Below are 72,089 nucleotides of genomic sequence, written 5' to 3' on the forward strand. Positions count from 1 at the left end.
ACAAAACCTGTTTGCAGAGTTTTTTGGATTTTGGAGTTATGGCTAACTATGGACCTATAAGTACTGGAGTTGATTGAGATCATTTTGGAAAAGATAAAGAAAAGAGATGGAATCTGGAGTATTAGTGAGTAAATTGAATTGTTTTCCCTTATTAAAATCAAGGGAGATAGAATTTACATCCTTGTCTTTTTCATCTGTGCCTAGTCTCTTGTAGGTGTTCAGTAACTCTTTGTGAAATGGATACTTTCCATTCACTGGCTGTGTTCTTACCATTACGTCAACTTCTCCACTGAATGGACCACATCAGATTCATGCCCTTACAGCATTTGACAAGCTGATCACTTTTCCTGGCTCTGTCTTTCACTGACTTGTGTCAAGCCACACTGTATCTAAATCTCTGGTTCATCCTCCTTGATTTCTTTCTTGGGCTATTTTTCTTCCACCCACCCTTACATACTGGTGTTTCTCTTTCTTTTTCTTCGCGAATTTCTCAACGGTGTGCTAAGAGATCACCTACCCAAGGCATCGCCCACCACTTGGATGCTCACATCTCCAAAGCTGTGTCTCTAGTTCCTGTGGTTCTTCTGAGATCAGAACCAGTAGTTGAGAAGGCATTTCCAAATTCAAATGCGCAGATGAATTTCAGCAGGAACCTTGCCTCCCCTTATCCTCCATGCACGCAACTTGCTTTATGAAGGTACCACCATCCATTCAGGTACTTGAGACAGAATCCTGAGAGCTATTAAGTTATCAAGTGTACCTAGTTCATATCTTCCCTATATATTTCTTTTTCTCCGTCATTTACTCTGCCACTGTCTTAATTCTGAACTTCATCATCTCCTGCCTAGATGACTCAGGGGTCTCTTAACTCACTTCCCTGTTTCCAGTTACCACTTCCATCAGTATGAGAGAAATCCTTCTCAAGCAAAAATCTTATCAAGCCACGACTCTTGTTTCAAATCATGTGGCTTTCCTCACCCTCAAGATCAAGCCCAAACTTCTTTATATGGAAAATACTCCAAATGAACTAGCCTCTAATATCTAGACTCACTTCTGTTTCCTACATTTTGCCCCAATCCTAGGAACTGTTTATAGTTCTTCCAACATGCTCAAGCCATCTTGCCTTGTTCCTTTGTCCAGGATATCCTCACTTTCTAAGTGGCTCATCCCCTCAAATGCCTGATTAACTTACATTTGTGATTCAGACTCAGTTCAGACAGCTGCTCCTCCAGGAAGCTGTTCTGATCATGCCCAGCTGGGATCAGGGTCCTCCTCTGCACACCTGTAGTGTTCTGTTTATGACCTTATTACAACATACTTTATAATGTCTATAGTTTTTCACGGGATTGTTAGCTTTTTGTGAGCAGCGGCTAAGAAGTTCATATCCTATTACGTAGAAAAATGCCTGACCCATAATATCCCTCAATAAATTTTTGTTGAATGAAGGAATGAATGAACACATACACACACATATACACACACACACTCACACCCCACATATTAAGGCTCCTATAAGGCATTCAATATGTCCTTTTGCTTTCCTAAAATGTAAAATATTGGCCCATTAAATCTAGGAAATGTTTTTTTGATTTTTCATGACTCAAATGACTAGTATATCGTTCAGGGTAGGTGCGTTATTCTGCAGTAAAAAGCAAATAAGAGTTCAGAAATCCATAGATATCAAGAAATTTTGAAAACCCAAACTACTACACTGCTTGTGAATCAGTTATACTTAATATAATTATAATCACAGTATATGTGTAATTTTCAATTTTACTTTTTCACTTAATGTTAACACTTGAGTTTTTATGACTCAGCATTCTTCTGTGTATTGTCTGAGAAGGGTTTCTATTTTTTGTCTAACATTTCAGAAGCTACAGTTAAGCATACAGACTGCTGTACCTCTGAATAAGTTTTGCTTTGATTCATAACACTTTTGCATAGGGCTTTAAAAAATGGAATATAATTTACTTACAAAAATTACAGGTCAATGACAGTTGTATACCCCATTTTGCAAGTTGTATAATTGCATTAGCCCACTACACAAAACAAGAAATAGAACATTTACATTACCTACATTACCCCAAAAAGTTCTCTCATGTCTCTTTCAAGACAGTTTCTTACCCCCAGGAGGCACCTACTGTTCTGATCTGTCATCATATCACTAGATTTACTTGTTTTCAAATTAAATATAATCAGTGAAATCATAAAAAAAAAAAAGTAGTCTGGAATCTTTGAGGCCACCTGGGTCTTAAGCAGCACAAGCCCACCATGTGCCCAAATCGTGAAACATCTCGAGTATGTGGACCAGCAGAATTTTAGATATGAAGACATTTAGTTTGTTTTTCCACACGTAGAACTTCAGATTTATGAGGAAAAGCACACAGTTTAATATCGCATGTTGATTTTTTTAAAAAAAGCAACTTCTAGATCAATAAAAATTTATTTTATTCGACTTCTTCTACATCAGCATCAGAAGCCCTGATTCTCTCAGCTTTTACATCTTTTTGTTTTGTTTTGTTTTTGTATCTTAATTTTTATTTTATATTGGAGTAGAGTTGATTAACAATGTTGTGTTAGTTTCGGGTATACAGCAAAGTGATTCAGTTATACATATACATATATCTCTTCTTTTTCAAATTCTTTTCCCATTTAGGTTATTACAGAATATTGAGCAGAGTTCCCTGTGCTATGCAGTAGGTCCCTGTTGGTTATCTATATATAGCAGTGTGTACATGTCGATCCCAAACTCCCAATCTATCCCTTCCAGGACCACCACATACCCCATCATCTGAATCCTTCCTTCCTCCCTCTCCCTGCTCCTATCACCCTAACCATCACCTCTGCGGGTCTGGATTACAGCACTAGCTTGCTGGCTATCCCGTGTCTCCTCCTTCAATCCATCTCTACACATTACAGCTAGAATAATCCTGCGTGTCAGTGTTTCTCCAGAGTTTACAGAATAAAATATTAAAGCTGTAGCTTAGTATCCAAGACCTGTTATCATTTGTCCCTGACCTCCACTGTGACCTCATTTTCTCATTATCTCCCTGTGAAAGCCTTTGGCTCATGCCCAGGGGTCCTCCTTGAGTCTTCTGTGTCTTATCTGTCCTGGCTTAATAATGATAGTCCTTATCTCTTAGGGTTGTCATTAAGATTTTATGAAACAATATATGAAAAGCCCATAGCACACTGCCCTGACATACGGTTGGGCTCCTGATACTATTGTAGCACGTGGTTAAAAATACATATGACACCTTTATGACACTCTCATTAGCAATCTCTTTTTAATTATCAGTGCCTGTGTAGTGTGCCAGTGGCATCCCTCACTCATTAGGATACCCTGAGCATAAAGAACATTGTAACAAACACACACATGCCCATCAGTCATACTGAAAAACTAAATAGTTCTAACTTAGTTCTTTGTGGTAATAATTCTAGGTCTCATCTTTCAAATGAGGGCGTGCACGATATAGTCCTCAGTCTTGTGGAGGTTCGCTGTGACCGCCAACAGTTAAGCAGCCACTCAAAGTTACTATTATTTTGAAGATCAAAGAATTTGCCTTTTTTAGGTACCAGGGATGGAGGGTTATAAATCCACTATGCTGTGTAGTATTTTTTTTTTTTTTTTTTTTGGTACGCGGGCCTCTCACTGTTGTGGCCTCTCCCGTTGCGGAGCACAGGCTCCGGACGCGCAGGCTCAGCGGCCATGGCTCACGGGCCCAGCCGCTCCGCGGCATGTGGGATCTCCCCAGACCGGGGCACGAACCCGTGTGCCCTGCATCGGCAGGCGGACTCTCAACCACTGCGCCACCAGGGAAGCCCCTAGTATTTTTTTTTAATAGAAGTATAGCTGATTTACAATGTTTCAGGTGTACAGAAAAGTGATTCAGTTATACATACATATATGTATACATACACATATATATTCTTTTTTAGATTCTTATCCATTATAAGTTATTACAAGATATTGAACATAGTCACCCCCTGTGCTATACCGTAGGACCTTGTTGTTTATCTGTTTTATATATAGGGTATTTATCTGTTAATACAAAACTCCTAGTTTATCCCTATCCCCCTTCCCACTTTAGTAGCCATAAGTTTGTTTGCTATGTCTGTAAGTCTATTTCTGTTCTGTAAATTAGTTCATTTGTATCATTTTATTAGACTCCACATATAAGTGATATCATATGATATTTGTCTTTGTCTGACTTACTTCACTTAGGATGGTCATCTCTAGGTCCATCCATGTTGCCGCAAATGGCAATATTTCATTCTTTTTTATGGCTGAGTGATATTCCATTGTGTATATATATATATATATATATATATATATATATATATATATTTATATATATATAAAACCACATATTCTTTTTTTTTTGGTGGATGGCTAACATTTATTTCATATCTGCAGCTGTACATTTTTAGAAGTTTTTATTGGAGTATAGTTGATTTACAATGTTATGTTAGTTTCAGGTTTATGGCAAAGTGAATCAGTTATACATATACGTATACATATACATATATCCACTCCTTTTTAGATTCTTTTCCTATATACACCATTACAGAGTGTTGAGTAGAGTTCCCCGTGGTATACAGTAGGTCCTTATTAGTTATCTATTTTATATATAGTAGTATGTATATGTCAATCCCAATCTCCCAATTTATCCCCCCCTTACCCCTTGGTAACCATAAGTTTGTTTTCTACATCTGTAACTCTATTTCTTTTTGTAGATAAGTTCATTTGTGCCCTTTTTTTAGATTCCACATATAAGCGATATCATAATTTTTTTTTCTTGCCTCTCGGCATGCAGATCTTAGTTTCCTGACCAGGGATCAAACCCATGGTCCCTGTAGTGGAAGCTCGGAGTCTTAACCACTGGACCGCCAGGGAAGTTATACCACATCTTCTTCATTCATTCATCTGTCGATGCACATTTAGGTTGCTTCCATGTCTTGGCTATTGTACATATTGCTGCTATGAACATGTATCTTTGCAAGTTAGAGTTTTTGTCTTTTCCAGATATATGCCCAGGAGTGGGATTGCTGGATATGCTGTGTAGTATTAAGGTGATCAAGGATGTCACACTGGTGCACTTGCTGAGAACAGGGGTGGGACGCTTGTTCATTGGTTATAAATGTACCTTTATTTAAATTGCCTGAAATCAGGCTATAAAAACAATGCTGTACTGAAGCAAGGCTACTGGACTAGGAATCTGAAAATCTGTCTTCTGAGACCTATTTAGAGCTAATGGTGTGATCCATTAGCAACCGTTTATTTCCTGGTAGAATGTGAATAATACCTGTCTTCTTAGAAGACTATTGTAAATAAATAACACTTGTGAAAATGTCTTGTTTAAATTGATAGTTTGGTTTCTGTCTGCAATTTGCACATATAAAACATAGTGTAATATGCAAAGCATGTTAGAAAGATTTTCTTTATATTTGTGGTATTTGCTGAAAGCATTGTTTCTTCAAGACCAAATTAGGGTCCTTTCTAAGATGTAAGTAACCATTACACTCAGAGTCAACTGCAAGTAAGTATGGAGAAGGTTTTTCATTATTATTCCTTGTTGCTTCTGCTGTTGGTATTCCTGAAGGGAAGGAAGGCACACGGAAGAAAGGGATTTTATAGAGAAGAGGTAATTTGAGAAATATGACTATTTTGGGGTGCATGAAAACAAATTTGAATTTTTCTCCTTTATATTGAAAACTGACTTGTTTGATTAAAAACCAGATTTATTTGGGCTAATGTCTGTGCTACTAGAACAATGCAAAGGCTGCACTACACCTTGGAGGGACGTCGCAGGTCTTTACCCAGCTAGTCTGGTCAAATAACAGTGGCAAAAACAGCAGCCCCTGCTTCAATTCTTACTGCTCAATAAAATCAGAGCACTGCTCATCTTCCAGACTGCAGACAAACCTGACCCAGAAATGACGAGACTGGCCCCAAATCTCACGACTGAGCCAAAATATGAAACAAGTTCTACCTGGCTTCCAGCTCTGTGTTCCTTCCATGGCACCACCCAACCAAGCTGGTTGTGGAAATAACTGTGACTTCAATCCAGAGGACAAAGACAGAAGTAGAAGGTTACTACAAGATGCAACACTTTTCCTTTTTACTTTGCTTATTACATAACATGCGTGCTGGCCTCAAATGTGTTACTAATAATCCAACCACCGCTAAGGCTGTAAGTGAAGGCTGACAGAGCAATGCCCATCCTCAGTAGGAGGAATGACCAAGATTTGCAAACGGGGAGCCCAGGGACTATGTTCCCAAATCGTATTTTGATTAACCGCGAAAAATATTGAAAGGTGTTGAAAAAGATGATTTGTAATTGTAATATACTGAGTGTCTCAAGGACATGAAAGGCACTGATGTTTTTAGCGTCTCCCCTCACACCCCTACCCCCAACAAGTGGAAACGGGCATTATGATGACATTTATTGCCATCTATGTTTTTAATGATTAAGTTTTAGCTTAATGACTTAAAAGGAGCCGTTAACTCTCAGCCCTTACTTAGAACAGTATGGCCTGAAACTGTGAGTTTACACGTTACCTTGAGGCAAGGGACTCAAGAGTATGTCATATTAAAATGGAAAATCTTCCTGAAGTTTCCCACCCTTAAGCAGCTGCCTATCGTCTCTAAAATGTACTCGGACTGCCCTCTGCTGGTTGGATGGGAGAACAGCGAAAAGAAAAGTGATGAACATTGGTTTCAGCCTTGAATGCTCTTTGATTAATCTGAATTTAATAGAAATGGAAACTACCAAGTGGTCAAGAGAGAAGAACAATGGGACAGAAAAAGAATTCTCACTTGTCACTTTGCAGTGTAAATATAAACCCAGACTCAACAAATTGCATGAAAAAGCATCCCAATGTTGGACTGAAGTCTTGCTTTAGGGTCATTTGATCAGTCATGTTGTCCCACAGCTATCGACTGTGAGTGACCAGAGTTCATCTGAGTTCTGAGTAGATTTGTCTCAGGTCCCCTAAACTGTAGGACAGGATGCAATGGAGCCTCGGGACAATGTTGCATTTGCTTTCATTCATTTGTTCACTTCATAGCCTGGTGCCCTTTGTTGAACCCTGGTGGCAGATGAAAAGATTGGTATCGGGCTGGAGTGCAAAAACAGAGGTAGCTGAAGATCCATGGAAAATGTTATGTGTTTCACTTTAAAATGCTCTCGCATTTCTCCAGTGTTTATCTACCAAATTCATGGCCATGATAAAATCTAAAAAGTATAAATTTACTCAACTCATTGCACTAGATTCAGAATTGTAAACTGTCTTAGGTACCAGTACTTCCTGGCTTCTTGGACCATATCGCTTGGGTTGGAGGTGTGGCTGTGCTCCTAACTGCATGCCTTTACACAAGTCCCCAAGTTTCAGCGAACTCAGTTTCCACATCTGGAAAATGGTGATCGTAAGGGTATGTCTTGGGTTATTTGGAGGGTTAAGTATGGTACATCCAATATTCTTGGATCAGTGATTAGCACATAGTAAATGTTCAATAAATGCTAGCTGCTAATATTATTCTACAGTCAAAAGAGAGGGAAATTCTGCTAAAACCTTCATTCACAGAGGAGCCATAAAATCATTCCCTGACATTAACGTGTCTAATATTCAGACAGCAAAAAAAAAGAAAAATGCACATTCAAATTGGTACAGCCACTATGAAGAACAGTATGGAGGTTCCTTAAAAAACTAAAAATAGAATTACCATATGACCCAGCAATCCCACTACTGGGCATATATCCGGAGAAAAACATGGTCCAAAAGGATACATGCACCCCAATGTTCATTGCAGCACTGTTTACAATAGCCAAGACATGGAAACAATCTAAACGTTCATCAACATAGGAATGGATAAAGAAGATGTGGTATGTATGTATGTATTATATATATACACACACACACACACACACACACACACACAAACACACACAATGGAATATTACTCAGCCATTAAAAAGAATGAAATAATGCCATTTGCAGCAACATGGATGGACCTAGAGATTGTCATACTGAGTGAAGTAAGTCAGACAAAGAGAAATATTGTATGATACCCCTTATATGCAGAAGCTAAAAAGAAGTGATACAAATGAACTTATTTACAAAACAGAAACAGACTCACAGACTTAGAGAACAAACTTATGGTTACCAGAGGGGAAGGGTGGGGGGAAGGGATAGTTAGGGAGTTAGGAATCGACATGTACACACTGTTATATTAAAAAGGGACAACCAACAAGGACCTACTGTAGAGCACAGGGAACTCTGTTCAATGTTATGTGGCAGCCTGGATGGGAGCAGAGTTTGGGGGAGAATGGACACATGTATACGTACAGCTGAGTCCCTTTCCTGTGCACCTGAAACTATCACAACATTGTTCATTGGCCATATGCCAATATAAAATAAAACGTTAAAAAAAAAATGGCCAGGCAATGATAAGTACCCCTCGAGGGCTTCACTTATACACATGGACAGGAAGTTGGCCCCATATGTGCTTGCCTTTCATCTTAGCATCATTCCAATCGTTTAAACTAAAGAAGACTTGGCACGTGACTATACCACATATCAGATGTGCACATTTGCTCTCGAATCTGTGAGCAAACATTGAAAAGGGAGAGGGATTTCTGGCCATTCTTCATTTCAGAAACAAAAAAAAAGGATAGTTGTGTGCTAGGTGAGGTTGCCATGTTAGAATACCAGGACACCGGACAGCTGACAGCTGATCAGGGGATTAGGAGAGTGAGTTAGTAGAAAGAGAAAGGAAGATGGACTTCAAAAATAGGACCTGCTATCTCTGATTGCCAGAGGATGCACTGCTGTATGTTTCCGAAATGAAGCCCTAAAATTCTCAGACTAACGTGTTACAGCCAAGACTTTTGGACAAACGTCCAGGGCAACCGGGAAAATCTCAACACTCGCTTGAGGCAGAAGAAAGTTCTATGTGTGAAGAAAGAGAATTTTATGACAAGTTAGCTGGGCAGGTGCAATTTGGTTTAGAGTGGGCTTAAGCCTCTTGGGGCAAAGCCCAAACTCCTTAGCATGACACGGCAGGACCTTCATAATGGGAGCCTGCTAACAGCTCCAGCATCATCCTTGCATCCGTCACTATCTCACATTCCAAGCTGCCTCCACACCGAACCACTTTGCTTCCGGAACACAGCATCTCTTTTTCTGTTGGACCTCTACGCAAGTGAGTCTGATACCAAGCAGGACCCTGTGGGGCTCCAGGGCACAAAAGCCTTTCTCCATCCCCCATTTCTTGATTACAGGAAATAGGCTTCATTCAGCCTCCATGACCTTCCATGAGTTCCAAGGGCAGGTTCAAACAGACACTAACTAGGGAAGGGAGAAGACGCAGAGAAAAGGGGAGGAACAGTCAAAAGAAACAATAGTGCAGCCTTGGGTCAGGGTCCTGGTTCCCCCTCAAGGGATATACATAGCGATATCTTTGAGCTGTTTTGCAGGTACTGAAACCTCCACCAGGTGGGGGAAATTAAGGGTACGGTGCTCACCAGCATGTAGACCCCAGACCTGGTGGAACCAGAAGGTTGATGCTGCTGACTCCCACTTACCTCAGCATCAGCCAATCAGAAGACTGTCCACAAGCTGATCACACCCTCTTTGAACCCTTACTGTAAAACTCACTACGCCCTCCAGGTTGGGACACACAGTTTTTGAGGGCATTAGCCTGCTGGGGCCCCCTTTGCCTGGCAAAGCAATTAAAGCTATTCTTTTCTACTTCGCCCAAAACTCTTGTCTCCAAGATTTAATTCGGTTTCAGGGTACAGAAGCTATATTTGGCTTCAGGTCCTTCTGCCTGGAATGCCCCTCTCCTTATTCTCTTGATACTTTCTCGACTAACTCAATTCATTCTTCAGACACGTTGCATATCACTTCCACCAAGAAGCATTCTAACACCTCTCCCCTCTACAACCAGGTTAGTTAGCCTTCTCTCGTGCTTCCATAGCATCCTGTGCTTATCTCTAAAATTAGCTTTTTCTATCTTTATTGCACATTTATTTATAGACTCTCCTGCTTATGGACAGTTGCTGGGTCTTATTCATCATCATAGTTTCATCTCTTGTACAATGCCTGTCCTAAAATAGGTTCTCAATGTATAGCTTGAATGGTTGAAAAGACTCTCTTACTTTCCTTAGGAATAATCCAGAATTTCTACTTGAGAGGTTCACTTTGTGGTTGATTTTACCTTAGTGGTGAGGTCACCCTTTGGGCATTGCTTAAGGAAATGTCAACACTTTAAAAGCCCTGATGTCAACAACTGCTCTAGAATTCTTCTTCTATTTTTAAGAATCTCCACCAATGTATAATTTATCATTACTTGTATACAACAGCTGCCCTGAAGCAAGCTGACATTTTAGCTTTCAATACAACCAGTGATATACTAAAGCATGTTATACTCTGAAAATACTTGTTCCAACTGGTGATAGCTGCATACAGAGCTATCCACAAAATATGAGGGGCTTTGATTCATTTGCTCGGTGGTACTTGAAACGTCTTAGAGGGCTTCACATTCACTGTCCTATTAGACTCTCACAATAGCCCTTTACAGGCAGGGATTGTATTTTCCAGTCTTATAGAGGAGGAAATTAGGATTGCTTTATAGTTTTCCCAGACTTATTCTGTAAACGAGTGGGTGCCAGAGTTGACAACCCTTTACCATTTCTAACTTGGATCTTGCATCTGAACTCCAGATGTGTATATCCAACCACTTCTCAGCATGGATACCTAAGGAATCTCAAACTTAAAAACAAACTTGACATGTCTGTATGGGTTAAATTGTGTCCCCTCCCCGCTGAAAAAAATTATGCTGAAGTTGTAACCTCCAGTATACCTGTGAATGTGACCTTATTTGGAAACAGAGTCTTTGCAGATGCAATCAAGTGAAGCGAGGCCATTAAAGTGGGTCCTAATCCAGTGTGACTGTCTTTTTTTTTTAACATCTTATTGGAGTATAATTGCTTTACAATGTTGTGTTGGTTTCTGCTGTATAACAAACTGAATCAGCTATACGTATACATATATCCCCATATCCCCTCCCTCTTGCGTCTCCCTCCCACCCTCCCTATCCCACCCCTCTAGGTGGTCACAAAGCACAGAGCTGATCTCCCTGTGCTATGCGGCTGTTTCCCACTAGCCATCTATTTTACATTTGGTCGTGTATGTATGTGACTGTGTCTTTTTAAGAAGAAGAGACAAACATACAGAGAGAATGCCTTGAGATGACAGAGATAGAGATTGGAGTGATGCAATTGCAAGCCAAGGAACCTCAAGATTGCCAGTCACCACCAGAAGCTAGGAAGAGGCAAGAAAGAACTCTATCAGAGTCTGAGAGAGGGCAGGGTCCTGCCAACGCCTTGATTTCAAGCTTCTAGCCTCCAGAATGTGAGTGAATACATTTCTGCTGTCTTAAGCCACCCGTCTGTGGCACTCTAATACAGCAGTCTTAGAAAACTAATACAGTGGCCCAAACCTCACATTTCATTCTCTTCCAAACCACTTGCTCCCATAGTCTCTTGTAAAGCAGAAGATGGCCACTTCATCCTTGATCTCAGTTTTGTTTCCTCTCTTGCTCACACTCCAAACCCAATCCATCAACACACTCTGCTGTCTTTCCTTTCACAGCCTGGAGTCCAACCACTTATCACCACCTCCACTGCTGCCGCTCTGGTCTGACCGTCAGCATCTCTCTCACCTGGTTTATTGCAATAGTCCCTTAAGGAGTGTCCCTGCTTCCACCCTTGTTCCTGTAGAGCCCATTCTCAGCCCAGCAGCCAACGTGATCCTGTTAAAACTTCAGTCAGATCATGCCACCCTTCTGCTCATGACCTTTCAATGGCTTCGCGACCAACACAGAAAAAGGTAGAGTCCTTTCATTTGAACACGAGACCCTATATAAGCTGCATCCTCTAGCACTGCTTCCTGCCTCATCTCACCCCACTCCTCCTGTTCACTTCTCTCTGGACCCACTACCCTCCTTGCTGAGTCTGGATCACACCAGACATGCCCTGAACTCAGTCCTTTGGAGGGACTGTTCAAATCTCTAAGGCCTTTTCCCTTAGACACCTGCTTGTATCCCTCCCCTAGCTTCAGGATTCTGCTCATTGCCTCTAAGCTAGGCTTTCCCTACCCAACTTATTGATTAAAATGATAACTCTGCTTCCTCTGACCCTCCTATACTCTTTACCTTGTTTTGTTTATCTCCGTAGCACTCATGAATATCTTAACATTTCATATATGTTCTTTGCATTTGTTTATTGTCTCTCTCCTCACATTAAAATGTGCTGTATAAAAAAATAAATAAAATAAAATTAAAAAGTTTTTTAAAAAGAAAGTAAATAAATAAATAAATAAAATGTAAACCCTATGAGGACAGGGACATTGCTTTCTCCCCTGTCTCTGTAGCATCTAGAACCATAGCTGACACGTAAAGGAATTCAATAAACATGTGTTGAATAAGTGGATGAATGAATAGTCTCTTAAATCAGTCTGCTACTTTTCCCATTGACACAAATGACAAAAAAGAAATCCAGTGTCAATGACGTAAATGACCAAACTAGGTTAGCTTTTAAAAAGCTACTGAATGCATTCAATATACTAACAATTTATTTGCATTCCCCTGAATTAGCCACCATAAAATATTTAAACAATTTAAATACCCTTGTCAGACTTACCTGAAATAACCAATAGATTCAAAAGTGGAAGAGGAGAAAGAAAAGAGAGAAGAAAGAGGCAGGAGGAGACCTTTTATAATTTATCAAGATGAGAGTGTTCACTATCAAAACAAAATGAACAAATACCATAAGTAGATTTAAAAGTGAATGGTTTCAGGTGACATAGAATTGTCTGAAGGAGATTGATGCTAATTTGGGGAAGCCCTTACATCTTTCCTCAACTTTGTTTTAGCGATTCATCTGGATTTCTTTTCTATGCTTGGAAACCAAAGCTACTCAAATCTCTGGACTAAAAACATGTTATGTTTAGTTATTGGAATCTTAGCAAATTTAGCAATGATACCCTAGAGTGAAATAGTGCTTTTTTGGATTAGTAGCAAGCACAATTATACATTTATATTCAATTCTGTAAGAATAGTCAGTGGTGCTGATAAAATAAAAATCACAAATATCTTATTGGGTAAATACAATCTCCCTAACATAGGAGAATGTCCCAATGGAGAGGAATACTCTGGGCGATATGATAATTCAGGCCTTTGAAAACACAGAGGAAATAACACATGGAATGAAACAATGGGAGAAAAACGCAGCTAAAAGCACACACTCAAGATCTGACAGGTTTACTGAACTTCAAAGGAGGCTCCACTAGGGCAAATCTATAACACTAAGGTCAGCATCCTGGTGAGGAAAGCCTGGGACACTGAAACATGGGATGGGCATGTTTGAACAGATACTGTCAAAGTCTGTGGTCCTCTGGAATTCCCTGAAATACTTGGAGCTGCAGAGGTGACTCCTCCCTCCTTATTTAGAGTTAGTACTTTCCCCTGCAGAGACCTCTGGCCGAGGACGTGTCCCCACCTTTCTCCTGGACATCTCCCTCAGGGTAGCCCAGCTGAATTCATGTTGGGTCTGATAAAGAATAAAGAGATTTTACCCCAAAGCAGTTGCAAACTTAACTAGCATGTGTTAGCAGGAGCCAGTGTACCAATGGCACTGGATTTGAAGGATGCTTGATCAAGAAAAGAACATAAGACTGGATAAGAAAGAATCCCTTAACCCCAGGGGATGGTGCAGACCCCTCAGGGATGAGGATTTGGGTCCCAATACTGGAGAGATGACCAAGACCTGGAGAGGAAGGTGAAAGCTGCTGGCGGAATTCAAGGTGGATAATCACAGAGAGATTACGAGCATCGGTTATGGTCCCAAGACCACCTGCAGTGCTGGGGTTAGTAGTTTGTCTGACTTCCTTGTTCTAATTCTTCCCTTAGGACAAGAGGCCCACAGGAACCCTGGAGGAGTGGCTCCTGTGACATGCATGGAGAGGTGGATTTATTTGGCACAAGGAGTGGAAAGTGGCAGTCACCAAGGGTGCTGTTCAGAATTCCAACAAAGAGCCATCCACAGGGAGTGCAGGTATCTGACAGCCTCCAGCTGCAGGTGCCTTCAATCTTCCTTTAGCTTTTAAGGCAGCGATCTGAGGTCCTACTCTTTCTGGGCAATCCACAGCCCATGCCTGGAGTAGGTACAAGGGCTCATCTCTTCTAGCTAGTGTGGGATTCCTCTATGGGCAACCTTGGTGCTGGAGCTCCGTAGTGCGTTTGGTTGAGACTTTCTCAGAGCTGGAACCCCGTCTGGAACTCCTCCTGCCTACTATTACTTCCTTTTCCCTTTCCTCTTTATATTTCATAGGCATTACTTCCAAAAAATTGCTTGTACTTTTGACTCTGTCCTGGGTTCTTCTTCCCAAAGGACCTACCGCCACAGGTCTGTAAATATGCTCCCCATTGATCGATGAGAATGTAGGCTTAGATAAATGGACTCACCTCAAACCATACAGCTCTTAATGGAATATTTTTTCCTATTTGTTTATTTAGTTTCATGCTGAATAATATCCATGAAACTATGCCTTTGATGTGCCAATTATACTTTCCTAATGAACACTGAAAGCATAACTATAAAAAAAACTGTCTGCGGCAACTCATACTCAACTAGCATTGGGAGAGAACGTAGCATATCCATGTGCCGAGAATTTATTTGCCCCATAAAACTTTACTTTTAGACATAAAATATATTTAGACAACTTTTCCACTCAGAAGAAATGGAGTAGCTATTATCTCACCAGGAAACCAAAGCGAAGATATTGATAAAAGTCAATGCCTATGACTGCCAGACCCTAAAATACACACCTTCTCTCTCTTATCTAAATAAGTGTCTAAATAAGACATTTATTTAACACGTCTGTCAAACTAGGAAAGGAGATAAATCCACTTTCCTGACCTCCAAATCAATGATCCATTTCTGTGGCCTCTAAAATGAGCGTATGCACCTTAAGAAATATTGAAGATAACATCTTACACACAATGAGGGAAGAAAACATTTTGACTCTGTTTTAAATTAAAATGCTTTACTAATATTTAATATAGGTTGACACTAGTTCATACATTTCATACACATAAATAGGGCATTATGTTCAAAAACTGAGACAACTGTTAAAATAAATTGCCTAAAAGTAACAAATCTTTATTCATCCACTGTTAAATACTTTATATGCTTATGTATATAAATAAATGAATTTACTCACACTTCAAAACATTTCCACACAGAAGTTTTAATGTATTCAGCAAGATGGCACATTTAACGATCAATAACGTGCATAATTTCATGAAAAAGCAATGCGGCCCAGTATACGGATGCATCAGAATGTCATTGCTTCAGCTAAACTGTACCTTGACTCAGGACATCAGGGCTATTTAGAATGGCACATTAAACTATATACAGGGAATTCAACAATGGCCTTCATCTAGAATATCTCCCATACATACAGATCCAAGGATAAAGCTTGGGGTTGGGAGACATGAAAAATCAGAATGCTACATTATACAGATACCTCCACCTCTTGTTAGGTTTACAACAGTAACTATCATAATTTCTGGCCAAAACTACTAGCCACAGCCCTCCACCCCCACCATAATTATAGGAAAATGACAGTCTTTGATAATTAGTCCTTCGTTCTGATGATGCTTTCAGGACTATCTAAGTCAGTTGAGTGCACAGTGACATCTTGGAAGATGTTTGAATAAAGACCTAATGAGTTTACATGGAATGTTTAATTTTTATATGTTATTATTTTCTCTGCTATAGAAGACTGGTTATATAACATTTTTGTAATATATTGATACATATATTTAATTAGTAGACAACCTATGAGGTTAAGATTCACTTGAAATAGATTCAGAGCTAGGTGAAAAACACCTAGCCATTTTATACCAGAACTTTTCAAGTGCTGATAAGATCAATTTTTATAGAATATATTGATTGGAACACAAGAGTAAGGTATTGTCATTAATATTCATTCATTCTCTGATTCAATATATGATTACTGAGTACCTGCTATTTGCCATGCTCTGTTCGAGGCACTGAGGATAAAGCTGTAAACGAAACAAATAATTCCTTTCTGTAAGTCTTACACTCCAGTGGAGAAGAGGACAAACAAAATAAACAAAATATATATGCTATATATGCTATATTGAAAATATATAAGTGCCATGGAGAGAGCGCAGAAAATAAGAACAGGGAGTGCTGGTGTGAGATTCAAGTTTAAACTCAGTTCTCAGGGAGGGCCTCCCTGCAACGGTGACAACTGACTTGAGACCCAAACAGGGTGGGGAAGCAAGCCATGAAAAACTCGAGAAAACAGGGCTCTGGAGAGAGGAACTTGTATTGACCTATTGCCCGGGGCACAGCTTAATACATGCTCACTCTAAAAAGCTGAGCTTTCAAAACATTAAAATACACACACACACACACACACACACACATGTGCACACACACACACACACGTATGTTCTAAAGATGATCACCTCTCCAAAACCCTGGACCCCTCCCCCATGAATACATTAAGTTGCCACCTAAGACACTGGTTCACTTAGTCACAAACTTGAAACATGATGTTGAGGATAGAACCTTTGTGATTATGACCCAGAATTCCAGATTCTGACATATGAAGAGGTGTAAATTCATACTCTATGTGTAAAGGTCTAATGGTATATCTCAGACTAGAGAACCCTTCTGATGTCAGTTCCGGGGGGTGATCAGAAAGCCAAGCCCATTCAGGAAAGGACTGACTTGATGCAAGGCAATGGAGCAGACTGAAGCCACATAGTCCATAACCAGGATTAATGGACCAGAGAAATAATTCAGGCAGCTAAGCGCTCTGGAGAACTTTGCAGACCAAAGCGGCCTAACTTTTTCCCTATCACGCAGGTTTCGCCTAAGTTCTTACAGCTAAACTCATGAGCCCTTGGTTATGACAAAAAAGAAGTTCTAAAAGATGACATCTGTCATAAACAGTTTTGTGTATTCAACATTCTTCTAAAAACTTCTTTGGGAGAAAAGGGTCATATTTTTGGATATATAAAATATGTAAAATCCGGGAGAACTGAGTGATACACAACCATGAAGAGCCTGGACTTTGCAGCCAGACGCTGAGGTCTAAATCCCAGCTTTCCTACTTGCTAGGTACATGACCCTGGGTGTTCTTAAGGTCTCTGTTTTGGTTCCCTCGTCTTTAAAATGCAACAATAATATCTATTCCATAGAGTTGTCACGATGACGATTAAATGAGTTAATATTTGAAAAAATGCTTAGAACGCTGCCTGGCATATATTATACCTATATAAATGCTTTATAAATAAAATAGAGTAAATTTAAACTTCCTTTATAATATCACCTCCAAAGACTCACCTCCTGAACCTTCACCAAAGAAAAAAGATTTACTGGCATTTCCTGAGAGACTGTCTTTTACATAGAAATGTTTAAAGCCGAACTCTTATATATTATGAGTCTAGAAGCTCCAAATCTGTCAAGTTTATATCAAACCTTTAACTGAATTTCAAAGTAAATTGTATAAAAAATAGATGACCCCAAAAGATTATCAAATGAATACTTTATTAGAGTCATAACACTTATAAAATAAATTTCTTTTCATCATGGAGTTAACCAGATTTTAAAACCAACCAACACTTCCTCATTTTTACAGCTAAGATATATAAAGAAATTCTCAAATGCCATAATTTTTGTTCAAGTGCTTTGTCAGTCAACTCACAAATCTAGATCGTGATTAATTTACAATTCTAAGTATTCACAGTTAGATGAGTTTTAGGCTTGGTTCTTAATGTTCTAGAAGCAATCCATTTACAAAAGTGTCACCAAAGCAGTTTCATGAAATCATTTAATTTAATGCCACCAAGCATGGACCTGTTATACCTTGGAAACAAAAATACAATCTCACAACTAAATCTAGCAGACTAACTTTTAACAATTCTAGCCGGAATGGACAATATATCCTTATGGCACATATATGACTCTGTAATATACAATTCATAATTCAGGGTTAAGAGTGTGGCATGGAGCTAGAAAAACCAGGGAAGTTGGATATTATAGAAAAGCTATGACATCAGTATAAAGTCACAAGACTGATATCCTCTTGCCGCATAGTAAATATACCTTTTATCTCTGTAGTTACATCACAAACCAAACCCTAATCAGATTCTTCTTTCCAAGGGATTATCACATAAACAGGATTTGATCATTGAGCATTGATTATGCTACTCATTCAGGATTGTTCTATGTTCCATGAAATCTAACAGCCCAGCTTATACATGGCACTTGTAGTGGATGATTTAGCCAAAAAGCAAAGGGTTGAAAGTATAAAATATTCAAAAGCCCTCTTTTCCCAGAGGTAGCCCTCTTGAGGCAAGAGATAAGTATCTTGTCTGGACGGGTGGTGTGAGCTGGGGGCCTAACTCTAACTTGTTCTCCCCTTCAAGCCATTTTTGGCATGTTACCACGACCAGGGTCTCTGAGGAGGGTTCAAATACTTTTCTGTGCTACTCATATTCAATAGATGTCAGGACTGTCCTCTAAACACGTGAGGATCTACAACTTTAAGTTATATTTCGTACTCTATTCAAATTTAACTCAGAGTCATGTAAAAGAATTAGAAGTAAAAAGTTCACCCTTTGGAGAGCTCTACTGGATAAAGCCTCACATATCCACACATTAATATCTGTATATTCATGCACAGGGTAAACAGCTGCATTTGAAGCATAAATAAACCCACAGTAAGACATCAGGAGCTAGATACCAGTTCCAGGAGTGGTTAGTGGTCTCTGGGGCTCTCATTTTAAGGACACCAGATGAGCATTTTGCTCAGTTGTTAGGAAACACTTAGATGGATTAAGCAACTAGGGTTCACTTCATAAATTACTTTTTCCTGTACCCAAGACTCTGCTTGAATTAGCTTGAGAAACTATAGCCCCTTCAAGGGTAAGTATTTGACCATTAACCTAAAGGCAATGTAATTACTGCATGAGACTAAATACTATGTGACTTCTCTAATTCCCTTTATACCTTTCAGGATCAGTTCCATAAAATACAGAACCCATAACCAAGGTTTTACACCAGAGGTCCGCAAACGATAGCCTGCAGTCCACAGGCCAAATCCAGCCTGCTGCCGGTTTTTGTAAATAAAAATTTATTGGAACACAGCTACACTCACTCATTTACTTACTGTCTACGGCTGCTTTCACGTAGTAACAGCAGAGGTGAGTAGCTGTGACAGAGACTGAATGGCCCACAAAGCCTAAAATATTTACCATCTGGACCTTTAAAGAGTGTCGATCTCTGTTTTACACTAACACACAGAGTTCAGTGGGAAGTTTATTTGAAATGTGTTTTTCTTCAGGAGTTTTAGTTACCTATTAAAATTAAGGTTCAGGTGACTCAGTAACTAAACACAAGAGATACCCCTTTTTTTCATGAACAATATCTGTGTATTTTATGGATGTAAAGGGAAATTTTCTTTAAAATAAGAAAAAGAAAGAGACAGATGTAAAACTAAAGGCGATTTCTCTGTTTAACATCATACTGAAATTAAAATTCCATCCATGAAATGAACCAAAACTTATACTTAAGATTCTCTCCATATACTAAACAAATTACTTTGGGGATGTTGTTATATCTGGACAAAATGGTATCCAAATTGATGAGACATAAAAAGTACACAAATGAAACTAACACACAGGCAGCGAGTTTGTAAGGGGTGTTACGGTCGCCATCGTCGTAAGGCCAGACCCAAACTGCAACCGTAACAAGCTGTCGTCACAAAGGCAAAAATCTAAGAAAAAAGAAACAATTCACATCAGATTCATAACCCTGACTTTAAGAAAACATTCGTCCAAAGGAGCAACTGTCTGAAGACTGACCAGCCTACTTAAAGATACCTCAACGCTAATGAGAATCGTTTATATTCCTCTCTTTTCTTGATGAGTTTATCCCCTCACGCCATTAACCTTTCTTTCCAAAGTCCTGGCCACTAATAATTTTCTCATTTGTGGACAGCCTTAGGGTGAGCCTTTTTTCACGTACTGGACTCACTTGGTAAGCAGTGGTGAGACCCCTAACATGGTACATATTCACGAGGAGATGTCTATTTGCACAGTGATCTCACAGCCAAGCAAAGGGCAGCTATCAGGACTTGAGGATGTAGCAAATCATTTCTGTGACAATGGAAAGTGACCTTAGAGCTGAAGAGAGAAAACCCACAGAAATGAATCATCAGATTGGCGTGGGAGATAGTCCTCAAGTCTGTACTTAGCTCTGAATCACTGTTCTTTGCATTCAACAAGGATTTCTTTAGCACCAACTATGTATCCATCAGTACATTTGGTACATATAAACAGATAATAGGTATTGTCCTCACCCTTTCGGGGTTATGATTCATAGAAAACTACCAAAGCAGTTAAAAATGTTAAAACATTATATGTAGTACAGGAATCCTTTACAAGGACACCAGAGCTCTGAGAAGGAATACCAGATCCACCTACAGAACATTTTTACAGCAAAATTACCATTCTGCTATTTTCCCCACCCTTCTTCTGCTGGTTGTCTCTCTGATACATCTCTGATCTAGGCATTTTCTGTTGAATGAGAATGACCACTTTATTTTAAAGTACAAATGTGAATGTTTAATTAGAACAAGAAATCACAACAACCATGGATTCTGAAAAGCTGACAAATGTCACAAATATTCCCAAATCTAAAACAACAATATTCTTGTTTTATTACCTGCCTGATACATCTTATTTTTGGAAACCCACTTTCTTTGATATCCTTTTCACAAGACAGTGTGCTCTTCATAAGACAACGGCATTAGAGAGATTTTGTAATCTTGGAGAAAATCTAGTATTTCCTCTTGCATGGTTGATCAAAATTTGTTTTATTTCAATAACTTAGAAAAGTTTATTTCAGTTTTATACCGTATTTGTAATGACATGCAAACAGTGTAGGTTTGTCAAATTTGGGAACTGCTCTATCACATTTCATACACGATTTATAAAATTTCAGGACATTTCAAAATTTCTTGAGCAAAGATACTCTTTTTGTTTTTTTTAAAGACACCAATTGTACTTGAACATTTGTTACTTTTTTTTTTTTAATTTATTTATTTTTGGCTGTGTTGGGTCTTCGTTTCTGCGCGAGGGCTTTCTCTAGTTGTGGCAAGTGGGGGCCACACTTCATCGCGGCACACGGGCCTCTCACTATCGTGGCCTCTCTTGTTGCGGAGCACAGGCTCCAGACGCGCAGGCTCAGTAGTTGTGGCTCACGGGCCTACTTGCTCCGCGGCATGTGGGATCTTCCCAGACCAGGGCTCGAACCCGTGTCCCCTGCATTAGCAGGCAGATTCTCAACCACTGCGCCACCAGGGAAGCCCAGCAATGATACTCTTAAATGATAAATCTCAAAGTGTAAATCTTAACTACACTCTGAGTTGCTCACATGTAGTTACAATTGTCCTCCATGTCCTCTTTGCAGTGGCAGGTTATGAATTTATGTTATCCTCATTGATATCAGAATCCTGGGGGGGCTGCATACACGTGGCTCCCCCCCGGTTCTGTTTATAGTACTGCTCTTGTTTGTGCCTTATAAGCACAGGAATTCTGATAAATTCTACCTCTAATGACTCCCATCAAAAAAAGAAAAAGAAAGCCTGGTGCATTTTTAATTATATGTTGAGTATACACCTGAAAGGAGAGGGTTTCTGTTTTGACTAGGAATTCGCTTATGCTTTTGTTCATCCGATGATCTGATCAGCGAGGTTGTTCCCCTGTTGTGAGTCAGGCTCAGCTGATTTCACTCACCCACACTGGGCTACCTGGCCCCTGCATGAATGACCACTTTTGATACCTCTTACTAGGGAAAAGGAGTTTTCCTCTCTCTAAGGTATATTGAAATAAAAAGAAAAGTGAGGGACTCAGTGGAATGCCACAAATGAACGGCTCATGCATTTAGCTTCTGTCATTAAAACTCAGAAACTAAAGATTTACGTCTACTGGAGTGTATGGATGAAATGGGGATTAATGTAGAACTTGAAGCATGTAGAGGTTTACTAGGGCAGCTTCACTTAGAGAGAGAAAGGGAAGGACAAATCTCCCTAACCATGTCTGAAGTTACACCAGGTAGAAAGCACAATTAGTTCTTTTCACAAAGTAGACTTTGTGGCGCAAGGTCAACTACTACCGCTGACAGGTATGATCTTACATGAATGTCAGCCTCCTCGTGCTTCAGTTTCTTCATCCACAGCACTGGGGTAACAACTTGGCTCATAAGGCTACTGTACAGATAAACAGCTATTATATGTCTAATGCTGACGGTTATTACTAAAGAAAACTATTGTTGCCGAAAGACTTTCTTGGAGACCTTGACAGGGGAGGGGAAGCGCTGGTAAACTGTATTCATCAAACACTTACTGTGGCTGCCACGTTGATGTTATACTGGTTATCGTTCAAGAGCGGCTGCACAGCCACGGTTCGATTGCAACGTAGATCGTGCAGCGATGTGGCAGCTGCTTCCAGCAAGAAGGCTCCAAAGTAGAAGACGAACACTGTAAAATGGTAAGCGAGATCCTGAAAGAGGGTGGAAAAGGGAGACAGCTACAATGAAAAAGAAGAGATTTTTTCTTCCGTTCCTTATTTCAAATGAAGTTTACGTTCAGGAAAATTAGAACACTGAGACAGTCTTTAACTGCATTTGCCATTTCTTTTGGCTCCCTCAGCAATGTCAAGCTGTTAGAATCCCAGTGAAAATCAACTGACCCGTTGCAACTGGCCCAGTGGCAAACCTTCAGATCCACTGAATTTTAGAATAAAATACATAATTTCAGTTTCGATTAAGGTACCGTAGAATTCCTATCCTTAAAATTCAAGTAAAACAGCATTTAAATTACATCTTGTTAGGGTTATTATATAAATCTATTTTATTATTGTATATTATATAGTTATATAATTATATACACATTCTATAATCATTTTATTTTTGAGCAATTATTATTTTTATCCATTAGATTGTCATCCCATACACTATGGGCCTATGAAATCACTGAATTCCATACCCTATCTCCCGATATTCTAAAAAACAAAACAAACATATACTTCTACAAAAAAGCAGAGGAAATTTTCATACAAAACTCAGTTGTGATTAAGTTATTTATCTCTCGCTGCATTGAAGTGACACGCGACTCTTAAAATTCACATCATCTCAGGTGAGTTAATATACCATCAACACATCGCTGTGTATTTTTGTTAACAGTTCCTACAGCAGGTACTTACCATTTATTATTATACACCTTACAATCACCATTTGTTATTTCCATTTGAAGTTTTCATCTTAAAAGGAACGGGAAACGTTTGGTGACATGGCCTGCGACTCTTGGTACGATATGCTTCCTTCACCAGCCTCATCTGATGCCACCCTCTTTCCTCTTTGAACGTCAGCCACTCTGGTCTCATCTTGGTCCCTAGGAATCACTCTATACATCAGGGTTGATGCTCTTTACGCGTGGTAGCATCTCTGACCGGAAAGAGTCTTCCCACAACCAATTGCTTGCGCCTGTCCCCCAGCCCTCCACACCCTTCCCCCCAGTAATACCACCTTTCTACTCCTGCTTAATTTTGCCTCCTTCCTCCTTTACAGGAGTATCATACAGGAGTATCAGAACTGAGTTGTGCTGAAGACTTTCCCTGTCCAGTCCTGTTTCCTCCCCCTTCAGCTTTCATAGGTGTTACCATCCGATAAACTTCTTACACGCCCAACTCTGTATGGCTTGGGTCATACTATCCAGCTATCCGTACTGGCCTTAGGGTCCTATGCACTCTAGAGTGATGGAGGAAAAGACGTAGTAAGGAACTCATGGCAATGGTGGTGACAAAATCACGACATAGGCTCCTAGGGTTCTAAAGTCAGGCGTGTAAGTTGTACTGGGGAATTACACGTCTTGGAAAAGCAGCTCCCGGTGTCATCCTGGGCCATCGGAGAGAAGAAACACTTGATCTTGAGACACCAAGTGACTAGTATCTGGAACTGCTCATTAAGAATGGAGTTCTATCAAAGCCACCAACTCATAAAGTCACACATAGCACCGCTTCTTCAGATGGGAAGGGCACATCAGCGATCAAGCTGAGCTGGGCTACAGGGCACAAGTCTGCTGCGTGAGCAGGTAGCGCAGGCCCCCATGTCACCCCCAAGGACGGGACTGCCCTCCTTCCTCAGCCCACACCTATCGCCACATGGGGGAGGGGAGCCCTTAGGTCCAGATGAAGGAGAAAGAAAACACCTGTGCTTGTTTCTGATGGCATGCTACGCTGTTGCAAGGTGAAAAGGGACAGCAGCTGCATTACACGTGCATTATAGCCACACTCAGGGCTGGCTTGGAAAGACAGAGGTTAGGGAATATTTTCCGAATGGATGCAACGATGAGTGGTGCTGCATGTCATACACTTTGTTAAGAAAGCAAAGCAGCCCAAGGTAAGAACATACAGAGACTTGTGGTCAGTGGTGAATGGTCTGGCAGGGTAGTCGGGGCCGTAGAGGATAAAAGGCTACAGGTTTAGAGACAAGGAAGTGTGGGGCAGGAAGACGGACATATGGGATTAAGCATACAGTGTGAAGTGTGACCTTTCTGTTACGTGGTCACGCCCACCAGAAGCATCCACCATGGGATGGCGCGTATAGAAAATGACCTGGCCAGCTGATGCAACCAGCCTTTGTCACCAGCTACCTGGTTAGAGGCATTGTGGGTACAAGAACAGAGTCGCCACGGCTGGGAGGAGGAGGCTATGTCAAGGCCCAACAGCATGGACTCTCAATTGCCAAAGCTGACCCAGCTGCCGCCTTTTCTTAAGGCGGAACCTGCCAGCAACAGAGACTGACTCTGAGACCCTGATATGGCGCTATTCGCACCTGGTACCAAATTGACGAAACTCAGTTCCTACCTCCCTGGGAGACATATGGTTCATTCTCACAAAACAGACACTCATTCTGAGTATGGATTTGCTTTTCTTCCCTGCAGAACCTCAGCCACCAAGACTATCCAGGGACTTACAGAATGCCTGATTTATAGGCATCTACTCAACACAGCATCTGACCAAGGGACCAACTTCTCAGCAGAGGAGTGGGAATGGGCCCACGACCATGAGTTGTCTTGTATGCTGCACCATCTAGAACTCGCTGGCCTGAGAGCATGACAGGATGGCTGGCTGAAGGCACACCTGGAGGCACTACCCTGTAAGGGTGTGTGGCCATCTTTCGGGATGCGATAGACACGGTGAAAAGGAGTTTTCAATACGGTGTTGTGTCCTCATTGGAAGAGTGAGAACCAAGGCGGGAAGGAGTTTCTCCTCTTACCATCATCACTCCCACTTACCTGATGAAAGACTGTGACTGCTGTCCCCACAACTCTGGGCTCTGCATGATCAGAGGTCCTGGTCCCCAGGACATGTACTCTTGCTAGAGGATACAGCAAGCATCCCATTGCACTATGAGCTATGGCTGCTGCCTGTGTACTTTGGATTCTTTGTGCTCAGGGATCAAAAGGCAAGAGGAGGAATCACCATCTTGACAAGAGAAGGTAGGGTTGCTGACACACAGGAGGGCAGGAAGGAGTCTACGTGGAACTCGGGTGATTTACTTGGGGCCCTGTTAGAACTCTCTTGCCCAACTGTGACTAAAATGGAGAACTGCAGCAATACTGGCCTGAAAGGATAAAGTTACCAGGGAGGGTTTGCATTCCACCACCAGGTAAACCTCGGAGAGCAGCAGACATGAGTGCTGAACAAGGGGAGTTTAAAATGGTCAGTGGAGGGGGGAGGTGACCAAGACCAGCTGTGGCTCTGAGACCAACTCCAGTCAGAGGGGCTGCAGTTTGTCCCTCTACCCTCTCTCTTTTAAGTTCTGCTTCAGGAAGAGAGGCACACTGGAACCCCGGAGGAGCGGGGCCCCAAACACGGATGGAGAAGTGGAACCACATGGTGCAAGAAAAGGTCTGGAGCACCCACGGCACGCGCTGCACACGTGTCCCTTCCAGAAAGAACCTGACGTTCTGCTGTGAGGAGCATAGTTAGCTGACAGCTTTGGCTTCAGTGGATTTGAGATCTGCTGCTGTGTGTGAACTAAGGTCACATTCTTCCTGGGCCGCCCTCAGCCAATGATGGCCCAGAGCAGATACTGGTGCCTGGCCACCTTCCCCCAACACAAGAGTCTTAAAGGGAAGGCTGTGCTCTGGAGCTTCTCACTAATTTGGCCAAGACTTTATCACTCTCTAAGACTTTTCTGCTTTATCCTACATCCTCCCTCTTTTGAAGGTGTTATCTCCTCCCCTTTCCCTCAAAAAAAAAAAAAAAAAAAATCTCTTATACTTCTAAATCCATCTTAGAGTCTGCCTCCCAGTGGCCCAGAGAGGATACGTACACTCTTCTTATTCCCTTCTTGGCCATTAACATAATTGTAATTGTTCTGTCAGTTGTGTAATCGTTTCCTCACTGCCACTGTCTACTCCAACAAACTCTTTGAGAGCCACTACCAGGCCTGTCTTGTACACCATTGTATTTCTAGGTCTTAACATAGGATCAAGCATATACTAGGTGCTCATTAAATATCCCCCACCACTGGAGAGCTACACCCACATTTATATTTGGCCACCCTGGACATCTTATTCTAATTCCTGCTATGTGTGGGATGTGTGCACAAAGGTCTTCCTCACTCACAATTTCACTCATGGTTTTGGACAATACAGATTATTTGCTCTAAGCCAGAGGTTCTCAAAGGTTAGTGTGTATCAGAAGCACCTGAAGAGCTTGTTAAAACACAGACTACTGGGCACCAGCCCCAGAGTTTCTGACTCTGTGTGTCTGGGTGGAATCTGAGAATCTGCATTCTTAACAAGTTCCCAGGCGATGCTGGAGCTGCAGGGGAGGGAACCACCCTTTATGGACCACCTGTCCGAAGCCCTTGGCCCTCCCCCATTAGCAGAGGACCCCATCCCCTTTCTGAGTCTCCGTCACATGCTCTTGCTTTTCTGCCAGTCTTCCCAACACTCACGCACCCCAGAGCGCAGCTCACCTGTCGTCACCTCAAGTAAACCCAGCCTCAAGCATGCCTTGAATATTTTCAGGAGCAGGTAACTCTTTCCCACATTCTTATCTCCAGCCCATGTTCTGCTTCTCAGCTCAAGGTCAAACTTTCACTAACTATTAAAAAAAAAAAAAAGCCACGCTGTATATAGGGGGATCCTGTTTTACACAATGGCAGCATGAAAAAGGGATAATAGTCAATCTGGGCTGTAGTTTTCTCATTTGTAAAAATGAGGACAGGGCTTCCCTGGTGGCGCAGTGGTTGAGAGTCCGCCTGCCGATGCAGGGGACACGGGTTCGAGCCCTGGTCTGGGAGGATCCCACATGCCGCAGAGCAACTGGGCCCGTGAGCCACAACTACTGAGCCTGCGCGTCTGGAACCTGTGCTCTGCAACAAGAGAGGCCACGACAGTGAGAGGTCCGCACACCACGATGAAGAGTGGCCCTCGCTTGCCGCAACTAGAGAAAGCCCTCGCACAGAAACAAAGACCCAACACGGAAAAAATAAATAAATTAATTACTAAACTCCTACCCCCAACATCTTCTTAAAAAAAAAGGACAACCATCATTTTCTGTAAGGTCAAATAGGGGAATGAATGTGGGGAAAGAAAACATAGCTCAGGACATTTAAAAAATATTAAGTGATTTCCACACTGGGCAGATGGTCACGTGTGCCAGCTACATTTTGGGGGAAGAAACATGTTTAATTGTACAAGGCCTTTTTTTTTTTTTTGGTGTCTTTTATTTCTCTAACATATATCTTTCCTTAACACTCCATCTTCCAAAAAGGGAAAAATAAATATGACATCTGTTTAAAGTTAGGTGAAATGGTATTATTGCCAGTCCATATAAAAACAATGAAGAAAAAGCATCCCAAAATTAAAATCTGCTGCTTTCCTCAAATTAGAAGGAGGCAAGTTTTTAGCACTTAATATATGTTATTACATATCATATTTTTATTTCACCATTTACACCCACACTAGAAAGCTTGGGAAAAAATACTGAGGACATCAGCCATGAATATTAATTTAATCTCATGATCAATAAAAACCAGAAGCTATACATACTGTAGGTAATATCTCACAATGAATACTTCTAGAGAATAAATTCTTTATCAACGCACATTCTTCCTTCACGCATGGCATACAGGCGACATTAAACTGTTATCACAGGGTGGGTGGAAAGCAATACTTTTTTGAGCAATTAATGTCTAACAATTCCAGAATGCAGCAATTAAAAATTGTTACCATCTGGTGACAACTCCATGATATGCATGGCTCAAAAATTTACCTGGCTGAGAGTATACAAGATAAATTTAAAAATCTATCAAAAGCAGCCATGCGGTCAAAAATGACTAAGTATGTAGAAAATCACAAAGTATGTCCACCATATGACAAGATTGTGTACTAACAACCACTGCACTGTGTCCTGTGTGTGGCTGTCCCCATTTTCCCCTCAGTAAGAGTGGCCTACTCCAGCTAGAAAGCCGTAAGATAAACTTTGCAGGTGACCTATGAAACAGATTGGCAGTTTCAATTGTCCCTTCCATAAAGTGGTTTAATTAAAAAAAAAAAAAAAACCAACGTTTTATTGTATCTGAACATCAGATACAATGCTACAAATTGGAAAGAAATACAAATTTAGAAAACCTAATCAAACCTAACAAATTTAGGAAACCTAATATTAATGCTTATACTCAATACCTAAGATAAGACTCAATATAAAAGAAAGGAAACAAAAGGGTATGGACGTTATGTCTAATAAAACCAGGAGTGATATTGGAAAAATATGTAAACATTGGTAAGGCGTGTGCATCAACCAGTTAGACAGAACGCTGAGCACTGCAGGATCCTGGAGACTCACTACTTTTCCAGATATTAACTCTTTAGTTGCTGGGCTATTAGGAGGTCCAGGAAAGGGCCAGGGTGAAAGGGAGCACAGCACTTAGGAAGAGGCAGTAGACTGGGGAAATGGCTATGTATTAACCAGTACCAAAGCACCAGTAGGGCCATACTACTGGTACATACTGGCCAAATACCATCTTCAAGCCTGATATTAAAAGAGCCTGGTGGCACTCACCAACATTAGGGATTGACTGATTCATTCATGAATTATTTTAGGAAAGCCAGGCATTTAGAAAAAGGAGATTAAGCATCTATTTGTAACTTAAATAGGGATTTTTGATCTTCATCACTTGAGTAATTATTAGCAATATTTTCTCATCGTTAATGAGAAATCAAGGCAAAAATGCAGAAATACGTTGTATCAGCAACCTAAGAAATAGGACTTTCAAAGTTTCAAAGTGCACGCCTCAGCGTGTTTAAGGACTTATGGTGATTACTGATCACTTACCATAAATCAGACACAAAGCTGAGCACTGTATACTACATGAGTTCCATTATTCCTTGACAGCATCTGGTGAGGTCGGTATTATTATTAGTGCTTTTACAGAGGAAGAAATGAGGTTCAATATTTTGCCCAAGGCTACATGGTTAGTAAGCAAGCCAGACTAATCTCAAAGCCTGTGCATTACTATAACCACCACACTGCACTCTTCCTCCTTAGCTTTACACTAACCCGTGCCGTCTGCCCCGGGCTGACTGAATGGACAGCCACATTTGCTTAGACTTCACTGCTGATAACATCTGGGATGATGGCTCTCTTTACGGTCTATAAATAAGACAAGAACAAATATTTTCCTTGCTGCTGAATAAAATACTACCACACTGGAAAGGAACATATATAAAGCCCGACTAAAGGTCTGATTTAAGTTCCTAACCACCAAAGCGTGAAGGAAACCTAATGGTGGTTCTTCATGAACTTCATTAAAGCACTGTCCACCATGCATTGGAATTCATGCTCCACTGGGGCCCATTTTGAGACAGTCCCAGAGAATGAATAACCACAAACATGAAAGAGGCTCCCTATATTATATGAGAAAAAGGGAAAGTAAGTTGACCCAATTTAATGGTGTCATAATTTTTAAAATGGTGTCGATGGGAAATTCATTTCTTAAAACGTATCAGTTCTTGCTAGTCTAGGACAGGCATTGAAAATAAATATAAAATATCCCCTTTCCTTTTCTAAGTATTTGGAGAGTAACATATAGAGCTACTTGTTTTCTGAAAAGAATATATGTATTTAATATCTGAAGCAGGATTCAATGGAAAATTTTAAGATACATGGCACAGCATCCATCTCTCCAATAGTTCAATAACTGTAACGTGATTCATTCGTTGTATGAAACAAAACAGTCTTTGCGGAAAGGTCATCTAACTCATAAAGGAATAACAGAGAGATGGCTCAGCTCTGTCACCACAGGACCTGAGCAAGCTGGGACCCTGCTGTCCAGCAAGGCCAGCCACACAGCAGCACAGAAGCCTCTGTGCTCTGGCCTTTTCTCTCCCACCAGAGGCAACAGATAGAACAGGGCATCCAGCATTTCAGGACAGGATGAGATATTTATAAGTTTCTCACGTTTTCCTGAAAGAGACTTAAATATCCCTTACCAGGAAGTTCCAATTGGCATTAATCTGAGTCACCACGCCAGAGAGGAACACGCCCAGGAAGAGGAGGGAACAGATGAAAGCCGTCACAGACACGAACATGACCCATCCTTGCAGCAGAGGTAGAGGAACATTGGAGGAGGCGACCAGGATCCACACGAGTCCCCCAAGCACCTAAAGGGAAAACGAAACACGGTAATAGGTTTGGGCCATAGAACTGAACATGCTTGCGTCAGGCTCACCACTGCCTTTGCTCCCCCCCAGACTCCTGCACGTGTTCCTGCAACCCCGCCAGCGACTCATCTCTATCATTACTGGAGAGCTTTCTTCTCTCAGGTGTAGGCCAGCACTTCTACTCTGGGACCTGATCTGACTCCACGCCTATTTCTGCACCTGCCTTCCTGTTGGACCCTCATCCTCAGCCCATGACCAGGCGCAGTATTCTTTCACCATCTAAAAGTATTTTCCTTTAAAAGAACTTGAAGAAGAATAGGTACATGTATATGTATAACTGAATCACTTTGCTGTACACCTGAAACTAACACAACATTGTTAATCAACTATGCTCTGATACAAAATAAAAATTAAAATAAATAAATAAATGAAAGTATTTTCCGTTGACCCTGCTGCCTCTCGAACTACTGCCCTCTCTGAGGATTTCCCTTTTCAGTACACCATTTTTACAAATTCATCTTTGCTAGGCCTCCATCTTCTCTCCTTGCTGTTACTCTTCAAACCACTGACCACTGGCTTCTGCTCTCACCATTTCTGAGAGGCTATTAACAACGATCAGCCATGACTTCCTAACTTGTCACTTCTAATGGCCATGTTTCAGTCCTTATCGTGACCGATTTGTACAGGTGAGATTATTGCCTATATATAGCATAGCAGCTACTGTACATGACAGTAAACAATAAAATCTTCCATCATTTACTGACACTCTTCTATGTGCTGGGCATGAGAATAGATACTTGAGATATTCACAGATCTAATATTCAATAAATACCTACTGTCGGGCATTGTGCCAGGTGCTAGGAATAAAACGGTAAACAGTGGTCTCAACCATCACATAATTCACAGTCTCTTACAGAAAAGAGAAAATTAAGCAAGTCACTAAGATGCTGCTTCACACAAGTCACAACTGGGCAAACACTGGGCAAAGTCCACACAATGAGGGCTCTAAATCCAGATCTGAAAAGTCAGGAAACACTCCCTAGAAGCAACAACCCAAAGGACAGGGCCAGGGAGAGTAGCAGAGGGCAGAGAAGGCTGTTCCAGGGCGGGGGGGTGAGTTGAGTCTTAAGATGGTTTGGGGAAGCTGAGAAACACCTGGCAGAGCTGAAGGGCAGAGCTCAGGGTGACAGGAGCAGCAGGCACCATGTGCAGAATGGCCAGAGGTGTGCACTGGACACGCAGCTGTGGGGGGTTCTGAAGGTCAGGTCAAGGAGAGGAACTTCACCCAAGGGCAACGGGAAGCCCCAGATCACCTTGAGCAGGAATGAGTGGGCTCAGGTTTGTATTTAGGAGTTTGTCTCTGGCTGGAGTGTGACGATGGGCTGGAGGGGAACAGGCGGAGGACTGGGGGACCACAGCGGAGACCGTTACGGTAACAGAGTGTAAAGTAGACTCAAGGAGCTGAGGACAGACAGAGGTGAGTGGCTCAGAGAGAAACTGTGAAGTAGACGTGAGGGTGGCTGGTGGCTGATCAGATGTGGGACATGACGGCAGAAGAACAGATAAGGAAAATACCCAGATTTCTGGCTGGGACAGCTGGGAGGGAGTGAAAAGACACAGGAGGAGAAATGGTTGGTGGTGAAGACAGGCAGTTTTACGATCTGACAGCAACAGCCTCGTGCATACTACCACTAGAGAGATAAAGGCTACACACGCCCTGCATAGCATTCCAGGACCTTTATGAGCAGACCTGCCTTTTGCATACTTGTCTCTTGCCACTAAACCCCTCACATCTCACATTATAGAAAAAGAAATGAACAGTCCAGAGACAAAGCTCTTTCACATCTGAGTGGCCTGACATATGCTGGCCCAGAGCGTCGTTCCCTCCCCATGTGTATCTGAGAAACTCCCATGCACAGCTCATCCTGAAGAGCACATCAGCCTAAAGGTCCCTCCTGAGTTCCACCCCATGCTCAGGCCCCCCTCTGCCCTCTGGGCAAGCTCCCTACTATGGATTTGTTACGTTGATGGGAAACATTGTAGTTGATGCCCCTGGCTTTCAGTCCAACTGTACTGTCAGATCTTCTTGGCAGCATGCTGCCTTATAACGGCTTGCATCCTATATCATTTATTAATCTACATAATAATTCTTTCCAAACTCTCAGTCAGGCACTGTGCTACATTTGGCAACACAAAAACCTAGGCTACGGTACACCTGCCTGGAGACACCGACAGGCTAATGGGAATCAATTCCCCCCCGGCCCCCATCCCCCCCCACAATATAGGCGATATCATAGAAGCAGGTACGCCTGGCATACGGAAGGCTCTCAGCTATTTGCTGAGTGAACAAACTCCTAGTTCCCATATGAGAACAGTTGGAGCAGCAAATATTAAAAACCAATAATCATGTGACTCTTGCTAGATAATATCCAAACTGTGTAAGTCACTAAAAGTTAAAAATACAAGTATTAACTTGCGTCTTTAAAAAAGGCCCATACAATTCATTAGTACTTTGAAAAACATTTTGGAAAGTCTAATAAATTATCACTTGAGCAATGATAACAGAAGCCCCAATCTAATAAATTGATAATAGTGGTGGTATATCTCAAGTCCTTATTCCAAATCAAATATGAACAATCAACCCAGAAAGTTTTAGGAAGTAAATCTAGGTCATGGGTAATAATGCATATTAAAAAAATGTAACCACAACCTTATTAGTAGGTATGAAAGAAACAGTGTCCCTGGTAAAAGATTCTATACTCTTTCATACTGTTTAATAAATATTTGAAGGTGATAAGATCTTCCATTTTTTCTTTTTTTCTCAGCCTCCTCTTGGTAGACTTTTCTTACTCTCCCATCACAAATAAGCTACATTAAATACTGTTTAAGAAATATATATCATTATTACATATCTATTAATTCAAGAATCATTTATAGAAACTCTAGGTGCCGGTATAAAGAGTAATAAAGAACAATTGGCCACTGTTTATTAGGGACAGGCAGACTCAGATAGATAAGCATAATTATATGATATCGAGATTATGATAATTTCACACCTCTGAAGAAGAGGCTATCCGATCCCTTGGAATTAAACATAACATGTAATAAACCTGGACTGGACCTCAAACTGGTCAGCCTCAAATCTGCTGCCAGGCACTGTAGAAGGACACTGAGAAAAAAAAAAAAAAGGCAAGGTTCAATCTCCAGGAGCTCTAATAAGGGAGAAATAGACACCATCAAATCTGATTCAGGAGCAGATTGTGGCCAGTGCTATAAAAAGGGCTCAACACTGTGTGCTCCGAGAGATTGCCAGAGGGAAGAAGAAACAGAATGGGAGGAATCTAGACAGTAGGCAGGGGAGGCAGGTTTTTTTTTTTTTAAACATCTTTAGTGGAGTATAATTGCTTTACAATGGTGTGTTAGTTTCTGCTTTATAACAAAGTGAATCAGTTATACATATACATATGTTCCCATATCTCTTCCCTCTTGCATCTCCCTCCCTCCCACCCTCCCTATCCCACCCTTCTAGGTGGTCACAAAGCACCGAGCTTATCTCCCTATGCTATGCGGCTACTTCCCACTAGTTATCTATTTTACGTTTGGTAGTGCATATGTGTCCATGCCACTCTCTCACTTTGTCACAGCTTACCCTTCCCCCTCCCCATGTCCTCAAGTCCATTCTCTAGTAGGTCTGTGTCTTTATTCCCGTCTTACCCCTAGGTTCTTCATGACCTGTTTTTTTTTTTTTTTGAAGCGGGCTCTCAAGGCAGACGAGGGCTGTGACAGCGGATGCTAATGTGAAACAGTAGAGATGAACTCTTCTTGTCGGACTCAAAACTACAGCCCTTCCCAAACCTCAAAGGCTTGGAAAGGGAACTAAGTGTGTATATGAAAAGAGAACAGACTTGCCTCCCCATTTGTGGTGTGTGTGTGGCTGGAAAGGGGGCAGGGGAGGCAGGAAGGTGTATGGATGCCTCCCCCGTCCCAAATATACACACACACACTACATCCCTAGATCAGAGATTCCGTGAAATACAGATTTAAGTCATCCTTACCACAGGAGCTTTGGAACATAGAGGATGGCCCAGAGAAGAGAAATAGTCCCACACTGGAGATCCACCTTCCTCGTTGCAAGACTGTCACATTGGTGAATGGGTCCCTAGGGCCTTGACACAGTTATTTCTCCTGACTTCACGATAAGCTACCTTTTCTTTTGGCCAAAAGCTACCTTTTCTCCTGAGCTTCCCAATCTAGCTCCAACTTTAAAAACTGAGCTTTTAACAACATTACCAATGCTTAGTATATTCCGTTCACCTAATTCTGCACATTACAAAGCTCAGAGTATTTACCACTCATGTTAATTATCAGCATCGCTGTTCAGTAGAGGTGGCTCTGGAGGTAGCCTGTTTTTAGAAGTGAAATGCAGAGCACAGAAATGGTTAAAATCTGAGGGAGAATAGTTGATATCGTTTCGTAGCAACTGCAGAGTGCACACACCCTGAAGAAGGCTGGAATTCCTGTTCACCCACGGTGAACTGAATCCACATTCTGACCCCTTGTCTATCACGGCCTTCCACCACTCTCTGGTGTCCTAAAAAGTCTGATAATTATACACAAAACTCCCAAATGCACCACCTTTTGAAAGTTCTTTAAGGAACCAAGTCAGGGCTCATGACTCTGAATCTCAAGCTCTGACAAAAAGACAACCCGACTTCCAGGTAATGCACAGGCAAACACGTCTTCACGTAGATATCGGTCTTCCCCTGCGACCCCTCACCTCCTGAGCTCAAATTTAGGTGAACCTGGCACACACCTCAAGTGCTCAAATATATCCCGAGTTGCCGTGATTAAGTTGCTACCCATTCCAAGACCCGCGGCTCTCCTTTGTGGCTGACTGTAGCGTATGCTCATCCCTTCAGTTTAGCTCCTGCAGGGCAGAAGGGTGTACCTTGGCTGAAGCCTTCCCATAAGAAAGCCATGGAAGTATTATTCATCCACACGTCACACCGAACTGAACCCTCAGAGCTGGAGCTAAAACATGTTTTCACTAGGAACTGTGGACTGGCAAGAATATGTAACCCCGCGGGAAACCATGGTCTTTAGCAAGCAGCGATTCTGGCTGTGTGGATTACAGACTTCCCAGATTGAGTCCTATTTGGACGGTCTTCCTATGTCCCCAAAGGATTCCTTTTGCAAACACCCTTTTTCTTTTCAAATGTCACTTATTTCCTAATAGCGTGCTTTTAAAACATGCCCTCCGACATCTTGGCTAATAATTTTCAAACCACTTGGACACCTTCATCTTAGTATACTCTTATTATTCACTAAGTAAACAGGCCAATTCCTACCCTGACCTATTTTCAGTCAGTGTTTGGAATGAAACCAGGGAAAGGTAAGTGAAGCTGAAGGTATAAAGGACTGGTTAGACTGCCCTAAGGAGAAACATTTCAATACTTAGAACTTTCTGTGTATAACATATGACCCTCTCTTTCCAGTTCTCCTACTGCTTACATACTGGGCTTTTCATCACTTTAAATCAGTGAGAACGAACAAATCAGAAAGACTAGAGGAAAAAATGTCTCCCAACCTGGCTTACGGAGTTAATCTGAGTAAGAGGTCGAAGCTGGTGAGGGTAACAGAAATACGAGCTAGCATTTATCTAGGTCTTGTGTTCAAGCACTATTCTAAGGGTTTTATTTGTACCAATTTAATCCTCTGAGATTAACACTGAGAGATTAAACACTGAGAGCTAAGTACTATTATTATTACCATTTTATAGAGAAGTTAATCAAGGTAGAGAGCCATTAATAAATTGTTCTAAGTTATGCAGTTAATAAATGTTAGACCTGGGATTTGAACCCGGCAACTGGCTACCAGAGCTTATGCTCTTAACATTATGTTAGGTCGCCCCCATCAAAGTTTCGTGTTTATTCTAGAGCAGGGTTTCTATACTTTTGCCATGGATTGGTTTGGGGCAGGGGCAGGGTTGATTCTCCAAAATCATATCAAATTGGGTAGATAAGTGCATATACATTTTTCTGAGGGCACAGTCTACACTGTTCACCAGAATCACAAAGTGGTTTGTGGCCCTCCAGAAGTTCAGAATACCTTATCTTCTTGATAACCCCTCCGATTTCAATGGGTGCTACAAATGGAACAATAGGATTAAAGGATGTTAAACATGCTCAGACTATTTATCTTCTAGTGAATAGATTACCTATAACTCCATTTTACACACAACTTGTATTCCAAAGAATGTTTTTAAGTGGGAACATACTTCAGTCAACAGATACAATACCTGATAGCTGTGTTTACAAGGCAGCCCATAAAAGTGTAAAGTCACTCATGATGTGACTGCAGTCCAGTGGTTACAGCACTGGTGAATACTCCTGCCTGCCTCTCCAAGCTCACCCTCTCCCCTGCAATGCTCCTTTCCCTGCCACCCTGTCTCTGCACTGCAGCCTCTGTCCCTCATCCCCTGCACACAAAGCGTCTATTACGCTGGTCCATGCTTCTGCTCAGCATGCTGCCATCAGAATTTTCGCTGGATAACTAAACTCCAGTACTCTGTCTTCCAGAAAGACTTCTCTGGCTGGATGCCATCTCTTGGTGCTTCCATGGCTACCAAGCTGATAGTAATCTTAAAATGGAAAGCCCATATTATAGGGGAGAAGTATGCTCTGGCCCTCTTTTATTCTTATTTATAATTTCCCTTGATTTTTAAAATCGTCTTTTCATGTTTACAGGTAACTAGTTATCACCTAGGTTAAAAATGTTCACGCATGCCCATGCTTCAGTATCAACAAGGACTGTACAAGTCATTGCCTTTTTTCTTTCTTTTTACCTTCCTTCTTCTGAAAGCTATTATACGAAAGTTAGGGATGTCATCTATGGTGACTACGAAAGGGCATGGCCCTTTTCATATAAAATATGACAGAGGAAATTCAGGTCAAACTTTAAACTCCTGGAGAGGAGTCATGACATTTTAAAAGTTGGGCAATAATAAATGCTGGAGAGGGTGTGGAGAAAAAGGAACCCTCCTACACTGTTGGTGGGAATGTAAATTGGTATAACCACTATGGAGAACAACATGGAGGTTCTTTAAAAAAATAAATAGAGCTACAATATAATCCAGCAATCCCACTCCTGGGCACATATCCAGAGAAAAGATACATAATACATAATGCATAATTCGAAAAGATATATGCACCCCAATGTTCATACCAGCACTATTTACGATAGCTAAGACATGGAAGCCACCTGTGTCCACTGACAGATGAATGGATAAAGAAGATGTAGTATATACACACATGGAATATTACTCAGCCATAAAAAAGAATGAAATAATGCCATTTGCAGCAACATGGATGGACCCAGAGATTATCACACTAAGTGAGGTTAAGCCAGACTAAGACAAATATTATACGAGACAGCTTATACGTCTAATCTAAAAATGATACAAATGAACTTATTTACAAAACAGAAATAGACTCACAGAAATAGAATATAAACTTATGGTTACCAAAGGGGAAAGGGCAGAGGGATAAATTAGGAGCTTGGGATTAAAATATATACACTACTATATATAAAATAGAGAACCAGCAAGGACCTACTGTATAGCAGAGGGAACTATACTCAGTATCATGTAATAACGTATAATGGAAGAGAGTGTAAAAAAAAAAAGAATACATATATATACATATATATGAATAATTGAATCTGCTGTAAATGAATGAACTGTGCTGTACATGTGAAACTAACACAACATTGCAAATCAACTATATTTCAATAAAAAGTTAAAAAATAAAATAAAATGCTAGAAGAAAAAAAAAAAGTTGAGGGCTTCCCTGGTGGCGCAGTGGTTGAGAGTCCGCCTGCCGATGCAGGGGACACGGGTTCGTGCCCCGGTCCGGGAAGATCCCACGTGCCGCGGAGCGGCTGGGCCCGTGAGCCATGGCCGCTGAGCCTGCGCGTCCGGAGCCTGTGGTCCGCAACGGGAGAGGCCACAGCAGTGAGAGGCCCACGTACCGCAAAAAAAAAAAAAAAAAAAAAAAAAGTTGGGAAAGACATAAGAGGGCGTACTTCAAAGCTGCTCTTCCCCGCTCCAGTCAGCTTCTCTAGAATATTTTCACACTGTTCAGTTTGTCCTACAGAACAATCACACAGCATTTGTTAAGTACTGAACGTGCGTGGTATTGGCTACACCTGCCTGGTTCCTGTCCCATGTCATTACACAGTCTTTCCTATTCAGCTGTATCTATGCAGATATGCCACACCCATGGCTCCTACCACCGGTACGAGACATTTCTATCAGGCAGCACAAGACAAATCTCCTCTCCTTAACCTTTTCCTTTGGAGCTCAAGGTCAAGGTTTTCAGCAACTTGGTTTGAAGTTTTCCATGTTTCAGTTCTTTCTAATTCTTACAGAACTGCCAGCCAGGGAAAACGATTGCTGAAAATAATCTCTGGCAGGGGCACTTTTTTTTCTTATGAAGTTTTAAAGACTTTTTTTTCACATGGATGGAGATTTTTAACCCAGATGCAAAGTAAAAATTTTACCTATAGAATTAAAACCCCTTTGAAGCAGGGAAAACACACCCACAGGTAGCCCCTCCTTCACCACTGCAGACACACAATGTCCCTTTGCAACCGAAATCTATTTTCTGGGTGAGAAGAGAGAACTCTATACAGCTGAACATTTATGTGTTAGTCCATCTACAGTCAAAGCTGCAGGTTGAAAATAACCTGAAATCCCTTCCATAGAATTATCTGCATGACTGCACATGCCTGCTGCACAGCCCCTCCTTCCCCATCATCCTTTCATTAACATTTCATTTTTCTGGCGTAAGTCCTCTGTGTTACATCTTATACTTAAGTTTGGTCTACGGTCACTTCAGGCCATGTCAAAACTTTACATGGGGCTTCCCCGGTGGCGCAGTGGTTGAGAGTCCACCTGCCGATGCAGGGGACACAGGTTCGTTCCCCGGTCCGGGAAGATCCCACATGATGTGGAGCGGCTGGTCCTGTGAGCCATGGCCGCTGGCCGCTGAGCCTGCGCGTGCAAAGCCTGTGCTCCGCAACGGGAGAGGCCACAACAGTGAGAGGCCCGCATACCGCAAAAAAAAAAACAAAAAACAAAAAACACTTTACATATGTGGTTGACCTTGTAAATATCAAATCTGTGCCTCTTCTCTGCTTCTTTTCTTTGTCCCACTTCTAGTTCTCATCACCCCTCATCCAAACCACTGCAATAAGCCCTTTAGCTGACCTTCCTGCCTTCAATCTCTCTGCTTTATAACCAAACTTCATTACTCAAAGATTTCTGCAAGTCTGATCAAGTTATCCCTGTCCTTCAGCAGCTCCCCATCACAGACAAAAACAAATGCTATGCCTTGGCCTATCATTCCTCAGCAAACCACACCTTGAACCCTACCTGCTCTTTTTCCTCCTCCTGCCACCTCCCCATAAGTCATGTAGAAAAACACACACAGAAAAACACCAACCATTGCCAGAACTTCATGCCATGGTCTTTCTTGTCTCTGGGGTTTGCACATGCCCTTGTTTCTACCTGGAATTCTCTTGCCCACTTTTGTCTACTGAACCTCTACTCATCATTTCAGGCTAAATTCAAATGTCACCATCCCATTAAAGCTGCCTGTCCTGGCCTTCCCAGTGGCCAGATGTACTCCACCCTGTTTTTCAATAGTACTTTTCATAAATCAATTTTTTTTTTTTTTTTTTTGCGGTACGCGGGCCTCTCACTGTTGTGGCCTCTCCCGTTGCGGAGCACAGGCTCTGGACGCGCAGGCTCAGCGGCCATGGCTCACGGGCCCAGTCGCTCCGCGGCACGTGGGATCCTCCCGGACCGGGGCACGAACCCGTGTCCCCTGCATCGGCAGGCGGACTCTCAACCACTGTGCCACCAGGGAAGCCCATAAACCAATTTTATCACTTCAAATGCAGCACTGTAATTCTTTCTTGGATTTATACTTTACTGTATAGGACTTTCTTTTAAGGGCAGGAGTTATGTTAATTATCCTATTTCCAGGGCATAAGATAAGGCCTGATGCATAGCAGGTTATTAATTATTTGTTGAAAAAATGAAAATTATTATCACATCCAAAACACTGCAGTTAGAAAACACTGCAGTTAGAAGCCTGTGAATAAGAGTCCTAGACCATCTCCCATAAAGAGAAATGTTCAGGAATATCATGGGGAATGTAAACAGTTTCCTAAATACTGAAACTGTGAAACACACTGAATTCAATAATGACCTTTATTCTTTTCCATGTTTAATACTGTTACTTCCAATCTTCTTGTGCATAATACTCACTGAGGACAAAGGACCAGAAATAGCTTGTTTAGCCCAATAGTACAGATGTTCCAATGTCATTTTCTTATAATACACCTGCCTGGAAAGTGCTTTAGCTATAGCTCACTTTCCATTGTTGTGTCTTTATTCCCTGAATGGTAGTTGTTTTGGGGGCATATCCTCTCAACTAGGTTATAAGCTCTTTCAAGTGAGGCAGAGTTTAAATATCTTTGTTCCCAGAATAGTGTCTGCCGTACAACAGGTATTCAATAAACACCTGATGAATGATTTACAAAACATTAACTCAGGAAACACTGAATCAAACATTAGATTTTGAAAACGATAACTTTGGAAGGCAACGTTTTCCATCTTAAACTAAAAGGTTTCACTTTGCAAAACTAACTTAGTATTAAACTCTTCAGAGCAAGCACACATTGGTAAGTATAGCTGAGTGCAAAAACCCAGAGGTAGACAACTTAGGTGTCTAGCAGTACAACATACCTATCTCAAGAAAACCACACCATGCATGTGAAGTTGCAATACCTCCACCTATAAAGCCAGCGCTATAAACTACTTTGCCTGGTGTTTGGAGGCTGGCAATATCTGTATCTTTTGAATTATCTCCCCAACAAATGCCTGACACTTGAGAGATTGTGAATGTGGTACAACAAGGCAAATCGAAATTAAATCATTGAGCAAAGTTACTGGTTAGTGCGAGAAGTGAATTCCAAGATCATGGTTTCATTAGCTTAGTCAACTATAGATAGCCCAGCATCTTTGTCAGATGCAGCTTTCAGGTGTTCAGTTTTAGACAGCAACGGGACATAAAGAAATTGCAAAGACAAATGGATTCGATAGAAAGTCAAAATTAAGGAGTTTGGGCATGTTCAGAAACACTGGCAGAGGCTAAAACAAAGGGGTCCCCAGAAAGGACATCACCCAGAGCTTAGAACTGCTTCTGGTGAATTCTCACGTTTAATTTACAGAGAGAAATTTCTGAAGAGGAGCCATGGGAGACTGAACAATTTCAAGGGATCAGAAAATCAGAGGGATATTAAGAAATCCGGGACCAAAGTGCTTCAAAAGTGTCTACTTTGCTTATATCTGTGCATCTCCTCCGGTGTGGATGTTCTAGGTAGAGAGAGGGGACCAAGGTGGCCTCCACATCTGCTCTCTTAAAGCACATGATCCAATAGCTCTAAGTGGCACGGCAGGATGAGGGCCAAGAAGGAGCTATAGTTTGGCTCTAATGTGGTCTCTTGTTTCTCTGAGGTCACCAGTTTCACCGGAATATTCTGGGCCTTTTATTTTTTGCAGGTTGGGTTGGGGAGGAAGGAGGTTGATATCAAGTAAAAGGTAATGGAGGCCTATGATTTAAACCTATCGAGATATTTGGCCAAAGAAAGTGAAAATTAAACGGAAATGGCTTTCAGAAGTGATGCTGTTCTATCTAGATAAGGATCCTGGAAGCGTTTTGGGGCTAAGAAGCCAGAGGAAATGAAGAGACGAGAGGAAGGGATTGGATACTTCTGTGAGCCTGGGATTTCCCCTGGGATGGGGCGTGGCAGAAGTTCTAGCAGAGGGAGAGGATTCACATTTGCAAGAGAGAGCTGTCTTGTCCACAGAGCCCCGAAAAGGCCTCCCTTGGTGGTTCCCAGACATGACCGTACATTAGAACCTCCCGGGAGCTTTTTAAAAAACCTAATGGACTCGGTAGCTCCCCAGAGAGTCTGATTTAATTAGTCTGGCCTAACGACAGTATTTTAAAAATCTGCCCAAGCAATTAAGTATAGCAGGAGTTGAGAACTAACCAATGGGCTAGATAAATAAAGAGATATGGGGGTGGGAGGGAGGAAATAGAATAAACCACTTTCCACTTTTTTTCTCAGAATTAGGTGGAGTTTCCAAAAGTGTCACATGATCACCGGAGGCTCTTGAGATGGCATTTGATTTGATAGCACATGGCTAGGCCTTCTTTGCATATATATACATATATGTATGTCACAGTTTTTACATATATATGTAAACATATAAGTATCTATTTGAATAAATATTAGAAAAATATGACAGCATATCAAATTTGAGAATTCATGTTTTTATTGCTTAGGGTGAGGCTAAGGTAAGGTACTGAAGCTCAGAAAGTGAGTGCATTTAAAGTGCACAATCTGTCAATTCTAGAACAGGTGAATATGGCAGGCAAAAGCTTCTAACAGAGGTAGGCAAACAACTGGAGTCTGAGGAACACGGAACTAAAGTAGCCCAGAGCCTATAAAATCTTTCTTCCCAGGCTTCACTGCTCTCAGGCTGTCCCCCTCCCCACAGTGGGGCTGCCCACCCAAGGCCACCCTCTCCCCGCTCTTCTCACCTGGATGCCCGCACCTCATCCCAAGCATTCAGATGCTTCCGAACTGGGCTCAGACTCAAACCAGTTTCTCCTAGCCTCGCAGTCACCATCCGATTACTGATGTCATAGCCGGTAACTCACTTGTCTCCTTTTTCAGATTCAAATCTGAGCTAAACTTAACTTAGGGTGCCTTAGCAAAATAGGGCGGAAAACCAATGCTCACAAGGCGTTCCAGCCCCACAAGCACAAAAGTGAAACCGAAGCGACCCAAATCCAGGTTATGCAAACTCAAAGGTGTGGGTGTGGGTGAGGGGGACGATATGAAAACCCCAAACCGAGCAAACAAAGCCAGCCGGCAGGAAAGGCACTGACTGGCAAACGTTTCACTCTGTATTTGCCATTCTCAGGGCATGATGCAACCTCAGGTTGCCCAATTTATATTTGCACATTTTCCCCAGCGAGCTTCAAAACCTCCCAACTCCATTAAAGTGCCTTTTTAAAAGTTCATGTCTGCAGCCCAAGAAGCCTGCACGACAGGCCGGGTGACCCGACGGTCACCTAGGCCCAACCAAGTGCGCTGAGAGGGTTTGGAGTTGCAAAGGTAGACTCGGAAGGGAGAAGGCGCAAACGCAGGCGGCGAGGAGCTTGACAGCCACGTTTGTACTTTTACCCTACCATTCTCAGCCCACTTGATTAGACACTGCCCAGGGCACCGTATGGGCTTCACCTTTTCCCTGCCCTGCCTCCTGAGCCCCGCTCCTCTCCCCAATCCAAAGGGCGCTCATAATGGTAAAAGGAAAAAAAAAAAAGCCCACGTCTTCTAGCCCTCTTCCTCCGCTTCCTGGTACCTCCTGCCCCCTCCTTCCACATCCTGGCGGCCTCCTGGTCACCCGGTCGTTGGCTCCACCTTGCAGCACCCAACAAAATGGCAGGTAGCATCAGGCGAGGCCGAGAGCGCCGGCACCCGCTCCAGCCCAGCGTGGCCCCCGGCCAAACCGCCGGGGGTCTCTGACAGTACCTCAACTCCAAAGAGCCTTCTCCTCTTAAAGTCCCCAATCCTCGGCCCGCGGGGCCTCCTGCTCGCTCTCCCGGGACCATTTCTGTCGCCAGCGGAGGAGCAGGTGCCAGCGTAACAGGTGCCAGGCGAGAGGGCCAGGGCGGTGGCGCCGTCGCCCGGGTGCGGGCTGCGCTGGGCATCGGGAGGACCCCGGGAGGGGCGCAGGAGAAGGCCACGCCGGGGGGACGGGAGCTGGGGGCCGCGCAGAAGGACGCAGCCCGGGGGGCAGGATGCCGCTGCCAGTTCTCGCCACCCGGGGCGCGACCCTCGCCCAGGCTGCCCCACTTACAATCTCCAGGCAGACGAAGGCGCCCGAGTAGGTCCGCAGGATGTCGGGGCCGACGGGCAGGGTGACCCGTGGCGCCGGGAAGGACACGGCGGGGTTCGGGGGCGGCGGGACGGGCGCTCCGCCGGCCGACATGCTGCCGCTGTCGCTACTGCGTCTCCGCGCGCCGCCGCCACCTCCCTCCGCCCGCCTCCGCCTGCCTCCGCCTCCCGGGCTCCCGCCGCCGCCGCCGCAGCCGCCGCCGCCGCCCCTGCTCGGGTCCGCGGGCTCCGGGCGCGCCGCCCGGGAGGGGGGCGTGGCAGCGCTGTCTTCGGCCAGGCGGGGCCCCGCCCCGTCACGTGGGCCCAGGTGAGCGCGCCTCCGCCCCGGCGCCCGCGCGGGTCACGTGCACAGGTGCGGCGGCCACCTGGCCCGGTCCTTCCTTCTCTGTTCTTCTGGTGCCCTTTACCGGCCAGCGGCCAGCGCTCCTGGAGCGTCTCGACGCCCGGCTCACCGCTCCGCTCTTTATTTTTTCCTTCTTTCCCTCCCCTGGTTTCCACCTATTCTCTTCCACCTGTCCTCCCCCCCAACTCTCACAGCTCCCCTACCCCACTTCCCTCAATTTAACTGCAAGACTGGTCTTGGAGCTGTGACTCAGAAGGTGAAATCAAGGTCATCAGTCACACCTAAAAAGTGGAGTGGATCAGCTTAAAATGGGACTCTTGTGGGATTTTAAAAACACCACTAGAACAGTGTCGCCTACTGAAGTCAGATGGGTCAGCTCCAACATCTATTGGCAGTATATGCCGGGCAGGTAACCAAACGCTGTGCGCGCCAGTGGTGTGCTCATCTGTGAAATGGGGCTGAGGTTATCTACTCCGTACGGATACCCGAATTACATGATATAACATAAAAAGAGGAAACTCATAGGAAGTGCTCCTCAAATGGTAGTGATATGATGACTACTATTTTTCTGATTTTTACACATGCACACATCACACTGTTGTGTACACATGATGTTGCATAGGTTATATTTTCCACATAAAACTTATTGATTTCACCTGTCTGAAACTTATGAATTGCTGTCGTCTTTTAAACGCTTAAAAGGCAGATTTTTTTTTTTTTTAAAGGATTCTGTGTATGGTTTGGATTCCCTGCCCCAGTTCATCCCCATTTTATATTTGGTTTTAACGTCAACATTTAATAAGTGAAATAAAGGAGATGAGATTAATTTTCTCAAAGATCAGCTGAAAATAAGCAAAACTACACACAGCAGCATACACATGTAGAGCAGGTTGGAAAAATATTAGGCAACATCACCAGACATTCTCCAAGTTGAATAATAATCTTGTCTATCAGGTTTAGCCTTTGAGGAACTGTGTTTAGCTGTATGCGTTGGTCATCAGATTTTAGTCATTCTACCTCTTTATTATTTTAATAAGCGAAACTCATAGGTGTGGTGGCAGCATCAGGGTAGATACCACAAAACAGGGTGTGAGTGAAACGTTTTGTGTAAATCTCTGATCTTCCCCACCTCTAAAAATCATTACTTCTTGACATTCAATGTGTGGTATTTATTTAATAGGAAATTTCATTTGTTGATCAGTGAACCCTCTCTGTGTTTAGATCCAGATTGTCAGGGAATGATCTTTCGTGATTGTTTTATTTTATTTTCTGCCCAACAGTTCTCAATAAACAAAGTACATCCAAAAGGAAGACCTCTTCAAGTTCTTTACCCTGAAAATGCTCAGCTATAGTGATGGACCCCCAGAATTTCAATGAATAAGCCTACAATGACTTTGAAGTTCCCAGAAGTGCTCAGTGACTCAGAAAAGCCTCAACTGTGCTTGTCTTAAAAATTACCACCAAGGGGAAAACTTCACTGTGTCCCTTCCAGCACCCTCCTTGCTGCACCATGCATCCCCCACCATCCCCGACTCTATACCTGCTTTCTACCTGCTTCCACAATGACCAGTGGAATAAAAAAAATATCGTTGAAGCCTCTCCTATTATTGTAACATATTATTTTAAAATGTTACAATAATAAAAATGCATTCCTCTCTAGAATGATTTTCCACTCTCATGACCACTACCAAAACCCGTTTACTCTTTTTTTTTAAATTTATTTTTAGCTGTGTTGGGTCTTCATTTCTGTGCGAGGGCTTTCTCTAGTTGCAGCGAGCAGGGGCCACTGTTCATTGCGGTGCACGGGCCTCTCACTATCGCGGCCTCTCTTGTTGCGGAGCACAAGCTCCAGACGCTCAGGCTCGGTAGTTGTGGCTCATGGGCCCAGTGGATCCGTGGCGTGTGGGATCTTCCCAGACCAGGGCTCGAACCCGTGTCCCCTGCATTGGCAGGCAGATTCTCAACCACTGTGCCACCAGGGAAGCCCCCAAAACCTGCTTACTCTTGATGATACCAATTTCCTTCTAATGGAGGGCAACAGCTCTGGAATCAAAGAAAGAAAAGCACTCATCCCATATCTCTCTCTTCCTCCACACAGTCGACTGTGAGCTCTTCACAGCTTCACTTTTCTGCTCTTTCCCCATCCTGTTTCCATGGTTCACTGACTTTCAACATGACATTTATCTTGCTCACAGACTTCCTTTGGACCCCATTTTTTGGAACGTCATCATTCCTATTCATGACACTTTCAACAATTTTGCCTTACAACCACTTGCTACCTTCAATGAGCTGAAATCACATCTGGACCCACCTTATTGCCTGGCACTTCACCAGCACTATTCCCTTGAATGCTGACGTCTTCTGTCCATCTAACTCTTCTTCCTTTCTCAGTCCATTGGCCTCCAGCCTTTCATTCCCTCCTAATTCTCTCATTGGCCCCATTCTGGCTTTTCTGGTTTCTATCCATCCCGTGCTTATGAGAATGCATTTTAGAGATACTTGTAATAGTCCCAGATATTGCCTCCCATTTTATACTTTACTATAAATGTATCCGCACTGCCCCACGTTCTGCAGCGTGGATTCAATCCATCGTCTGCATCTGCTCTTCGATTCTACTCTCACACCGCCCAGGGGGGCTGAAAAAATGTCATAATTAAGACCTTTGTTTCCATTATTAATTCATGTTATCTAATCTTGACTTAGGGATTCTGAGGTATCAATTTCCTCCACCACCCCTCCCCGCTATTTTTCCCACTTATGAACCCATACCTTCTTTCACTGTGCCTGTCTTTGTGCTTGGCACAAGTAGACAAGATGTTCAATGTATGAAAACAAATCTAAGCCATTCCAACCTTCCCTACTTTCTCTTACTTTACAAGGCGTTTTAGGATATCTAACAATGATCCTGTTTCATTGAAAACAGGACCATCAATCCAGTTATCCAACACAAACATCTGGGTGTTTCCCTTGATAGTCACATATTTAACCAGTTATAAGGTCTGGCAGTCCTACCATCTTATTCTCCAGGATATATCCATTGGGATCTCTCCACTCCCATGTTCTCACTCTATCTCAGGATGCTATCCCTTCTCACGATGAATACTTTAGCAGTCTTGTTTCCCTCTCTTGTATTTTCTACACTGCTCTCAGAATGATTTCTAAACACAAAGTTGATTGCAGTCACACCTCTACTTAAAACTCCTCTAGGATTCCCTACTGTCTCAGGATCTATTTCAAACACCCTGGAGTGCATTCAAGGTATTTCTGGGGTATAGCTTCTGATGCACTCTCTTACCTCCACCAGACCTATTAATCCACCTACAGTTCCAATAACTCTCCTGCCTCCAGACCGTTACACATTGTCTTCCCTCTAATGGAACATGCTTTCTTCTTACCACCCTACCCCGTATCTATTTTCTGGATAATTCCTTTGGGTCCTAAAGGCAAACTCATTATGGCAGCATTTCTCTGGCTACTGAAGATTATGTAGGGTTCCCTCCCACCCAACGTGTTTCCCTAACCGGATGTGCTCACTCCACGTAGAACACTTGCTTCACTCAATTGATATTATATTTTCACTTGTCTCATACCCCTTAGCTAGATTCTAGGATAAGAATCAACCATGATAAACAGACCAAGAAATGATACACATGATTATATTAGTAGAAAGAACATTACGACGGTTATTATAAATGTATTCCGTATTTAAAAAAATAGAGTGAGATTGAGCATGTCATGTAAAAAGGACCCAAACTGAACTTCTAGATACGGCAACTACAGTGTCTGCGATGAAAAATACTTTGCAGAGGGTCAGCAGCAGTTCAGGCACAGAAGGGAATATCAGTTTATATGAGGACATAGAAATAGAACATAAAATGAAACACACTGAGTAAAAAAAAAGACTAAAAAATGGACAGCATAGTGAGCCATGGGATATTCTCAAATGTTTTAATATATTTGTAATTAGTTTCAGATCTAATAAATTCAATCTAATAAATTCAGTGAACCCTAGGAATTAGAAACATGAAAAAAATCTACAAAAAAAAATCAAATTTCTTAAAAACAATAATAAAGAGAAAATCTTCAGGGCTTCCCTAGTGGCACAGTGGTTAAGAATCCACCTACCAATGCAGGGGACACAGGTTCGAGCCCTGGTCTGGGAAGATCCCACATGCCGCGGAACAACTAAGCCCATGCACCACAGCTACTGAGCCTGCGCTCTAGAGCCCGAGAGCCACAGCTACTGAGCACGCGTGCCGCAACTACTGAAGTTTGCGTGCCTACAGCCCATGCTTCGCAACAAGAGAAGCCACCGCAATGAGGAGCCTGCGCACTGCAACGAAGAGTATCCCCGTTCGCTGCACCTAGAGAAAGCCCAAGCACAACAATGAAGACCCAACGCAGCCAAAAATAAATAAAATAAAAATAAATTTTTTTAAAAAAGAGAAAATCTTCAAAGTAACCAGCATAAAAGACACATGACATACAGAGAAAGAATGGAAACAGACTTCTCATTGGAAGCAATGCAAGCAAGAAGAGAGTAGAACACCATCCGTAAGCTACTAAAAGAAAAAAAGAGATAGGGAAAAAAAACAACACTGTCAACCTAAAATTCTATTTGCAGTAAAAATGCTTTCCAATAATATTGTATAGTAAGCACACCACAGTAAGAGTAATCAGAAGAAAACCTGAGGGGCTATATTAATATCAGATTTAATAGGTTTCAATGCCAAAAAAGTTATCAGAACTAAAGAGGGTTATTTCACAATGATAGAAGGGTCGATTTATCATGAGGACTTAAAACTCCTAAATATTTGTGCACCGTATAACAAAGTTTTAAAAATAAGTGATGCAAGTTCAGGTAAATGGCAAATTGCTTATAACTCTGTATATTCCAACCTCTGTGCCTTTGTTCACACCTCCAATTGTCCAGTCCCTTGAATAATCCCTCCTACAACCTTTGAATCTATGCTTCAAGCTTCTTCCTGAAAGTCAGCTCTTTCACAATGCCTTCAGTTCTCCTTTTGACCTATCTTTCCAACATCTTTCATGTTCTATCTTATGTAATCGTCATTCATTAGTTCATATACACATACATATGCACACACGCACATTCATAGATGTCTGTGTATGCACACACATTAATTCATTATAAATATATCTTTCCTATCGAGGATCATGTTTGTGATTTTCCTTTGTAATGCCCTACTGTCTCCTACCCTCTCTATCATTTAGGCACAATGCTTTGCACATGTTAATTCACTCTTTCATTCAGCAAATTTATTTTCTATTTACTATGTGAGCAACCCATGCTAGGCACTAGAGATACAGTGGCACATACAATAGATGGAATACAAGTCTTCTTCAAACTTTGAGTTCAGTGGAGGAGGCAGACATCACTGAAATAAGTATTTATTTTAAATCATAAGGCTATAAAGAACAAGAATGTTTTTTCAGGGTCCTAAGTTGCAAGCAACAGAAAATGAACCTGGCTGAGTTAAACAGAAATAGAATTTTTTGAAAAGATGTGATAGTTTATAGATCTGGCAGGAAGTTTTGGGAAACCACTCTCAGAAAGTGGATGGGAATAAAGGTGGAGGCATAGCCAAAGCCATGCCCCAAATTAAGCTGCAGACCTAGTCCAGTGAGGGCACTACTTGCGACTCCATTAATCGCTGGAATCCATGACTTGGCACGCCTTACATTGGCAGAACTGGATCAAGGATTCTACCATCAGCACCAATGCTCTTGATGCCTCTGTGATCCCTCAAAACTGGATGTCAGCATAGCCACTCTCGCCACTTTGGAATAAATCCTCTTTTGTTTATGCTTCTTTGGGTTACTAGCTTCTCATTTGAACCTGGAAGCAGGTGTATATAATTTGCTAAACCTAGTCCATTCATCTGCACTCCAGCTGAAAGGAAATCTAAGAACGTGAGGGTTCCATAGTGGGAGGTGGGCTTCTCTCTCACTATAATTCATACTTCAGGAAATTGACCAAATAGGGAATTGGTTCATCTACAGCACAGCCCAAAAGACCTTGACAAATGTTTTCTTTATGTATTGAGTGTATGCAAGTAAATTACAGAGTCTTCTAATGTGGGAAGTTGGGGAAATCTTTGATGAGTAAGTGACATAATCATAAACCTGAAAGCTGAATAAAAGCTGGCTTGACCTATGGGTGGAGGAGAAAAATGTTGTTAGAAACAAAGGGAAGAGCATATGTGAAGACCCTCCTTCAAGCAGCAGTTGGGGTTCAGAAACTGAGTGAAATCCACGGACTTTGAGGTGAAGCCAGGGAGTTAGGGAAAGGTCTGGTTTCTTTCCAGGCCCTTCTAGGCCGTGCTTAAGTCTATGAACTTTATCCTAATAACTCTATAAAGACAGTGCAAGGTTAGAGCACAGGACTAAACTTATGAAGCACAGCTTTAAAGAGATAACTCAGGGCTCTAGGTGAAGAATAAATTGACCCTCAAATGTTGAAAGCATCCAACAATACATGGGCAAGCAGTGGGGTGAGGACGTAAAATTAGCAAACTTTGGAGTGAAAAGACTTGCTTATCTTGGACAAATCAATTAACTTTCCTGAGGCTCATTCCTCATCCATAAAATGTGGGTGATTTTCCTGTATTTATCTACCTTTGAGGTTACTGTGAGGTAAAATGAAATAGAAGATATGATTTCTAACTGTAGAATGCTTACAAATATGAAGTTCTAATAAATATTTAGTGAGCGAGTGAGCGCTCAATTATTTTGCTAAGCATGGTGGAGGGTATACAAATTTATTAAACTTATAGGAAAATATTCTAATTTTACATTTTACAGAATGTCATTTATTATCATTAGTCCCTGGTCTCTATGTTTTTAACTACACTTCTATAGGGAGGCAGTAGTATTCTGCAGATTGACTGATATATGTACAGCATTTATTGTAGTACTTGACACACAGTAAGCCACTATTAAGTACTAAACATCGTTAGTAATAATGTATGCATCATAGAAATTATTCCCGAAATATATATATATATATATATATATAATGTTGGTTCTTCATTTTGGTAATTGTTTAAATTTCTCCAATAGAAAATGACTTTACAGTCCATAAAGTAGAGAAATGGGTTAATGTTTACAAAGACAAGAGAGAGCAGGGTTGCCAATATTTTAGAGAAAAAAACCCCAATAAACCCATTTTGAACGGCCAGTTTTGCATTGAGCAATTCAGTACACTGGAAGTGGGAAAGGAATCTTTCCCCAGGGAATTTGTACCATCAATGTTCTTCAAATCTTAGACATAATCAGATCTGACCTTACTAAAAAATTATCCAAGGATAGATACAGCCTATTAAGCTAATTTTCCTCTAATTATTGCACATATGAAGGCATAGCCCTTTGAAAGATTATAGTAGAAATCTGTAGCTTGCGGTATTTAAGGAGACAAACAGATGCCTAAAAAACACACTTTTTTGAAGTGAGGAAAAACAATTGACAGAAAAGTTAGGTAACATGACAAATATTTGGCATGTGTTATACTACCTACTACCTGGTGCCCATGACAGACATCAGTGATAAATCAGAAGTTGGCACTTGGGGAAAAAAATCTTTTATTCTTGTTCTAGGTGTTCATAAAAGGGTATTAATTTGCTAATAATCGTTCTGGTAGGAGGATGAGATATTCTAAAATGACTAGGAAATAGCAGAAGACCTTTCTTCTTTAAAAAAAATCCTTGAATTTCCATATAATAGAGGCTAATTAATGTGTTGATGAACTCATCTTTTACATTCCCAGAATCTCTCACATTCCAGGCTATATGGCAACGAGAAATAAGGATAAATGAGTCTAAGAACAGTACTCTACAGACTAGCCTCCCAGGGAAGGAGCTGGCCCCCTGCGAGCTCCATAGTAGCTGGTGACACCTCAGTCCTTAGGGTGAGCAATCCTAGTCAAATGCAAGGCTTGGGCTTCAACCTTTGGTTGAAGGACTGACTGATGCTTTCCCAGGCATAAACCTGATGTTGAAACTCCTGCTGCTAGTTTGGTGTATCATATACCTGGAACTGTAAGGTCTGGACCCCAGCACCCAGAGCAGAGACTGTTTCCCACCCCCCCTAAATACTAAACAGGCAGGATACTGTTGAAGCTAAGTTTCTGCACCACTGCAGCGGGGAAACATACCAGGGAAGAATCAGTGCTTAAAAGTTAAAAATGTGTAAGAGCCAGTGCTATTCATGCAGCTTACAAGTTCACGGCTCAAGGTTTAGGGTCGTCTGAGTCATATCTGGGCTTGTTGGAATGAATAAACAACTGGGAACCTACTTATAGGCCACTAATTCTATATCCAATAGTTTTTCCCAGTGAATGCTTTCTAGCTGACCTGTATGTGGGGTGTGTGTGAGTACAGAGGTGTGTATGCATGAGTGTGTGCGTGTAACATCTGCTCTAGTATTAAAGAATGTTAATTACACCTTCATTGTTTTAATCTGGCTTCTTTCTTTTTTAATGTGAGGTCAAACACTGAAGGTTTAAGAGCTTTGAATAGAGAAAGAAGAGAGACTTTCAGAAAAATAGGGTTTTGTTCCAAATGATGTAGGGTAAATGTGGAGATCACTGTTCCCTGCCCTTTAATGCTTCTTCCCTGTCTGTGCCTAGGATCTACCTTGTAAAACCTGCTAATCTACTTAGTTCAATCATTTCTCTGTGGTTTCACCACCCACCCAGTTCTTTAGAGCTTCTTGCTTTTTTTGCTTTTCTAAGTTCTCACCTCAACAGCTCCCAGCCAGGATTCCGATTGCTCTCTGCCTAGCTTCCGCAGAATGACAACCTATTTAGATCACATCTGATTTCTTCTGCAGACTCACCTGTTATCACTTTCTTCCTCTCCACACAGCAACCAGAGTGCCACCCTCCAAACGCAGGCTTTTTTCAGCATGACTTAGTTCCCAGAATGGCCTCTAGCCAGTGTGCTGGTAAGTGTTTAACAACCATCCAGGGCAGAGGGGAGCTCTGATTTGTAGCCCATGTTGATTTCCACGGTGCAACTATTTCTGCCGGGGTCAACTTCAAATTACCAATGTGAAATCACTGAAAGTGGAGTTAAAAAGAGGTGTGCAGCACATTGTATATTCCCTGTACAGGTATGATAGGTGGAGGTAATCTCAAGAGCACAGATAATAAAAAATAGCAAAATAATTAGGAATTGTTGAGTATTTGTTACCTGTATTTCTAGCATAATTTATCTACCTGTAAGTTTATATAAGTTAAATTTTAATTATAGCTATATGTAATAAGCAGCCTGCAAGTTTCTTAACAAATTGGCAGTCAGCTCTGATGAGCAGGTATAGGCTGGCCCCAGCACACCACTGATTCCAGAACAACACTGCTTCTCTCCCGCCATTCAGGAAGAGGCAAGAGAAGTGGGTGGTTCAATGTTTTCAATTGCACACAGGTGGCATTTTGATATCCACCAGTGAAAAGAGTTGAAAAATCAGTTTCTATGAAGTTTTGGAGCTAAATTCTCTATATAAGCTGAATATCTGTATCTATATCTAATTAGTTACATGGTTTGTATGCATGTGAAATATAATATTTGAAATGCATGCTATCTGTCATATAGGCTATATATTCTATATTTTGTATGTATATATTATGTATACTAAATGTACATAATGTATATTGTATCTGTCTGTATATATACCTTTAAGGAAATTATATAATACTTCTCTATATATATAAATTCTGCTATGACAATAAATTATGGTAATTAAGGCAGCTACTCAATCAAAATGCCTGGGTTTAAATCGCAGTTCCACTGCTTAGCAGGTGTGTGACTTTGGGCAAGTACCTTTACCTCTTTGCGTCATGTCACAGTTTCTCTTCCTGTTGAAAAGGAACCTTCCTCCTAATGTCAGAATGAGTGTTAACATTTAATCAGGGAGTAGATACCAGTGAGTGCCATGGAATAAAGACTGCATTGCAGGAACTCTTACACACCGTGGGAAGAATCAGGGGAATAAAGGTCAGAAAAGATCAGAAAAAAGTTGTTAACCAGCTTCCCCAGCTTGGGTGAATGAGGAGGAATTTTCCAGAAGCTGGGCACCTCCAGCTGGTAAAAGTCTATGGGAGGTTGTTGGCTCTTTGTGGCTGCTGCCTCTATGAGTTCTAGGAGTGACCCTTGAGGTAGGGCCTATGACAGTTTACCAGATAAACTGCAGGATGCCCAGTTAAATTTGAATTTCAGATAAGCAACAAATAATTTTTTGGTATAAGTATGTCCCAAATATTGTATGGGACATACCGATACTTAAACCTTTTTAAAAAACGGCTGCTTATATGAAATCCAAATTTAGCTCGACCTCCCTGTATTTTTATTTGCTAAATCTGGCAACCCTAGCCTGTGGTCCCTTTTGGTCAGTAGGGCCAGCAGTTGGGATGGAGAGCTGGCATGGAAGACGAAAAATCAAGAAGAGACTGGAATCCACCAGCACCTCTGCCTCTGCCCCTTATCACCTCTAATCAATGATGACAGAGCACAGTGGCTGCCGCTTCACTTGGACCTCACCAAATCTCACCCAAATCTTTCTTGTGGCCAATCTTGACCTGGAACTCTATAAGTAAAGGACTCTAGGAAATGAAGTTCCAGCTTAGCTAAAATTGACCAGCACAAAATCCCACGTTGTGCGGTAAATGAGATAATACACGTGAAGTCTTAGAGCAGCACCTACACATAACACACACAAGGAATACAAGGAATCATTCCCTAGTCTTAGCAATTCTGCCAAATGGAACCTTGGGTTGAGAAGGTCGTGGGATTTGATGAAGAGCTGTGCGTAAGAGGGAGGAGGTGTAGCATAGGGTTAAACCCACAAAAAGTTTCTGTACTGGGACAAAAGTCAACGTTATCTTGTGAGAATAAAAGGGCACTCTCTCGGGGAAGTAAACAGTCTCACCCAGATGCGGGCCGGGGCCTGAGGGACAGGCCAGGAAAGGGTGTGGTACCTCTGATCCTGTCGTAATGATTTCTGGACACTTTAACCTTGGTTTGTGCCTTTTAATCCTTTCAATGCAAACAGAAGTGTTTGAAAACAGGCTGTGAAGAGGTTGTGCGGCACTGTTCTACATGCATCACCCTAGGTACGGGGATCCCGGACAGCTGTGGCAGAGACAGATTCTACCTGAGCACCTTACTACCCAGGTCTTTGCAGGACCATTCAGCATCCGTTGTCCCTCCTCCTGGTACCAGCAGCCTCATTTTGCTTTTAAGGAACTGCCTTTCTCTCATTGATACAAAGGTTAATGTTCCTTGGCTGAGGAGTGACCATGTGATCCACGATTGCCCAATCAGATGTGTGCTCCCTGGCATAGAGACCAAAGCCAGCAACAAAAAGGAGGATTTGATTTCCATTGTCAGTGAAGCTATGACTAGATCACCATCAGTTTCTGCCACCTAGATCCTTTCTTTAAATTCTACTGAAGTACAGTTGATTTACAATGTTGTGTTAACTTCTGTACAGCAAAGTGACTCAGTTATACATATATACTCTTTTTAAAATTCTTTTCCATTATTGTTTTTCACAGAATATTGAATATAGTTCCCTGTGCTATACAGTAGGACCTTGTTGTTTATCCATCCTATATATAATAGTTTGCCTCTGCTAATCCCAAACTCCCAACCCGTCCCTCCCCTCACCTCCCCCTACCCCTTGGCAACTACAAGTCTGTTCTCTATAACTGTGAGTATGTTTTTGTTTCACAGACATGTTGATTTGTCTTGTATTTCAGATTCCACATATAAAGGATATCATATGGCATTTGTCTTTCTATTTCTGATTTACTTCGCTTAGTATGATAATCTCTAGGTCCATCCATGTTGCTGCAAATGGCATTATTTCATTCTTTTTTATGGCTGAGTAATATTCCATTGTATACATATATACCACATCTTCTTTATCCATTCCTCTGTCAATGGACATTTGGGTTGTTTCCATATCTTGGCTATTGTAAATAGTGCTGTTTGCCACCTAGATCCCTTTAGCATCCCTTTTCCGCCTCTAGTAATAGGCAGTTATATTTCCTTTAATGAGCTATACTTCCCCAATCTCAGTCCATGTAGCTTGGGCAGGGATAGTACCATTCTCGCCTACAAAGGTAAGAACATGGCAGAGGCTTAGCCTATCTTCATATTTCATTCATAATTCAAATCAGTCCTGTGAGGTTCAATCTTGTGGCCCCTATTGGAATGTTTGGGAAAGAGAAATTCTGTTTCCACTGGATTATTTCCTCTAAAGATTTTGTGAACCTGGATGTCCCTGGGACCATCTTGTGGCACTAGATAGTGTAAAAGCAATAACAAACAGAGGTAAACAGTCTGAAATGAGGAGAGAGAATGCATCATAATTTAATTTGAACACTTGGATCCAGTTTTCAGTTAAAAGGGTCAATTCATTTCCTCTTCTTTGAGTAGGTTTGGGTTGGGCGCACATATACCACAAGGGAAAGCCAAGGATGGTGACTAACTGATATGACACGTAAAGATACAATAAACCACTCTTAGATTTAGACAGTTTATTACTTACACAGAGAACAGTCAGAAGAGTAAGCCAAAGGTATCAGCTCCCCAGGTCTTTGTCCCACACACCAAAAAGGATGACATCAAAACAAAAGGAGCAGATGAAAGAAACCCACGCTGTGACATACACTGTTGCTGAAGAGCCAGCTCTAGGTGACAGCTAATGAGTTTTCTATTCTGCATCTCAGTTCTGAGGAGGGTGGAGCAAAAGTCCTACACTTCATTAGAAACCCAGGAGGCAAGGAGGGAGATGGGAAGGCAAATGGTCGATGGCCTAGTAGCTGTTTCGTAGAGACCTTTCATCCCCTCGTGTACCTGGGGAATCACATGTTCTTCTGCCAAGACTCAGATAAGCTGTGGTTCAAGCCTTTGCCTCTATAGATGCATGCTAGGTCTCTAGGGCACCATGATGGAGCTGTTCCCTCATAAGTCCTGAGTGATACATCACTGCTGTGGACATTTGTTCTCATTTTTGTCAACAGTACAGAAATCGCCTTCCTAAGTTTCAGGACTTCATACCTCATTGAGAAACAGCCCACCTCCCATTGTATAAGCTAAAAATGCTAGATTCTTTCTTTCTTTCTTTTCTTTTGTTTTTAATTGGGGAATAGTTGCTTTACAATGTTGTGTTAGTTTCTGCTATACAACGAAGTGAATCAGCTATATGTATACATATATCCCCTCCCTCTTGGATCTCCCTCCCCCACACCCCCCATTCCACCCATCAAGGTCACCACAGAGCACCGAGCTGAGCTCCCTGTGCTATACAGCCAGTTCCCACTGGCCACTATGGAGAACAGCATGGAGGTTCCTTAAAAAACCAAAAATAGAACTACCATAGGACCCAGAAATCCCACTCATATACTTCGAGAAAACCATAATTCAAAAAGACACATGCACCACAATGTTCATTGCAGCACTATTTACAATAGTCAGGACAGGGAAGCAACCTAAATGTCCATTGACAGATGAATGGATAAAGAAGATGTGGTACTTAGATACTTTCTAATCTCCCTTGTAGATGGGATGGAGCAAGTTACATAGGTACCACCTATTACATGCACTCATTTCCAACTTTGACATAGAACTAGTGTTAAAATGAAGCTGAGACCACAGACTCTATCCTGATGAGAGTGACTGTCTCTGTAGCATAAATACTGAATTTGCAGTGGCTGCAGTGGTAGCTTTCATTATCTGTGAAGCAAAGGGCAGTGAAGCAGCCCAGAGGAGGCAGCAGAGATGTCTTCATCAGGGATTTAGAATGATTTTCAGTGTCATTTTCGGGTGCATCACTTACTACCTTTATTCTTGGGTTCTCCTGGAGATTCAGTGAGCTACTCAGTATCCTTTAAGAAAATAATTTTATGTTTAAAATAGTCAAAGTATGTTTCTCTCAATTGCACACAGGATCCTTAATTGATACATCCTCTAACACAAAATTTCTACAACCAACCTATTACCTACCACTTTCCACTTGCCATTGGTATTAGTCATGCGTCCATCCATCAATCACTAAGCTATCTTTATATGGGAGTTGTTTATCCAATACTTCAAGATCTAAAGAAATGCAATTCTAATGATGGCATCTCAGGTTTCATGATAGAAAATGTGTTTCAGTAAAAATGATACACATAAATGGCTCTGAAGAACCTAGGGGCAGGACAGGAATAAAGACGCAGATGTAGAGAATGGACTTGAGGACACGGGGAGGGGGAAGGGTAAGCTGGGATGAAGTAAGAATGTGGCATGGACATATATACACTACCAAATGTAAAGTAGATAGCTGGTGTGAAGCAGCCACATAGCACAGGGAGATCAGCTCACTGATTTGTGACCACCTAGAGGGGTGGAATAGGGAGGGTGGGAAGGAGAGGCAAGAGGGAGGAGATATGGGGATGTATGTATACGTATAGCTGATTCACTTTGTTATAAAGCAGAAACTGACACACCATTTTAAAGCAATTATCTCAAATAAAGATGTTAAAAAAAAAAAAAAGAAGGGAATGGGGAGTTAGTGTTTAACAAGTACAGATTTTCAGTATGGGATAATGAAAAAGTTCTGGACATGGATGGTGGTGATGGTTGTACAACAATGTGAATACACTTAATGACACTTAACTGTACATTATTTAAAAATTGTTAAAATGGCAAATTTTATGTTGTGTATATTTTGCCAATTAAAGAAACTTATGAAGATTAAAAAAAAAAAGATACACGTTCATTTGCAGGCAATATGGAAAACACATTAGAGAGGGGAAAAAAATCATCCATAATCCTATCAGCCAATGCTTGTATTTTTTCTTCCCAGTCACTTTCCTATGCTTATTTCCACAGTGGTGATAATAGCATCTAAAGAACTTCTTTCTTCTTTTAGAAAATATAAGCATTTCTCATAGTATTTAGAAAACTCATGGGAGGTTACTTTGCCTATTGTGGCTTTGTAGACTGTTTTCAGTATTGCATTCTTGTAAATACTTCATATTTTGAATACCTCTGTTCATTAAATATTTTTATGTGCTTCAGGTGAATTTCTTAGCATATATTCCTAAAAGTGATATTATTAAGTAAAAGGATATGAAAGTGTCTTGATACATAAATCAGATTGCTTCCCAAAGTGTTATGTACTCTCACCAATCCTGGAGGAGAATGCCAGTTTCACTGCTTGCTAACTAGTATTTCATGGTGCCATTTTTAAAAATTGCCTGATAGTCAAAATGGTATTTTAAATAGATGAATGGCAAAGGGTAAGAAGAAATGATTCATAAAGTAAGGACAAAAGGTCTAATAAACAGATGAAAAATATTCACCCTTATTAGTAACAAAAATTAAAATTATACTGATTTCTAAACTATTTTGAGGTCAAGGTTTTTAGAAACATTTACTTTTCATGGCTGTATCTGCCTAAGAGAAAGTCTGATACAGTTTTAAGTGATTATTTAAGCTAAAGAAGTGATGTATTTAGGGTTGCACTTATTTGTATTGGGTGCGTCTGGCCCACACATATCTGCTCTTTATTTTTTCTTTTTCCAGTAACCTTGTGAGGTAGTGATGGATTTTCTCCTTGTTAATATCTCAGTGAATACAGTATGCCTGATGTAAGTGGGACAGGATTTTTACAGCAAGAGATTTATTCTTCTAGGCCACATTTTTCTTTGCTGGAGAATGATGTCTCATCCCAAAGTCCTTGTCAATGACAGTAGCCCAAAGTTTTCGTTACTGTTGTTACAAAATGTCTTCCTCTTCTCTTTGCATTTTGCCTGGTATTACTTGATTTTCTTCTTGATGCATATTTGACTGCTTATTTCTTAATGTGTGTACATTTCCCCTTTACACTGTACATTTAAAAATGCCACTTGTAGACATACCGAACTTCTGACCTTATCAAGTTTCATATTTGGTATGAAGCTAAAGAAGAGATGTATTGGATACCTTAGAAGTCAATAGGTCTCTTTATTTATTTATTTTTTAATATTTATTTATTTGGCTGTGCTGGGTCTTAGTTGCAGCACGCGGGATCTTTGTTGCCGTGTGCAGGATCTTTAGTTGCAGCATGGGGATCTTTAGTTGCAGCATGCAAACTCTTAGTTGCAGCATGTGGGATCTAGTTCCCTGACCAGGGATCAAACCTGGGCCCCCTGCATTGGGAACGTGGAGTCTTAGCCACTGGACCACCTGGGAAGTCCCTAGAGGTCTCTTTAAAGCGGAGGTCACACACTAGCTTATCATGAGCCATAACTGGCCAATAGACATGTTTGCCAAATATGTAAACTTTTAAAAGGAAATCACCAATACTTAAAAATTGTGAGATTTTATTTACAAGTTCAGATTTCAGCTTCCCTTTCAAAAAAAATGTTTTATGACCTGGGAACACTAAGTGTACATTTTGTAAAGTGTTTAGACTGGTGCCTGCACATAATAGGTGCTTAATAAACATTGGGTGTCATTATTAACTGCCTGGTCATGTAGACAGTTGAGTCTGCAGCCTTGCTTTAGAATCTCTAAATTTGGTTTGTGCATCCTCCATGGACGCTGTGCCTTCAAAACAGATTGAAGATTTCCTTGTGGGAATTGTCACTTTCTTCTCAGTAGAACCTCATTGAGGAGGGTGGTCTTCCCCCACCACATGCAAACAGACAAACACACACACAGACACACACACACACTCACACACACACACACACACCTCCACCACCACCACCACCACACCAGGTGTCAAGATGGATAGTACTGCAATGCTGGAGAGGTTTAGGGATCTCTGAACAGTGTCTTCTCAGCCAGACAGCCCAACTGCTGCCCCTAGATTGTGAGAAACGCAAGGGCAGAGCATTTGTTTTTTATTTCTTCCTTCCTATATCAGTTGAAGACTGGTAATCTCATATGGAAAGATAATCCCTTTTATTTCTCTAGTCCCGTCTCCTCTCACACCTTGCTCAGCCAGTTTTTTCCCACACACGTTCTTTTGTATCTTTCTCTTTCTTTCACCTCCTATCATCTCATTCCCTTTAGCACAAACACCTCTAAATGATGTTGTGCTTTTTTTCTCTTTACAGCTGACTTTTTTAAAAAGAGTGATCTATACACATTGTTTACACATTACCACTTTCCTTTTTTTGGCTTTTTCCCAACTCAGATTGAAATTGTTCAAGCCAAGGTCACTAACTACCATCTAGGTATGAAATCTAATGCTAACATTTTTCTTGTTTTTTTTTTCTATTTCAATATAACAGCTTTCTTAATATATAAATCATATATCACACATTTTACCTACTTCAAGTATAAGTGCAATGATTCAGTCATCACCACAATCACTTTTAGACCATTTTCATTGCCTCAAAAAGAATACCCATAAGCCATCATCCTCCACATGCCCCAGGCCTCCCTGCCCAGCCCGAGACAACCACTGATCTATTTTCTTGTCTCTATATATTTACCTAGTCTGGATATTGCAGAAAAATGGAGTCATCAATATGGACTTTGCAACTGACATCTTTAATTTAACATAATATCTTCAAGCTTCAGTCATGTGGTAGCATATATTAGTACTTCGTTTGTTTATATCACTGGATACTATTCCATTGTATGGAAATACACCACATACTGTGTATTTATTCATAAGGTGATAAACATTTGAGTTGTTTCCACTCTTTGTCTATTATGAGTAACATTCCTATGAACATTTGTATACAGGTTTTAACGTGGATATATATTTTTAATTCTCTTGGGTTTTGGTGAATTTTTCATTTGTATCTTTCATCTCTAGAAATTCCATTTAGTTCTTTAATATATTTCCCACTTTTCTTCTTTTACATTGATGTTTTTTCCTTTAGTCTTTGAGCATACTGAACATATCTACAATAGCTCTTGTAATACCCTTCTCTGCTAATTTCATCATCTTTTTCATTTCTGTGTTTGTTTCAGTTGAGAGACACCAGCTTATGGGTTACATTTTTCTGCTTCTTGGTATGGCTAATAATTTTTGCCTGGTTGGTGAACATTGTCAATGTTATATCACCGCCTAGATTTTGTTTTTCTCCTGTGTTTTGCGACAGGTAATTCTGTTAATTGTGGATGGACTTGTTACTTTTCAGGGATATTCATAAGTCTTGCTAGAGTGAGTCTAGAGTAGCCTTTACTCTAGTCCTACTTTTATCTTACAACTCAAATATGACCCTTCTGGAGTCTCCACTGAATGCCCTAGTCATTATCATAGTGTGGTCCCTTGGACTAGCAACATGGGCATCATCTTATTCGTAATGCAAAATCTTAGGCCCATATATATGTGTTAGCATACGGTATTTGTCTTTCTCTTTCTGACTTATTTCACTCTGTATATATGGAATTTAAGAAAGAAAAAATGTCATGAAGAACCTAGGGGTAAGACAGGAATAAAGACACAGATCTACTAGAGAATGGACTTGAGGATATGGGGAGGGGGAAGGGTAAGCTGTGACAAAGCGAGAGAGTGGCATGGACATATATACACTACCAAACGTAAAATAGATGGCTAGTGGGAAGCAGCCGCATAGCACAGGGAGATCAGCTCGGTGCTTTGTGACCACCTAGAGGGGTGGGATAGGGAGGGTGGGAGGGAGGGAGACGCAAGAGGGAGGGAATATGGGAACGTATGTATATGTATAACTGATTCACTTTGTTATAAAGCAGAAACTAACACACCATTGTAAAGCAATTATACTCCAATAAAGATGTAAAAAAAAAAAAAAATCTTAGGCCCATACTAGACCTACTGAATCAGAAACTGTGGGACTGAGGCCCAGCGATCTGCGTTTTAACAGGTACTCAGGTACATGCTAATGTCAGAGAACCGTTTTACTACAGCAATCCTTCTCAGTGCATTTTCTGATTCTGTAGTCTGGGTAACGTCTGAGATACTAAATTTTTGACAAGCTCCTAAGTGCTGGTATTGATGCTGATATTCTGACCTCAGTTTGAATAGCAAGGGCCTAGAAACCTTACTTTCAGTCAAGGAGTCCAATTTCAATGGCATAAGAAGGTTTCCTTTTTAAGTAACTGCATAATGATAAGCAGACCCATTCTGGAATTTCTATATTGAGGCTACAAATAGGAGCCTTACTGGATATACCACCCACAAAAGTATGTATTTTAGGTGGAAATAATGTAGGTTTTTTTTAAATTCCTAAATCCAGGTGCAAGTATGAGAAAAACATAGAACTAGTAAATAAGGATAAATTGTCATTTGCTGAAAACAAATTTTATATGCTGGACACTACCTATTTCTTGACATTAACCCTGGGAAGCCAATAGCATTATTTTTACTTTTTTATATTTCATATTTTAATCTCTCCAACAGAAACTCGGATTAAATTACTTGCTTGATGCCATCCAGCTAATAATTGGCAAAGCCTTTACCTATATCCAGGTTTGTCCAATTCAAATCCTGATACTACAGTGTTTGTGTTTGTTGTTTTGCTTTAGTATTTTAGTTTCAATGCTATACTAAGGAGAAAAAAACCCAAATGAACTTACTATGTATTGGATTACCATGATTACTATAACAAATCTAAGTTAAACATGGGTTCCAAGTAATGCCACCTGTCAAAGTGCCTGCCCTGCTGTGAGTTCATTACAACCAATTTTAAACAAGAGCCTCTGTACCACACTTCCATTACCTAAAAAACTCCTGTACTAACACAGGTATTGCGTTCTTTTCTTTATATTAACTAGCAAAACAATGCTTTTGTTTTAATTAGAGGGAGGAGGTTAACCTTGGCAAAGCAAAGAAAGACTTTGAAAGGACTGGCAAAAAAAATCAGAGCTTTGTATACTGTGGCTAAAGCTATATCACCTCTGTTTCAAAGTCAGGGCATCATGGTTGGGAAATGGGAGTGGCTCAGTGAGGGCTCCAGGGAGGGAAGATGGGTTTACACAGTATGCATTGTGGCTCTCTCTCTGTCTTGTTTAAACACAGGCAAAGGAACTCTGTTCTCTGCAGTAATTATTCTGTAGCCTGAAGCAGGAGACTTGATCATTAATATCTTACCTTGGATCAGAAAACACATTATTATTCGTTAAAAAGTTATCCATCTTTGAAAAAAATAGTGAACCAGAACTATGCCCTGTAGTTTTGGCCATTACATACCGAATTTTACACATTAGGTAACTGCCACTGGAAAGACTCTCTCCCTTTATAAAAATTACTCAAACCCTGTTTTCTTTGTAGCTAAGACTCTCTTTCTTAAATCTGGCTTCTTAAATCTCAGGTATGAATGGCCTGAGGTGAAGAATGTCCTAAATAGATGATCCCCTGAAGTTTTTTGTAAAACTGTGATTCGTATTCTCTCTCTCCCTCCCTCCCTCCTTCACCCCTCACCCTCCATACACCTTAGCCATGTTCCTACCTGAAGATAAAAAGCAGGCTAAAAGGCCATTCAGAAATCTCTTAGCCTTGTGATTCTGTGTCTATATTCTTGGACCGAATCTACTCATAAACCAGATTTTACTGTCTGTGTATTCAGTTTGTAAGAAGTAACTGGGTCTAATCGAATCCAAAGTCCTTAATCAAAACAAAGAGCATTAGTGTCACATCATGAAACTCTTTATGACTTAATTTGGAAAAATAAGGCAATATCTTTTTACATGCCTGGTGGTGGGAGCTGTAGTAAACAGAACAGTTTCTGAAGATGTCTCTTGTTAAGGGTATGATAAAAAGGACTGGCAGGCCTTGGATTGGAGAGCCCTACAGGCTCTTGGCAACTGGGAGGAAACTGGGTTCTGCAGGCTGTGGGCGGTGCTTGACAGATTGGGGCTTGGCGGGGACAGAGTGAAGCTGGGACACTGTAGCATGAGCAGCCCAGAGCTGGGCACAGTATGAAGAAGACATGGAACATACCTGGGTGAGCAGTCAGGAATCAGGAGGCTACAGACACCCAAGGGCAGAACCATTTTGCAGAATCAAACAAGGTCTAGCAAAAATATGACTGGTGGGTTTTGAATAATAACAATGGTAAATGTATCACTGTCTTAGTTGCAACTTGAATGTGCTAACTGAGAGCTCAGGGCTTTTGTTATAAGGTTATTGATCTAGTCTTATGAGACTAAAAACATGACTGGTACATTTCTCATTGTAAACATTTGAAGGTGTAAATGCCTAAGATGTTTTATTCTGGTGTATTTAGTTGTATTTCTAAACATTAAGAGACCAAGTTTACAAGGCAAATGAATAATGCCAAAGGTAAGGGAATCTGCTGTGTCTCATCTCATGCAAGGTGCTTTACCACAGAGTAATATCTTTTTTATTATTGAGGGAAGCGCTGATGTTCAGACTCTCATTGCAAAAGGCCCACTTGCAATTTCCTTCTTTACCATTCCAGAAATGAGACAGAGGGTGAGGGGGTCTCAGGACCCACGTTTACTGTACGTGTAACACTGTGCAAGTTTAATGGAACTTTCTATTCAATTTTATCAAACGCAGTATTTGTTGAAAGCCACCTATTTACAAGACGCACTGAGAGTCACTGCAAATAACTAGAGCTGTGGATCGCTTGCTATTATTCAACCTCTTCTTCTGGAGCACATCAAAAGTAGAAAGGACTAGCTGTGAACATCTATACCTGGAGGTTGGGATTGTGAATGGAGCTTAGTCAGAGGTGTGCTTCTCTGGACCTGAGTCCATGCTCAGGAATTCACTCAAATGAGTGAGTTTGGTATAAATTTACTGTGTAACTATTCTGTGCCTATCTCAAAACACAAGTGCTAAATAATTAATTCAGTGGGCATGAAATGTGTATTTATAGAACTCCTGTCATATACCAGGCACTGTTGAGTGTAGGGGATTCAACATACAACAATAGAGTCTGCTTCAAAGAATGCACATGACACCAAGTGCAACAAAGAGGTGACAACAAAATGAAGTCAACAAAGGGGCAGATACCAGACAGCAGAGCCTTGGTCAACTCGGTGTTCAGCACTGGTTATTTTCTCAAGCCCTGTATCTTTGTGCTTTCCCTCACCTTACCGACATCTTATAAAAATGGTTCCTTTCTTCATCTGTTCTCAAATGTTTCCCCGTATGCCAATGACACCCAGATTGCACAGTCCCTAAATTACCAGGTGAAGGTCACCTTCTGCTGACCTACAATAAACCGTTGCTGGGTTAAGCCTCTGAAGTTTGGAGGTTAATTTGCAGCATCGCTGTGCTTAATACAACCACTAACAGGGCTGAAGCAATGTGTGAAGGTCTAAAACACCACCCAGATCTACAGGATTAGAAAAGGTCATCCCAAACGGTGTGGCTTTCTCTAAAATCAAAGAATACATTTTAGATGAGAATGAAGTGTGTAAGTAGGCTGCATGCTTGAAGGATAATTGGAATTTGACATATGTGGTGGCTGAAAAAAGAATTTGTAACAAGATGCCCCCTTCAATAGCCCTTTGAAGAGCTGGGCACAGTAAGGCACTAGACATTTAGATATTTCTTCTTTTGATGCCACCTCGGGGGGTTTCTGCCAGATACGCTGAGGCACCATGGCCCTGACAGTCTCCCAAATATGAATACAAAATGGGCGGGAAACATTGCTTATCTTCCTTTTCTGTTGTTTTCCTTCAGTGGAGAGTGGAAGCTCACTAGAATATAAAGCAGTTTAATTCAAACAGGGGAGTTAAACTTTTGCCAGAAATTTGGCTTAAGTCACTTCAATCCACACGAATATTTACACAAATCTGCAAACTATTAAAGCAAGACCATCAGGCTTTGAATTACCTTAGGCATGAGCTATTATTTATTTTTTGTTTCGTCTTCAGCACATAGCTCAGGCCCTAACATAAAGACTCAGTAAACATTTATTTAATGAATGAGCAAATTCGGGACTAAAAGAATAAGAATACAGGCAAAAGTAAATTAGAATAACTTTCTTTGTATTTCTGCACGTTTTTATTTTTAAGTAGATGTACAAGAATGTGTCCAGGTAAAAGAGTGTTTTCCCTTAAAGTAATCGTCTTGGGGTCAGGGTGAGTAGTAGGTAAAGACATTTCAACAATGCTACTGCTGTTTGTATACCCCTTTTAGAGTCAACCACACATTCTCTTAGTGGCAAATCTTAATCCTTTGGGAAAGAATTTAAGTGTTTTGAAACTGGTAAATGTTATACAGAGTCACGTTTTGTATGTAAGGTGAATGATCCAAGTAGGCAGTATAATATATATATTTGTATATATTTTATATGTGTATATATGTATGTACTTATAAATATATACACAGTATATATGTATAATATATATATAAACAAGGTGTGATTACAAAATAATGAAATAGCTTTTTTTTTCCTTTTTCTTAATGACACTCAACTATGCTTAGAAGTCATCAGATTTCAAAGTATGGCAATTCCACAAATATTCTGAGCAATGACAGCTTGAAAAAATGAGCACATAGTTTCCCAAGGTGATTACTCTAAAGAATAACAATCTTTTGAATGTTTAGTTTCTACCCTGTTTATTGAATAAGTGGTACTGTACAGGGCCTGATACTTGGTAAGCATTCAATATAAACTAGTTGAATGAAACGAAAGTATCATTTCTTTATAATTATACCTCAGCTCTCCCTCTCTTCCCCCACCCCTACTCCCGTCCTTCCTTCCTTCCTTCCTTCCTTCTTTCCCTCCCCCTCTGGATCTCTTGCACAATTCATGGCACCCTCTCATTATTGGTCTATGGGAGATCTTACTTTTTAAAAATATTATTTTAACATTTTCCCATTATTTCGGATCTCCATTACTGTTTCCTTCTCTCCCTATTTGGCACCTTTTCAAATACATTTGCTTATGTTTTCAGATATATTTGTGTCTATAAAAATGCATAATGTTGTTTGGCGAGATACATCTTTTTCTCTATTTTTCACTCAACATTATGTTTTTAACATATTTTCATGTTGCCAGATATGTCTCCAGGGCATTGCTTTTAACTGTCGCACAGCATACCCTTGCATCTGGTGATGGATACCCAGGTTGCCTTCAACTCCCTGCTACAATTAATATCCTTGTCATGTTCCCTTATGGAACTATGGATGACTTTTGTCTCTGGGGATGGTACCAACAAATGAGACTGCAAATTTAATTCCACTGGGTTGTCAGATTTCTCTTCAAAGAAACTATACTAAAATGTACTCCAACAAATAGTGCCAGGAGTCCCTGTTTCTTTTCTCCAGGTCTATAGCTTCGTTTGGAATTATCAAATTTTTCATTTTCACCAACCCAGTGGATATAAAGTAGTTCCCATTATTATTTTAAGCTGTATTATTCATACTACTAGTGGACTGAAGCATCTCTTCATATGTTTATGGTCCATTTGGGGATCCTCTTCTGAATATTGCTTATTCCTATCTTTGCCTTTTTTTCCTCCTGCTTGGTTCCATGCCTATCATCTTGTTGATTTACCAGAGTTCCATATACATTCTAAGTTATTTTTCTGATAATCTGCATCTACATTTATTCTTTTCTAAGTAATTCATACTCTGTGACCTTCTGTTCTTTTCGAGACTATTAGATTATTTGAGATAAATGATGCTAATTAACAATATATCAGAAAAGTTTTAATGAATCAAGGCCTCTCATCTTTTAAAATATTTGTTACCAATAAGGCTATTCTGTAGGGAACTTGTGCCATTGACACAGACATTTTTCTGATCTAGCCCTCACTGAATTCTGTTTTTCCATTAAGGATCTCATCAAAGCTACTAACAAACTTAGGACTGGCTAGGACATGAATCCTTCAGTCCAAAAACCTGAAGGTTAAAACACTAAATAAATCACAGTATCTAAAGCAAACAGTCACAAAGTTTTTTGAGTTTATTCAGTCTGTTCACATACATATTTTTCCCTTAGTACCATATATTAAAACTTTGCATTTTATTTCAAAATATGATTACATCTGAGGAGACTGGTAATACGAAAAGAAATTTCTTCCAAGAGTACATTGTCCTTATCTCCTGGGTAGACAAAGGATTAAAGATTAACCTGATCGCAACAAAAGACCTAGATCATCTTTAGATAAGTAATTATGAGAATACTTCATAAAAAGTGTCAGTGTCGGGCTTCCCTGGTGGCGCAGTGGTTGAGAGTCTGCCTGCCGATGCAGGGGACACGGGTTCGTGCCCCGGTCCGGGAGGATCCCACGTGCCGCGGAGCGGCTGGGCCCGTGAGCCATGGCCGCTGAGCCTGCGCGTCCGGAGCCTGTGCTCCGCAACGGGAGAGGCCGCAGCGGTGAGAGGCCCGCGTACCGCAAAAAAAAAAAAAAGTGTCAGAGTAGCAACAGCCGCTTATACTGATCTCCTTTTTATTTATATGTTTTTTAACCAACAGATTGTTCTAAATTCAGTAAGCTTATCTGCACATAACAATGCTCATGAAGAATGAACTTATCAATTTAGTTAACATAGAACATATATGGACCCAACAATGGGTTTCTTAGAGTTAAATTCCAGCCCTTATTATCTGGCTTCTAATTCAGTCTTTGGATTTTACCTTTCACAACCTTCTTATACATTCCAAATTGAACTGGACACCTCACAATTTCCTGAACTCTCTAGTACGTTCCCACTTTTATGCTCTTCATCCTGCAACATCCTCTTCTGGCATTCCCACTCCTTCCTGCTGAAATCCCCCCCAACACTTGAGGGCTCAAAAACCTTTCCGGATGCAGTTCTCTGTGATATCATCTTACTACCCCCTAGACGTGACCTTCCTTTTCTGTTAAATCCATGGCATTTAAAACATGCCTCTCGTGTGGGATTTTAAAAACAATCTATTTCCTGGAATTCTGCATATTGGGGTATTTGTATCTCTTCCCAGACTAGAGTTTAAACTCCACAGGGCAGAGCTTGGGTCTTGTTGATCTCTGGCCCCAACAGTGCCTGGCTTAGTGTCTTTCATAAAATAGGTGTTCAAGTAATAATTACTGAATATTAAATGAATGTCCAGTGAACTGTTAAAAATATTGCACAGAGGATGAGGAAAAAATTGCTTCGTATCTACAATGGACCAAGGATGAGTGGCAGTAAAATCAATGAAGCCTGGGAATGCCAAGACATCCCTACTCCACCATTTAGAAGGCTGTGTTCCTCGACCAGATGGTTCAGCCAATTCATTTCCTCATCTGTATAATAGTGATAATAATATCATCCACCAAAATGGTCTCAGGATTAAATAAGTTAATAATTTAAGCATAAAATCAAAGAGTTTCCCCGAATGTCCATACATTCATTATATGTTAGTTAGGTAAATATTATTTTCATTAGGGTCTTCCTGTGGATTTAGACTATAGCTAAAATGATATTGGTGGTAGATGGCATTTTGCCTGACTAAATGATAGTCAGAGATGGGAAATATGTAATAAAAAACATTGGAAGGTAAAATGAAAACTTAGTCAATGTAATCTGAGAAGTTCTTTGTTAAAATAAAATGTACTCAAGTTCAAGAATAAAATTAGGAAATTGTTCTCAGATCAGAGCCATTTCTTTGCATATTACTGTTTAATTGAGCAATATTTTTCCATCTAAGAGCTCTTTTAATAACCAAATTGACTCTTTAGATTTGGTTGTAATTCTAGGCTTGGAAATTAGGTAGGGAAAAACTTTCTAATTTCATCTCAACTTTCCAGACCATGCCTTTTTACAATTTTATCATAAATTAAATATACACTTAAACAAATATGGAGTGCAGTGTCAAGAGCAAGTTAATTATTTGGTGTCAGTGCTCAGATCAGGGAGCACATCCTAGATTTATTTCCCAGTACTCTGCCAAATGTGTAAAGGTTAGAGAGGG

The 72,089-nt window shown here is 41.2% G+C and overlaps 1 protein-coding gene across 1 annotated transcript; it reads right to left on the bottom strand.

Annotated features, from left to right (window-relative positions):
* Positions 1–17,667: 17,667 nt before the first annotated feature.
* On the bottom strand, positions 17,668–45,060 carry MAL2 (mal, T cell differentiation protein 2). The gene is made up of 4 exons (XM_029223019.1): positions 44,855–45,060; positions 30,682–30,852; positions 22,517–22,672; positions 17,668–19,884 (listed from the first exon to the last, which is right to left on the bottom strand). The coding sequence occupies exons 1-4, from the start codon at positions 44,984–44,986 to the stop codon at positions 19,813–19,815; spliced, it is 531 nt and encodes a 176-aa protein (XP_029078852.1). The 5' UTR covers positions 44,987–45,060; the 3' UTR covers positions 17,668–19,812.
* Positions 45,061–72,089: the final 27,029 nt, after the last annotated feature.

The sequence above is a fragment of the Monodon monoceros genome, unplaced genomic scaffold, assembly GCF_005190385.1.
Source record: "Monodon monoceros isolate NGI ecotype Baffin Bay Population unplaced genomic scaffold, NGI_Narwhal_1 Super_Scaffold_14, whole genome shotgun sequence".
In the NCBI taxonomy this organism is placed as follows: Eukaryota; Metazoa; Chordata; class Mammalia; order Artiodactyla; family Monodontidae; genus Monodon; species Monodon monoceros.

What these genes read in the sequence shown, in the direction of transcription:
- MAL2 (XM_029223019.1), bottom strand. Translation starts at nt 44,986, where the DNA reads ATGTCGGCCGGCGGAGCGCCCGTCCCGCCGCCCCCGAACCCCGCCGTG. An exon ending in CCTTCGTCTGCCTGGAGATT is followed by an intron (nt 30,853 to 44,854) that starts GTAAGTGGGGCA and finishes TTTTCCCTTTAG; the next exon opens with GTGCTTGGGGGACTCGTGTG. An exon ending in ACATCAACGTGGCAGCCACA is followed by an intron (nt 19,885 to 22,516) that starts GTAAGTGTTTGA and finishes CTTTTTTCTTAG; the next exon opens with ATTTTTGCCTTTGTGACGAC.